Here is a 72,089-nt window from a genome sequence, read left to right as displayed (position 1 = left end):
ATACACATACCCTAAACCCACTAATTCTCCCTCTCAGGAGATATCTTAAAGAAAAGTTTTGCATATATACACAAGAATACATGGAAAAAAAACTCCTTGCTGTATTGTTGATAGTAGGTAATATTGGAAATTTTAATGCAAGAATAAAGTATGGTTTCTTTTATTGCTTTTTGTACATTTTAGGGTTTGCCTAGTTTTTCTTATTTGATTATTTTTCAAATTATCTTTACATTCAATGTGTCTATCTCCAGGGGAAAATCCATTGGTATTTTTATTGGACTTGCCTTAAATTTATGTTAACTTGAGAGAATTGACATATCTATGAGGTCAAGTCCCTCTACCCAAGAACAAAGAATGTCTTTCCACTTGTTTAAGTTTTCTGGTTGTTTTTCTTTCATATAATTCACAGAGCCATCCCTTTCTCAGATCATTGGTGTGGGTGGGGTGGAGCCTAATCTGACTGAGGAGGAAAAGTGGGCACATGAGCCAGGTTCTGTCCATCACAGTAAATGTGATCTATGGATATATGACCGGATCTGAACCAATGAAACAGATGAGAACTATTTCTGATTTTATTAGGAAAGAGAGGCACTCTGCTGGGGTTGCTAATGTGGTAGGTAGAATGTAAGCCCTTGGTTGCTTGGGAAGAGCCTAAGAACAAAGCAACACCAAGGACAAGACAAGTCAAAGTGGAGTGACGGAGTGAGTCAGGTGCCTGACAACAAGCCTTGCGTACCAGGACACCATCTTCCCTGATCACGTACCCCAGAGTCAATACATTTATGTTCTAAGCCAGTTCGAATTGAAATGTTATTACCTGCAACTGAAAGAGACAACATAACTAATACAATATTTTTAAAACTATTTTTGAATTCCGTGTAGAGCATGACTCCATTTTTATCAAATCATTTCTACCTTATCCGTAGCTCACTCTTATCTCACTTCATCTAGATCAAAGTCCTGAGAAAGGGGAAGGACAGAGTGGGAGATGTCCAAGCCCCTTTCTCCCTGTAAAAAGCTCAAATGAGCAATCACACTCATCACTTCCTCTGTGAGCTCTTTTGTCTCTAGAGCTGGACAAGAGGGTCTTGGCTTGGGGGCATGTAATCAAACTTACAGTAAAGAAAAGATGTCAGCTCAGAAAGAAATAGCCTTTCAGGACCTAGTCCTTCCTAGCCACTAGACTCTGTTTTATATGCAGAAGACTCCTGATAATAGTGAGTCTGATATATCCCTTTTTTTTTCTGAACATAAAGATCAACTTCTTAGTTCTTGCTTTACAAAGCGGAGATAGGCTATGTAACTGACTAAACACACATAAAGGACAGAAGCTATGAAGCTGGAGCTACTGTTTCTAAGCTGTTTAAATACATGCAACCGAAGCTACAAGATATCTTTAATATACCTGTCCTCATTTCACATAGGCTGCTGCTTATGCCTTGCACCACGAAACACAAAGAGCCCAGCAATACAAGAAACCCAGCAAATGTGCAGACAGCATTTCCCAGCAGGGATCTCAGCCTCTCACAGCATGGGGCTCTGCCTCTCAATGATGTGAAAAGCCTGTCACAGGCTCACTTTCCAGCTGATGCTGCAGCCTTCTTACATTCGGAATAAGCAATTTCTATACTGTTATTTTCTCACATGAATTTCACAAATGGTTCATATGAATTTGGCACGACTTAGTCTTCTGAAATTTCTGAAGACATGGTATTTCTATCCCTGGTAATATAAATTTATAAATGTATTTGAGGATTCTGCTTTAAGTGTTATGTAACAGTTCTAGTTACATTATATCTATTGGCAATCATGACCTTGTTTCTCTTTAGCCATTCTAGATTATATGACATAAACTCTAAAAACAATGTATCAGAATCTCTAGAAAACTAAATCATTACTTACTTCCATTCATTCCTCCTATCTTAAATTATTAAGGATTTACTATGTGCTCAATTTCTTGAATTCTTGAATTTATTCCTTTCCTCTTCCATCATTTTCCTCCCGTTTTTTCATTCCCTCTCTCTTGTTCTTCCTTCTTACTGTGCAAGGTCCTTTGTTAGGCCCTGGATTAATGTTCTATACATATGTATATATGTATTTTGATGATAGACTTAAATTTAATCTGTTACAGGTTCATCGACTTGACTAAAAGTTTTACTTCCTGAGGGATGTCGGATGTTTTCAGATATCTGGAGGAATGCTAGAGCAGGCAAGCCAGGAGTCTATTTGTAGCAGGGGATGGAGGGTGGTATTTCTCGAGAAAGAAGTCATTTGAAGGGAAGAGAGAGTCAAAAGGCACATTTCAGTTGTTGGGATGAGGGTGCTGAGTCCTAGACAAGAGCTACAATAAAAGAGTGAGAAAGCCAGGTGATGTCACCGTCATGGCTGAGCAGAAGACCCCAGTTTCCATCCCTTCACAAAGATCAACAACTAGACAGCTATCCACAAACAAAAATAGCTCTGAGAGAGCTTAGAGTCCACTTAAGAAACTTCACAGCAACACAGTAGAACAAAAAATATCTTCTGAGAATAACCAGACAAAAAAGGGAAAAAAACAGGTTCGTTTTCCCTGTATCATCCCCTCCTCCAGGCTGACACTGCACAGCACCAAGAGGTACCCCTTGACTCCAAAGAGTTCCCCTCACTAGGAAGAGGAAAATGGGGTGAGTGACCAGCTTTGTTGGCCTTTCATGGTACTTCATGAAGGACCCTCTTTGGTCTCCCCCATTCAGAGACCAACAAAGCCGAGACATCTAGAGGCAGCTAAGAACAAGTTGAGAAGGGCAGGAGCTACCAGTGTTGGCTACTTTGAAAAAGGTACAGCTGTTCCCAGTGTACTCTGCAGAGGACCCCAGCAGTTTTCACTGCTGACGAAACCAAGGGCCAGGACAGCTGCCACAGGCCCCCTTGAGATATCACCACTGAGGTTTTCCTCCCACAGGTTTTCTCATTTGCAGACACCAGCTTTCTCCCTGCTCCCTTTCCAAACTTGCTCTTTCCCCACGCCTGCCAGATCTAGGATTCATACTGGCAGCCAGCCCCAGCCTCTGCTGCTCCCATCACCAGCCTTAACTGCCACACATATATGCCCATGGGGAGACCCTGAAGTCACAAGAGTGTGTGCTGACAGTCAGAGACCCCAAAGCTAGTTGTGGGTCCAGACCTAGCCTGGTCTCCTGTCACTGGCTTGCATAGCTGGCTCACCTACAGCTAGCCCCTCCAGCTGAGTACCTGCATGACCCTGTCCCACTCCCATCACTGACCTTCACTACCCAGTGCACACCCATGGAGAGACCCTGCAGCCATAGAAGTGCACGCCAGCAGCCAGGCCCCCCACAGTTGGCTCCTACACTTGCTACCAGCCCTGGCCCCCACCACTACACATGTGTCCGTGACAATCTTACATTTAATTATAACTCAATAATTCTGGGGTGGGAGAAAGAGTGAGAAATCTGAAAACAAATGGAAGATCAGGAGAGCAGAGTGGTTGGCACTGAAGCCAGCAGCCTCTACCATGTCAGAAGCTCGCACCCTCCATATATAGTATGCACCTTCTCACAGCCCTGGCTGTCCTGAGCCCAGACTTAGGGACACACCCAGCTACCTCACTGCTATCTCTAGCAGTCTCTATTACTAGGCAGTAGAAGGTACTAAGACAATGGAGCCATCAACAAGGAAACCTGATGGCCATTGAGATGGCACCAGTGGACACTCCCAGGGGAACAGACACTTTGGGCTCCAGCAGCAATAGGAACTATCACCACACCCCATATCTAGAAGGAACTTTCTGCCAGTGGTCAGCATCAGGAACTGCAAAGGACCGAACTGTCCTGTATCACCAATCAGTATTTTCCCAGCTGCTAACATAATGCCTGACACATAGTAGGCATACGTTGAATATTTATGGAATTAATGAGTAAATAAATGGATGAATAAATGACTGAAAACACTAGAAAATACCCACATCACTGGATACATATTTTCAACTATGGAAATAAATTCCAAAGATTGTCTTCAAAAATGTATGAAGGGAATGTTTGTGAACACAAAACTCCCATCAAGGTGACAGGGAGCAGTCTCAAGGACACACAACTGGCATTTGATTGTAAGTAGAATCCTAATCAAGTATATCAGACTTATGCTGGGTAGAAAAATCACATGAATAGAAGATGATCAGCCACATAAGCAGGGGGAAAAATAGGATCCTGGAAGAAGAAAATGTTTACAAATAACTGCAACGGTTACCTAGGGGAAAAGGAATTCTGACTGAATGCTAACATATTTTAACTTCTTGGCAACATCATCCCTAGAGTATTTCTGTCCCTGCAGGGGGACACTTCTTGAATCAAATCACTCCTAATGTTTGGATTCCTTAATCACCAATCTTCTTCCAATCCTGGCATTCTCATCTTTTGATGGTTAAATTGCTCTCTAAAATTTGACAAATTCATCTCTAGGAGACAAGCCTTTCAGAGCCCGGTTAATGCCAGGCCAACGAAAGGGTTGGCACTGTCTCAGACTGCTGGCAAAATGAGATCTCTGAGCCTCAGAGGTCTTGCGGCTAAGCTATGGACTGATGGTGGTGGAACCCCCAGGGCGAATGCCAAAAGCTGTGGAAAGTGGTTGGTGGATGGCTAGTCTTCTAGAAGTGACTTCTCTGCTTTGCCTGTGCCTTCGCAAACATCATCTGTCTCCCCAGAGAGCCAGAGGAGGAGAGGAGGAAAAGAAAGTTGGCCAGGAATGTGTAAAGGATGTTAAAATCTGGATATTTCTGCAGAGAAAAGTAGAAGCAGAATCAAAGAAAATCCATTTCGTGTCTGTCACTATGACTCTATACCTTGCTGGGCCAGTGTCTCTGGGAAACTTTGTTTACACCATTTGTATACCAAATATAATAAAATTCAAAGTCACTTACTATTTGTTTCTGTGTCATTCACCAAGTTACCAATTACCTCCCAATTATAAAGTTCATCTTGTTCATTGATTATCTTGCTGTCTCTAAAACATTTGAAATTGTAGATCACCAGCTCTTCACGGAAATTTTTTTGTCATTAGGCACAATGGTGTGACAACATGACGCCTCTCTCCCTACCTCTCCAGTGGCTCCTTCACCAATTCCACCTCCACATACTAAATGGAGTTATAGTTTTCAGACCTCTACCCTCTGTCTTTTCTACTAGCAAGTCCTACCCATTCTGACGACTCCAACTACCCTCAACCAACCTTTATTTATTAAGCAGCCCCTGTGTGGCATGCTATATCTCCATACTTGTGATTCACGTCCAGCCATGCATGGTGTCCTGGACTTTATATCCATGCCCAAACAGAACCTGTGGACATCTATGTGTGGATGGCTTACCTTTGTGCCAACAAAGCACAATAAAATGTTTGTACTTCCTGTTGCAAGTAACAGATACACAAATCAAAAAAGCTTAAACATGTATGAAAATTACTGATTCAAGCCCATCTACAGAGTGAATGTCAGGATTTTGGCTTCTTTCCTCTGGCTCTCAGCTCTGCCTTCTTCCATGGGTTGTGTTAATACTCAGGTGGGCTCTGGGCCTTAATACCATCTTCTCAGCAGCCTCCACACTGTAAGAGCCAAGTGGAGGAAGAAGCAAATGTGGAGACTGAAGTGCAAAAGAAGAAAAATGAGGCAGCGGCCCCACTAGACCACTAGTTTGTGCACCCACAGAGGCCACAGGAGCAGAAGCATGGAAGGCTAGAAACTGGAGACATGGGTACAAGTGGTTGGATGGCATGCTACAGTCTAGAACTTGTTTCAGTGGTCTAGAATTTCCATTCCCATTGGAGCACCACAACCATCTCTTAGAGACCTACCTTGCTCATAATACAATCCCTTTCATTCCTTTGCCCTGGGCCTGTGACATTCTGGACTAGCTGTTTCTCAGTGGCTGAGTGTGATACGGGTACAATAAATCACCTTTTCTACTGCCTAAAAAAAAAGAAAACCCTCAGATGGGCTTTCTCATGGTAACAAAGGGGTTGCAGAAGTTTCAGTATTCAAATGCACATCTCAGATTACAGAGGAGAGCCTCCCTCCTACAACCATCAAACACAATTTAAGAACTTTAATCTGACTGATGAACTGGGCTCAGCACCCATCTCTGTATGGTCACTGTAGCCAGAGAAATACTCTGAGCTGTCAGTTTAGACCACAGCTCATCAGTCCTGGAGCAAGGAGGTGTGTTTATCATAATTAGCCTGGGCCAAAAAGAGCCTTTCTGTGGGGAAAGAACCTTTCTGTGGTCAGTTCCACCAAGAGTATGACTGCTACATAATGGGAGAAGGGTGGAATGGATGCCAGAAAAACAACAAAAGTTTTAGCTACATCTTGTCTATTTGGGACTTGGACAAAAGGAAGAAATCTGTATAGTCAAGTTTCCAGACAGCTAAGGGTTCACTTCACTCTTTATGTATATTAACCCATTTGAATGATACAGTTCAAAAGTGTATTCTCTATGTCTCTGACTTTTAACAGAAGTATACTGAATGTAATTTAACCATTTAATGATGATTTGAGGTCATCATGAAGTAAATGTATTATTGTACCAATTACAGTACAGTGACCGACCCCAAGAGTCATTGAGCTGTGCATGGTTTTGGCCTGTTAAATGACTCCAGAGTGCTATGCACTTTAACAAATTGTATCTACTTTTTATGACTTCTTTCTCTTCCCTTTCTCTAAATTGCTACTTCTAATCTACAGTGGAATTGAGAACCATGTAATGAAGCTTTTTAAATTGTGTATAAATTAAAAGTTAAACTGAAATTGCTTAGGAGGAAATCTGTCCAAATGCAAACTGTGGTTGCCTCTGAGTAGGGACATTAACTTGGTTTTATTTATTTTTGTTTCCTCATTGTTTTGTCTCTATAATAATATTTAAGAGTAACTTTTATGATCTCACACACACACACCTACATACTACATACACACACAAAATTAAACCAAGTAAATAGGATTAGGGTGGTGCCTTTGAGTTCCCCAAGTGAAAACACATCCCAGCTCTTAATTCTTACAGCCCTTGACAGTTCTTCTAGCAGATGGGAGGCCTTGTTGATTTCTTGTTGCCTAGTGTGCTCTGAGTCAGGGAGTGTACACACCTGAGAAGAGATCATGGGAAAGTCAGAATGTACCAGGGGGAGGTTAGCTGCCTACCTTCTATGAGACCTTGACCTGGTAGGTTACCACCAAGGTGAGACTGGCCCTCAGCCTTACAGATGGGGAAGCCCAATTTTGCCTATGCGCTAGGGTTGCATAGATCATAAGGATGATGAATAAACACCATGAAAACTCATAAGTGACGTGTGCTTTTTACCCAGAATACCAATTTAACAACAGACAATGAAAAGGGACCTGACACTCACAAGGAGTTTTTCTTCCAGTATAGAGACCATATGGAGAGCCAAATTATAATTAGAAGGTTGATTTTATCAGCATAAAATTAGAACTATAATGTGACATAAGGTTAAAATAGCCTGGTACACCCAACTATTAACACAGAAGGTCATATCTGCTGAAAGCCTCAGGCCACTCCAAACACTGTTGTTGGGTGCCCCAAACTTTGTTCTATGACCCACCATTTTGTATACTTCATTACCAAACAACCCCCTTTCTAACAAATCATTCTTTCTTTAGGTAAGTTAATATCATCACTGGCTAGTGGATAAAGATTATTGCTCTTAAAGTTACTTTTCATACTTCTCTGTATAAGTATAGCTTTGGGAGAGCAGTTTTCAAGTTCCAGGGCCACCTCGTGGTTCCCTCCCACTCTACATACTACATTCAACTTCTAAGGGAGTTAAAATTCAAACAGAAAAAAGTCCAAATAGTAAATATAAAAACAAACTCATTATCTTCTCCTCAGCTCCTCTATGAAGCCAAACAAGTTCCCCAAACTAACTTTATAACAAATTAACAATATGATCATCTTTGACTCTTCTCTCTCTGTTGCCCCTTATTTTTCGGGTGGCCAAGTCTTGTTTACTCCTCCTTTTCAATGTCTGTCACCCATCATTTTCTTTCCACTCCCATTGCCCCACTTTTTTTAAAAAAAATCTCAACTTGAATTACTATAGTAATCCAGTAATTCCTTCCCTTCCCTCCTGTCTCTTCTCTTTTACTCTTATCTAAATATTACTGCCTTATTACTCTTCTAGAAATTTTCTCATTCAAAATATTTAAGCCCTCCTCCTTACACAAACAATGATGTGCAAATGCCTTGGACTTTCGAGTGCTCAAAGCCCTCCCAAATTTCGCCTTTATGTTCTGTTTTGTCTTCACTTTCTGTGACCCCCTCAACATGGACCTCTATTTCAACATTTAGATCGTTACTGTGGACAAATGAGTGTCAAATACAAGCAACTGTTATGCTTTGTAATGCACACCTATAAGAAAGAAGACTTAGAAATTAACTCCAATAGATACAGTTTGTAGATTTTCATTTTAACAGCGCATTCAGCTTTTCTTTTTTAATTCTCTGTATTTACTTTCACAAACACATACATACATTCATACAACAATAGCTAATTACCAGGTAATCAACAGGTTTCCATGGTCTCAGTCATGCTTTCGAAGGAACCATAAACCTGTCCAGCATCAGTCTTAATCCAATGATAACATCAGACAGGCATCACATAACTCTTATTGACTTGTGACCTAACATCATTTAGGATATCCTAGAACATAAGTGTCTCTGACATTTAATGTGATAGAAACTCTGCTTATTTCCCATGCAGGATGTGACCTTAAGGAATATATGATTTATCAGGTTTGGTCACCTTTCAATAAGAACCCAACACAAAGTGATTTGAGCAAAAAAGAGAATGTATTGACTCATAAAACTCAAAAGTCCAGACATGGCTACATCTAAGTGTTCAAACATGGCCATCAGGACACATTTCCATATCCCAATTCTGCATTTCTCTATACTTTATTCCAGTAGATTCTTTCCACATGGTATCAAGGACAGACACCAGCAGTTCCAGGCTTAGCAACCCCAGCAGAAGGATAGTGACCCTTTCCCAATAATATCAATAAACATCCTAGGGTGAGTTCTTATTGGCCCAGCACAAGTCAGATGCCCATTACTGAACCAATCACTGTGGCAGAGAAATATGTTGTCTTGATTATCCAGGACTGTCTCACCTACTCCCGCCCCCTGATGAGGTCAGAGGATGGGGTCAGCCCCATTGAACTGCATGGTTTGATAATGGAGGAAATGTCGTTCTCCCAAGGAAAATCAAGGTGCTGTTATCAGAAGAAGGGAGAAAACATGAAACAAAAGGTGAACACCAGGGGCATGGACATGCCTATTACCTCTTACTATAATAAGTTCATTAATGAGTCTCACAACTTTATAATCAAAATTTAAGATGAACTTTGGTAATTTGTATTAACAGTTATAATATACATACTCTTAACCCTGCGATTTTATTTCTATGAATAATAGCTATTCTAGTAAGTGGCTTTCCTACGTGCCCAACACTAAGCACATTACAGATGTTATTTCATTTAATACAGAACGCTAGGATGAAGCTCCATTTTACAGCTCAAGAAACTGAGCTTAAAGAGGTTAAATCACTTAAACAAGGTTGCACAGCCAGTAAGAGGCAAAGCCCAATTCAGTCTTCAAAGTCTTTACTATTAGTTACTTCCCTCAGAAGTCTCTGTGACATGCAGACTCAGGAATTTATTCTCTCTCTGTATATGACTGGTGAGAAAAGATGTGCATCCCAGAATATTATTTATAAGTATTTGTCTACAGGACTCAAGTATGAAACAAAGTATCAATAAATTGTGTCAACCTACATATGTCCTCTCATTATCAGTAAATATATACTAAGTTCCTACTTTATAAAATGATAAAAGATTAATGACTTTTTTGATAAGGCTGTGAAATTACGTGTTTGTTCAAACCAGCTGCCTAAGCTACAAAAGCGTTCACAGTCAAGGTTAATCAAACACAATAAGGCCTTGTGCATTGTTTCATATCTATCACCATGCCAGTTTATCACTTAGGAAAAAATTGAATACTTAATCTATACGACCATTCAAAATATATCTTTATATGTCGCAGCTGTCTCCTATCAGGCCAAAGGGAGCTTTAGGTTAAATTACTTAAACCTGATGACACTCAACACTGGAATATTCCATCAAATGGGAAAGTGAGTGTTCTGGGAGCCCACATAGCTGCTGCTTTTAACCACTGCACCCAAGACTGAGAAGCTTCCTTTAGCAGTCAGACAGAAATCTTCCCTCTGCCCTAGTCCTCAAATCAGGGCAGAAGAGGACGCAGAACAGCTGCAGCCCTGAAGCTAATAATGAGCTTAGACAATTTGTAAGGACAGCTGGAAAAGTAGCCATACTGGTTGAGCTTTCTGATTTGCTGTCTGGATTGGCTAGAGGAGGGGAAAACAAACTATATATGTCATTAATTCATTATTGCTATTCTTTTAAAGATGAGTATTAATGTAAACAATGTTACTGAACCTCAGATTTTGGTATTTTTTTCTCTTTTTTTTTAACTTCTTGTAACATGTAAAAAGATTGGTTTGTTTACAATCAGTCTCTTTTTTTTATCATGCTTCCATTTCTCATTATACTCAGGAATGTATCTTCAGCAAATATGCCCTAAAACACTCCTGAAAAGACCATGAAGTAGAAGCTCATTTGCACAAGAGTGATGATTTAGTCCTGTGAATTTTTAATTTGCATAATCCTCCTTCCATTTCCCCCTTGTAAAGGTTTTTGATTTTTTTTTCTGCAAATGACGTGGGTTGGGAGAAAGAATTAAGCAAGCATCAAAGTTCTAGCTCCTGTGTTCTCAGCTATTACATTAATCTTTAAGATTTTTCTCTCCCATTTATTAAAAATCAGTGACTCATCCAACTTTACACATAAATCCACATCAAAGTTAATTAGAATCTTGGTAGTCTAATGTTTGCTTCTTCCTTTATTAAATCCTAGAAGCTTAAAGCAAGGTTGTGTGTGATTGTGGAACAAAGAAAAAGAGAAGCCAGGAGACATGACCTGCTCGAGATTAACAGGCAGTGTTTGCATGATAGGATTCAGAGTTGGGCCCCAGCCTGGTGGGTGCAGAGAATAGGCAGCACTCAAAGCAGCAGAACTGATGGTCAGGTCTACCTCGTCTACCTCCTCGGGATGTGAGGTGAGCCTTGATCTCAATCTGAAAGAGGAAGTGTGGAGGTAAGAACTAAACAATTGAGAAGAGAGCCCCATGTGCTGACTTCTTTTTCTCTTTCTGCTCTATAATCAGGAAATGCAGCCAATTATTCTTGTAAATTGACATTCTCGCTTTCCTTTCTGAAAAGCTTTAAAAAAAAAAAAAAGAAAGAAAGAAAAAAAGAAAGAAAAACCATGCCGCTTTGCAAAATTTCTACTGGAAGCAGGGAAAACATGTGCAGGAGGTAAGATGGGTACAAGATGGAAATTATCGTGCAGCAAGACATTTTACATTTGGTTTTTTCAAAGTGTACCTGGACACAAAATGAAGGGAAAGGACATGAGGAGGAGAGGGAATTCTATCTAATGTACTTATTCATGAGAAACTGACAGCAACAGCTCCAGGATTTTATTGCATATTGATTTTGCTTTAGGAGGTTTGTGGGGAAACCACATAAAATAAACTGAGAAAACTAATTTTCTCCCCAAACTGTTCTTGAAAAGTGTTGGGGAATCTTCCAATGTATTTCTTATTTAAAAAAAAAAAAAAAAAAGATGCATTATTAGTATTCTAAAGTCTAAAGAAAATATGACAGGAAAGCCAAGAAACTCATGTTTATAGCTCACAACAAGAGGCTTGAATCACTCACCCACAGATAAGACAAGTTAGTTTCAGAACATAATAAATTTATGTCACATTAATACATTTGAAACTACTTTTCACAAGGTTTCATAATTCCATGCTATATGGAAGGAGGTAATTTAAAGTCCTAGATAAACTTAAAACCAAAAAAAAATAATAATAATATTAAGTTTAACCCACACTGGAGGGTGGATGAAGCATTCCAACTCCCTGAGAGGCGTTCCCCCAACTGGAGAGTTCTAGGAGCCTCCCACAACTTGGGGGCCACTGCTTCTCTGCGCGTGCTCTTGCTCCCCCACTAACGCCTGAGCCCAGCAGTGACCACTCCACCAGTTGGCAACCCCCTAAATTCTCAGGTGAGTCCTGAGGTGCAGGTAAGACTCCCTGTCCTTTGACACTAGTGTATGATCCTACACTAGAGAAATCTCAGATCAACATGCCGGTGCTCTGATGTGGTCCGCAGTTTCATGCAGCAGCATTTTACCCTTATCTCCACAGCTCTCTCCCTCCCCAGGACCCAGTCGGCATTGCAGGATCAAGGATTCATCCTGAGAACAGTTGCTGCATTGTACTCAGAGCTTCCTCCTACCCTGATGACTAAGGCTTTTTTCTGGGTCAGATTCCACATGCTCTGATCCTTCCCTCCCAGGACATTTCTCACTCTTTCCCAATACCTTCCTCACCCCCTCAAAACGCAAATATCAGACAATCTCATGAGCTCCAGAGCCCCAGCAATGGGCTAGCTCGAGTTCACTTCCCAGGAGGCTCGTCTGCCTCCAATCCATAAAAATTCCAGGGAAGCTGAAACCCCAGGAGTACTGATAATTCCAAGAAAGAGTCCGGAAAGACAAGAGGGAAGGTAACAAGCAGAATCAAGAGCTTTCAGTCCTACTGAGCAGTGTCCACAAGCTTGCTTTGGATCAATGGGTGCTTCACACCATTACATAGCATGGCAAAAATATAGGGGTGGGGGTAGGCTCGGATGCCTCAAAGGTGATAAGCAATTTATAATATTCATATTGTAAAGTAAGACCAAGTAAGAACAGACTTATGCTTTGTAATTTGTAAAGCTAAGTTCAGGTCCTTGTGGCAGCTTTGTCACATTTCTATCCATTACTATCTGGTCCCCTTAAGATATGAAAAGAGGAAACAATCCAAGATGGTGAAGTAGCCATAAACACTGTGCTTGCCTCATCTCATACATCAAAATTACAACTAAATTATTTTAAAAATCAATCTGGAGAACCATCTGAAGTCTAGCTGAACAGAAGTTTTGTAAGTAAGGATATAAAGAAGCCACATTAGGACTGGTAGGAGGTGTAGAGACGCACAATAGGCTGGTCCCAAACCTCTATGTGGTGGATGAAAAGTGGGAAGAATATCTCGGCTGTAGAGGTCCCCCACGGAGAAGCAAGGGACACCAGCCCCACACCAGGCTCCGCAGCCCAGAGTACTGGTGCCGGGAAGAGGAGCCCTCACAACACCTGGCTGTGAAAAATAGTGGGGATTCTGACCATCCATGTGGGACAGAAGGCTGCAGGAAACCCAGGCCTCCTCTTAAATGGCCCAAACAGACTCGTTCACAGGATTTAGTAGAGGGACAGTGACTCAGGGGGCTTCGGAGACTTACAGGGAGTGGCTTCAAGCGAGGGCTAGAAGATCATTTTCCCTGTGTGGGGTCATCCTCTTGTGCAGCCAGCAGGCAGCCACCATCTTTCCTGTGTTGAGCCCACCCCCACAGGCCAAATCTGAATCTGATTGGCTTGGTGAGCTTTGAGGCTCCACCCTGCTGCCTCCCCCAACTTTCATACCACAGGAGGTTTTATCAGCAGCTGAACCTTATAGGAGCCAGCAGCTGAGAGCAGACCTCAGAGTTACTCCAGACCCAGTACTGGTGGCAGCCTTTCTTGGTTCATAGCATGGCTTCTCCCACATGCCTCCAGGTCTAGCATAGGCAGCAACCAACTGTGGATCTCTTTGTAGCCTCTACCAGATAGTCCTTGGCTGATCACAGGCAGTGGCTATCCTGGACCTGCACCAAAGCCCCTCCCAAGAGTCCCTGGAACCAACGTACTTGGAGTTTTGCTTTAGACAACAGTAGAGCACTGCCCAATTAGCCCCACAAGTGGCACACACAAAGGGTAGTCTCAACAGGTACCAGAGCCCACTGGGGCAAATCCTGTGCCATGTCGTAAGCTCCGCCTGCCCCAGACAGCAGCCCTGTGGATGTAGCCAAACCCCATAGCCAGTAAGCCTGAGGGTCAATCCCACCCACTAATGTACCAATAGCAATCAAAGCTCAACTATAACAGGAAGGCACAAACAGCCCATACAAGGGACACTCCTGGAGCACCCACCACAGGTGACCAGAGAGACTGCGCCACTGGACCCCACAGGGGACCTACAACATAAGACCACCCAGCAAGACTGGCAGACATAGCAGATCTACCTAATACATAGAAACAAAACCGAGAGGCAGCCCAAATGAGGAAACAAAAAAATATGTCCCAAATGAAAGAACAAAACAAAACTCCAGAAAAAGGACTAAACCAAATGGAGGCAAGCAACCTACCAGATACAGAGTTCAAAACAATGGTTATAAGGAGTCTCAAGAATCTTAGTGAGAACTTCAACAAAGAGATAGCAAGCATAAAAAAAGACATAGAAACCATAAAAAAGAACCAGTCAGAAGTGAAAAACAAAATAACGGAAATGAAGAATGCACTAGAAGGGCTCACCAACAGACTAGATGAAGCAGAGGATTGAATCAATGAATTGAAAGCCAAGGTAGCAGAAAACCCAATCAGACCAGCAAAAGAAAAAAAAAAAAAAGAATTAAAAAAATGAGAATAGTTTAAGGAACCTCTGAGACAACATCAGGCATAAAAACATTTGCATCATAGGGGTACCAAAAGGAGAAGAGAGAGAGCAAGGGATTGAGAACATAGATAAAAAAATAATGACTGAATACCTTCTCAACCTGGTGAAGGAAATAGACATACAAGTCCTGGAAGTGCAGAGTCCCAAACAAGATGAACCCAAAGAGGCCCACACTAAGGCACATTATAATTAAAATGGCAAAGGTTAAAGACAAAGAATGAATCCTAAAAGCAGCAAGAGAAAGACAACTAGTAACTTATAAGGGAGCTCCCTTAAGACTGTCAGCTGATTTCTCAACAGAAACTGTATAGGCCAGAAGGGATTGGCAGGAAATATTGAAAGTGATAACAAGCAAGAATCTACAACCAAAACTACTCTACCTACCAAAGCTATCATTTAGATAAAGAGCTTCCCATATAGGAAAAAGCTAAAGGAGTTCATCACTACCAAATCAGTATTACAAGGAATGTTAGAAGGGACTTTTTTAATACAAAAAAAAAAAAGATAAGAAATATAAAGAGTAAAATGGCAATAGCTACTACATACCTGTCAACAATTACTTTCTATGTAAATAGATTAAACGCTCCAATCAAAAACATAAGGTGCCTGAATGGATAAGAAAACAAAACACATATGTTGCCTACAAGAGACTCACTTCAGATTGAAAGATATACACACACTGAAATTAAATGGAGAAAAAAGATAGTTCATGAAAATGGAAACAAACAAACAAAAAATCTGAGGTGGCAATACTTATACCAGACAAATAAACTTTAAAACAAAGACTATAACAAGAGACAAAGAAGGACCCAGTAATGCCACTTCCTGGTATTTATGTAAACAAACCCAAAATGCTACTTGGAGGGAATGTGTGCATCCAAATGTTCATTGCAGCATTGTTTACAATGGCCAAGATGTGGAGGCAGCCTGGGTGTCCATCAGTAAAGAGGAGGTGGTACATATATACAATGGAATGTTGCTCGGTCATGGAAGGGAATGGGTTCCTGCCATCTGCAACAACATGGATGAACCTGGAGGGCATTATGCTGAGCAGAGTATGTCAGACACTGAAAGACAGATGCAATGTGATTTCACTTATATGTGAAACCTAAAGAACAAAATGAATGAAAAAACAAAGCAGAAACAGATTCAGATACAGAGAATGTTTTGATGGTTGCCAGATGGGAGGAGGTTGGGGGTGTGGGTGTAAAAAAATGGGAAGGGATTAAGAAGTACAAATGTGTTGTTACAAAGTAGTTATAGGGATGTAGGGTATAGTATAAGGAATATAGTCATTAATATTGTAATAACTATGTGTGATGTCAGAATGGTATTAGACGTATCGGGGTTAGATGGATGAGGGTTGGGAGGCAGGGTGAAAAAGGTGAAGAGACTAATAAGTACAAATTGGTAGTTACAAAATAGTCACAGGGATGTAAAGTAAAACGTAGACAATATAGTCAATAATATGGTAATAACTATGTATAATGACAGGTGAGTACTAGCCTAGTTAGGGGGATCATGTCTTAAATTATACAAATATCTAACCACTATGCTGTACACCTGAAATTAATACAAAATAATATTGAATATGAACTGTAATTCAAATTTAAAAACAGGGAAAAATGTGAAGTGGAATAGGAGGGATAAGAGGTTCAAATTTCCAAGTATAAAACAAATAAGTCATGGGGATGTAATGTACAGCATGGGGAATATAGTCAAAACTATTGTGATAGCATTGTACAGTGTCAGATGGTTGCTGGACTTATGGTGATCACTTCAAGTCTATAAATGTTGAACAACTATGGTGTACACCTGAAACTGATATAATATTGTATGTTAGCTATATTTTTAAATAAAAATCTTTAAGATAAAGATATGAAAAGGGTTGTTTTCTAGTAATCTTTGACCCTTTCTTCTTTCCCTAGATGCTACATTTAAGCTTCAACTTCACTTTTCAAAGCTCAAACCATCCTGTTCTTAAGGAGCTGTTGTTTTGTATGAAACAAAACAATAAATATTGAATTTTGACACACCCTCTGTGCAACACTGATTCAACATATTCAAATGAGGCTTTGGTTTTGATTCAGTATGTGTAATAGAAACCATACAGAGAAGTCATGTCTTATGTAGCAATGAGGGTCTAAAGTCAGCATATGTAACACCTAAATTTATTGAAAATTCCTTAATTTGGAATGCATAATTTTGTGTATGCAGCCCTACACAGTAACATATATCACTTTCAAATGATTCCACTTGATATAACAGACATGAAAGATATAATTTACAAAGTGTTTTAATTTCATAAGAGAGTGAGAAGTTGGTATTCTTCATTGAGTGCTGGATGAGGTAGCTGGTTTGCATTTAGAGTGCATGTTCTATTTAAATAAAAATAAAAAATAAAAAAAAGCATGTCTTTAAGGGCTAAGCTCCCAGTGCAGGAAGATACTTGTGTGATTCTGTGAATCACACAAGAATCACACAAGAACTGAAACTGCCCAGAGGAGCCCCAGTTGTTGTTAGATGCACTACGAAAATAATATTTTTGTCTTTCTCTCACTTCTATCTTATTTTTATTGTTTTACAGGCTGTTTGTTTACTAAGCCAAGCACTTTTAGTTGAATTCCCATAAATTAAATGTGTATGAAATACAACTACACTGTACAGGGAAAAATATATATCAAGTTGATTACCTAGCAATGTTCACTTGTTCATCCACTTAATCTAAATATGAAGTTTGACTCTTTTTTTTTTTACCAGGGGATTGAATCTGAATCTTTCTGTTGCCACTGCTGTACGCAAACAGAGGTCCATATACACATGCATATAGGCGTGCTCATGTCGCACAAACACATACACACACACACACACACACACACGCACACACACCGCCACCCCCAAGGGGGCAGTAGATGAAAGACCTCCCTCCAACATCTCCAGCCAAACTTCAAACAACTTCCTCCCACTAGCTGTTAAACTTTTTCGCATCTACAACACCTACCTCACCCTCATCACGTGGCAAGATGTGTCACCCACTTTCCTGCGCCCTTGTAGGTACCTACACGATGACCACACTGTCCTTGCTGGTTCTGAGCTCCTCCAAGCTCCCATCAGCACCTGCCCCCATTCAGGGCCCTGCTGTGCCCTGAGACTCTGGTGCCCACACTGCGACCTGCACTTTTGCAGTCCCCGCCTTCCTGCGCTTGGCACTGCTGGCAGGCCCTCTATTATTTCTGCATTTGCTGAGGCAGGCAATGCCCCTGCTTCCGCTTCCCCAGTAAGACAAACAGAGGGAAAAGGGATACTCTTAGGTACTAGTCAGTTCCTTCAAGAGTCCAAGGTCTGAATTCCTGGTTTATATGGAGTCTTGATAATACCTACTAACTCAGGACAGGAGAGACCTCACCAGCGGTAGGGCATATTTCAGGCTGGCTGATGGTGGGGAAATCATTAACGTGAAATAATAACAACAAACCACTTAACATAACAATTACAATATTCTAGGCACTCTTTAAGTCTTTAATATACAGGAACTCATTCAGGGCAAATTTCGGCCCCTTTCAATGTTAAGAATATGTATATACCTATATCGGTATATACCAATAGGAGCCCCAACTTACCAACAGGAGGGAAATCTCTTTCTCACTCATAATCAGGCAGTCTGCGTATACTCAGGTTGCATAAGGTTGACTGACCAGTCCTTGATTGGTAGATTATAATAGAAAGCTTAAGCTTCCTAGAGACAGATAATATGTCAATTCACATTTTTTAAATGTTTTTTATAATGAAAATGAGTAGGGAATATTTATATATACATGCATACAAATGCATTTATATGTTTATCTCATATGTATGTGACAAACATATAAATCTCTATTATATACAGCTCTCATACACATAAACATATGTATACCTCATCTATATGAGATAAACATATATAAAAAGTACAGAGAAGAGTATAAAAACCCTTATATGCCAGTCCTCAACAATAATCAACATGTAAATAATCTTCTTTCATCTATATGCCCAAACACAGGATTATTTTGAAGCAAATTAGAGACATCCTCTCATTTTATCTATAAATAAGTCAGTATTTGTGCCACTTATCAATTTAACCCTCCTTAGCTCTAAATCCACCCTTCTTTGTTCCTTGTGTGATGCAGAGCTGGACCCTATAAACATTTCTCTTTTGCCTGCTGGCAAGATGTTAAGCTTTGTCAGTAGAGGACACTGGAGGGGCAATAGAAGAGGAAGGGGCATCTCTTCCCGGTCCCGCTGTGCACTCCCTTGCTTGTTCTTGAAAGCAGCTCCAGCTCTTGAGACACACGGTGGCACTCACCTCCCAGAGAGTTTCAGCAGCACCCAATGGGTGGCTTTCCGGGGAGTTCTGCTGGCATTTCAGCCAGCTTCCCAGTGGGCCTCACAGGTGTCTTCCCATGGAGTTGGGTGGCCACCCCTAGGCGGTACCGGCCCAGTGAACTTCTCTGCCATCCAGGAGGCCCAAGAACTCAACGTCTCCGAAGAGATCTGGATCTCATCACTGCGGTGGGGAGGGTTGGGGGGGGGGTTGTTCTTTACCTGGGTGTTCTCTCTCAGCCCTGGAAATTTTGGCTATTCCTTGTATCTCCTCTTCTCTATTCTCTAATGTTTGCTGTATTCCTTCATAGTGCATTTCCTGATACTAATAATTATTTATATTAAACTTTCTCTGTTCATAGGACTGTGTGGTTTCTTTCCTGACTACATCAACTGATACAGAACCTACCTAACGCCAAAACATAAGGACTCTTTGAACATAGCCACAAAACTGCATTAAGAAAGGACTAATTTCTTAATACCAACATCTGATCTGATCCCTGTTCAAATTTCCCCAAATGTCTAATAAATGCTTTTATCCAGTGGATTCTCTTCTAGTCAAAATTCAAAGAGTCCACATATTACATTTGATTGACGTCTCTCTTAAGTGTTTTTACAATCACCCACCTTCTTCCTTTGTTTTTCTAACAATTGATTTGTTGAAATCGGGAATGTTGGGCTTGTAATTTCCCATGATATTGTTCAACTTGCTCCTCTGTACCCTGTGCCTCCTGTAACTAGTAGTTAGATCTAGAGACTTAAATAGATTCAGGTTCAATTTGTTTTCAGGTTCAATTTTTTTTGAAAGAATACGGGTGTTAGTACTTCTTATTGCTTCATATCAGAAGGTGCATAATGTGTGGTTGTCTATTTTTTTGTTATTAATCAAGGGAATCCTGAACTGTCAACTAGATCTCTCAAAAAGTTTCTCACCAATTCTTCCAAAATTATTTTGGAAAATGTCACTTTTCTTAAGGAAACACGATATACTTCATAGTGACATTTCCAATTCAAATTTGTAATTATATTTAGAATTTTACTCAGCGTCTTTGATTTTATATTTGTGTTTTCTTGATTCCTAACACCATTAACAAACTGTGCATTTTATTTATTGTGAAAAATATACATAATCGATTTAGAATAACATTACCATTAATAATATTAATATTTCTTCCTAATTCATTTTTACTTTAGGATATATCCAACAAGAATGTATAGACAAATGACCATGTTTTTAAAATACTTGAAATAATTCTTCTCTGTGAGTTTAAGCCATCAACAGAATGTTCATTTTGCTTTTGCTTTATATATGAATTTTTATCTTGGTTTTATATATGTGTGTGTATATACATCTATATGTAAAACATTTCCATGATTCTAAAATTATATCTACAAAACAAGGAATATTAAGTGAATTCTAGCTTCCATCTGTGTCCCCTTCTTTTTTCTTTAAGAAATAATTTGTCAATTCCTCCATTTTAAAAAACAAAAGCAAATAATTTACATTCCTCTTCTCGAATAAAAGGAAGTACATGATATGTATTATTCTATACCTTGTTCTTTTCACTTAACGTATCCTAAACATCACTTCAAAAAGTATGGAGAGAATTTCTACTGCAGCTGCTTAATATTCCACTGAGTGAATGCACTGTAGTGTATTCAACCATTCCTGAATTGGTAGATATTCGAGTTGTTTCCAGTCTTTTGCTATTATAGTCAATGCTTCAGTGAACATGTCCTTTCATATTTTTGCCCGTGTATCTTTAGTATTGTATCTGTTAGCTTTTGCTACATATAGCACACTACCTCAAAATTTGGTGGCATAAAGCAACATCATTTAGCTCAAGATCCAGTAGGTCAGCAGTTTGGGCAGGGCTCAGCCCTGTCCTTCCTTCTGCTGCTCATGTTCCTATTACTGAAGTCACCTGGCAACTCACTTGGAGCTGGATAATCTAAGATAGACTCATTCACCTGTCCAGAGGTTGGCAGGCTGTCGGCCAAGTTGCCTCAAGTGGCCTCTCATCCTCCAGCAGGCTAGCTAGCACTCATTTATATGTTCCACTGGCACTCTCAGGGTTCCAAGGACATCAAGAAAAAGCAAGTCCCAATGCACAGTACCTTTCAATTGTCTGCTTGCGTTAAGTTCGCTACAGTCCTGGGAACAGGGTCAAGACCAGGGTCATGGAGGATGTGCATGCAGGCAGGGGATTCTAACAGCACTGGCAATCTGCACAGAGATAGGTCCCCAGGGGCAGGATCCTGGGGTCAAACTCAAATGTAAAACTTCCAAACCCTCCCCCTCCACCAACCCTAGGGATTAGACAGTTTGCATTCCCTCCACTATGAATGAAAGTGCCTGGTTCTCATCATGTCACCAATAAAGTATGTTTTCAAACTTTTATATATTTTGCCAATCTAAAAATGAGTAATGGCATTTTAATTTGCATCTCTCATTGAGCATTCTTTTCATAAGTTGGGAGCCATTTTAATTTTTTTCTATAAATTGCCTGTATTTCTTGTCTATTTTCCATGTGATTGGTCTGTACTTTTACAAGCTTTTACTGTCTTAGAAATAATAGCCCTTTGTCAATGGTATAAATTACAAATGTTTTTATCACTTGTCTTTGTATTTTATTTTTTTAATCATGCAAACATACCGTGTTTCCCCAAAAATAGACCCAGCTGGACAATCAGCTGTAATGCATCTTTTGGAGCAAACATTAATGTAAGACCGGGTCGTATTTTACCACAATGTAAGACCCGGTCTTGTACAATATAAGACCAGGTTAGAGCTGATGGATCGGCTAGGTCTTATTTTCACAGAAATATGGTAGTATGTCCCAGGCAGCCAACTCATTCCAGCACAGTCCTAGGACTGCAAGTCCTCCTGCTCAGCAGTTTCTGCGCCAGTCGAGGGTGCCAGGTATAAATCTTGAGGGGAAAAATAGATATTAAGGGCAGAGCTGGTGCTAACTGAAACAAGGGAAAAATGAAAAATAGCAAGGTCTTTGGGATCCCATTTCTGATGTGTGTGAGGTGGCTGGTTTGAGCTTACTATGGCATGGTTGGAGTTATGCAACTCAATGAGCTCACGTTGGCACATATGAAACATCTCCCTTTAGTTAAGAATTATTATTATTATTTTTTTTTGAATATCAGAAGAGTGGCCACCAATGGGGCTGTGGGGAAGGGTTTGACTTGGGAAGGCACAGGAGGGAAGTTTCCGGATGGCAATGTTTTGTATCTTGATAGGGGTTTGAGTTACACAGGTGTAGACATTTGTTAACTCACAAATGTCCACCTGATTGGTGCATTTCTTTGTATGTAAATTTTACACTAAAAACTGAAAAATATTGAACTCTAGTGAACAGGCATACTGAAATATTTTGTGTACTGATGTGTGCAGTTTACTTGAAATGGATTAAAAATAGATGAATGGGATGGATGGATGAATGTGATAAAACAAGTCTAGTCAGCTGTTAATGGTAAAATCTAGGCGGTGAGCACACAGGTGCTTCCACTAAAATTCTGTCAACCTTCCTATATGTTTGAAATATTTTTCAGAATAAAATGTTAGCAGTTACCCAATGCTTTATCAGAAGTGAATTAGTCTGCACTCGGGGTGTGCAGCAACCCTGAGAGCTGACACTGGGAATACAGCTTCTTTCCACTGTACCCCGTGCCTTCTCCTTGACCATCGACCACCTCTCTGGCACAAAACCTGTCCTACACGTCCTCCCTCTTCCTCTGTACTTTCATAATCATGCCCTTACCCTTTGGGCAAAGATGAATGGAAAAATAGCACATGGTACTCAGCTACTGAGCAGATCTTTGTAAAGACTCAACTCTGCATGCGGTCATGCTCAGTCATCAGCATACCTGCCTGTGGCCAGAGAAGACTAAGAAACTGACGTGGTTTTTTTCATCCTAATTTGTCATTTATTAAGCAATTTATATAAATTGCTTAAATTTTCAAATTATAGAAGAGATCGTCTTCTAATAATGGTATAATGACCAGTATTTGCCTTATTTCCATTGCTACTGGGAAAAAGCTTAACATTTATTTAGCCCTAGCAATGGAGACTTTTTGTATATTGCCTGACGGAGGTCTCATAGCTGTGGGAGTATGTAGCCCCATTATCCTCATTTTATAACGAGGCTCACGGTCATGGAGCCAGATCTAGGATTCAAACCTAGATCTCATTGGCTCAAAACCATGTTCTTTTCACCAAGCACTGTCTCTAACATTTAAAATAGGTTATGGTCTGAAAAGCTAATACAACAATAAGACCAACAGTCATTTGGCCAGGATTTGACAAAATACTACTAGTAGAGAAAAAACCTATTCCACTTCGTTTTTACCAAAACATCACCCAGTGAAAGGTATTTTTAAGTTTATACTTCCACAAGTATTGACAAATGTTAATGAAAATACATTTCACCTTTTCCATTTCCTGTAGCTTTAGGGGCAGTTCAGGGTTTAAGGAATCTGCTGAACTGAGGGGAGTTTTCTTTTGACGTCAGTGTTGCTTGTTCATAACTTAGAATTAAACAGATGGTCCAACTATCTTGTAATGACCTTTTGTAGCATGCTTAAAACCATCAGACAAAAACTCTTATCTAATGGGACAATGGAACCTTTTGCCATTAACCCAGATTCCTGAACTACGGAAACTATATAGTAATCACCCAGTAGATGGCACTAGTTGTGCTGACTACCGTTTTTATTCGTTTTCCACCTTTAGTCCGGGGACTTAGGTCAGAGATCTACTAGGTTTATATTTGAAACAAAACCAGCACCACACGGCAGTCAAATGCCTTGCATATTGTTGGTGGAAAACACTTATTGCAGCTGCCCATCTATACAGAACAGGATGAGGATCTCTTAAGTGATGTTCTCTGGAATGTTTATCATATCTCCTACCCAACTACTTTCCAATTTGACCAGCCTCTCTCCACATAATAAAGCAGGGAATAGAGGAAAGCTCTGAGGGAGAGGAAGGTAGATGATGATGCAAATATATTTGCTGAGATAAGCAACAATAAAACCTATTTAATACAATTTTAAATAGAAACCGAGGGGGAAGTTTTTTACTTTGATCTATATAGTCCTAGATAGAAACAGCTTGACTCTACTATAACAATTTTAACGTTGATATAATTCTATTTTAACCCAATTCAAAACTCACAGTACTCACATCCAGAGGCTATCCATCCTCAAACTTGATTGTTTGGGACTACCTAGCTTTACCAAATTCTGCCCTTTGGAGGCGTATGCTTTTAAGTTTTCCATGTTTTACAATCCAGAATTTGGGTATATTCTAGCCTCACAAAGGTGACAGCTCAGGAGCTATATACATGCTTCAAAGTAAAGTTATTGCTGTGTTAAGGGGAGATGTCAAGGGCAGGAGACAAAAATTCTCCAATCTTTGTTTCAAGTGCAGCTCATAAAATTCTTTCTGGTACAGCAGAGAAGCAAGTCACACTTCTACATTTCTAAGTTCCTGGGGAGCATCTCATATAGGTGGTTTATAAACCATTCTTTGAGGATTTTATTTCACACATACTCGATGTATGGACCAAGAACTGGACCATCTCTTTTATGTCCAGAATAAATTTTGAGGGAGTAAAATACACAAAATGTACTGCATTTCTGATTGGAAATGGTTAAAGAACTGGTTTTTAAAGACATATCAATAGCCCTTCAGTTGAAGTTAAGCAGTAAGTACAGCATGAAGGTGAGGACTGCTGTGCCAAGTATCTATTGTTACAGTTCAATAGCAAGTCACCAAGCCATGGGTTGGCAGACTCTTAAAACCTGGGGAGCCACAATAACATTGTGGGTTACCTATCAAGGCCTTCCAGAGGGCTTAAATGTCTATTGGTCAAACTTGTTAAAATGTTCCTTTTCTTTACATCGCAACAGTTATCTCCTAGTGGTACACAGCTCTTATGTCCTTGATGAGAAAAAAAATGTAAAATAAATGGCTTGTCAGATATTCTGGACTGGATTTTCTCTGGTCTGCTCCTTAACTTGTGCTTTGAGAAACCATCATTAGATCCTTTTAGCTCAGAAACCTGAAGTACTTTGGTTACAGTATTTGAATACAAACTCTGGTGTATCCCTAATAAAGCAAACTTCAAGGAATTTGGAGAAAAGTTGAATATGCCTGGAAAGTACAATGTTTTCCTAGCTTCTCCCTCAGGGACTAACAACAGTGCTGTATTTCAAAGGTCACAACCTGACTTTCTCAGAAGCATACCTTTAACTGTTAATCACTGTAACTACTTTGTGAAATGTGGACTGTTTAATTACCCCAAATTTAATCACTGGCTGGAACCTCAGTACACAGATGTAGCATGAACAAATATATCTGCATTTTCCTATCATAGAACCCACACTAGGGAATAACTGGGAACCTCTTTCTACTAGAAATGTTCAGACTCTCATCAGATAGCAGATAAAATTAAGATCAGGAAAAATAGATTTAAAAAAAAAAAAAGCCATCAAAGGGCAAGTAATCCCAAGAATAAGCCTAGAGGAAAGAACAGACTTAAGTTTGGAAATGGGTTCCATGTCGATGCTGTTTTCAGGTTTGCTGTCTTGTAGACTCTTTCCAGACACATTGAAGGATCTTTAGATTAGTAAGAGTCACAGCAGCCTAAAATTGCTTGGAGCAGTCATTACCTTAATGACACTAGAAAAGGGAAGTCATTTCTCTAACTAAAGTAGAATGTCAGATCTATATAAACTTCAACTAACAACTGCCACTGTTGTCTTCAGACTGATATGATATACAATCTGTACCTTCTGAGGACTCTTTATAGGGCCAATTAATTACCTCACTATAAACATTTTCGTATCATAAACTGTAAATTTACTAACTTCACATCGATGTGTTCAGCATCATTCCCTTGGCATTATTACTCAACCAATAAAATCAAACATTATTTTAAAATATTAAATGCTAAAATACAAGTGACAACTACTCAGCACTGCAAATATTCCAGGTATCCTCAAGTTAATCTGTCCTCCCATTTAAAACAGAATCCCTAAACCTACAGGAACAAAGCAAGAGTTGGTATACTATAGGAAAACCTAACTGTTTAAATGCTAATGGGAAAGCACACTGCAGCCTTCACTATTACCCATCATCATCATCTGGACTTAGGGTTTCATGTTTCCATTTCTGTACTATAGCAATTCCCTAAAGAACGTGACCCAACAGGAGGAGCCAGCTGGTCAATGAGACTTCCAGGCACTTCAGAACTGTTTTGTAGAAATGAAATGGGACTCAATCCTAGGAGTGTGTATTTCTAAACTAAATGGTTTTTGATTCCAGTAGGTGTTTAAACTTATTTAAAAATAAGTTGAAAGCTGAAAGCATCAGGAAAGAGGAAGGCAGAGAATTTGCTTCCTCTTAACTTCTTGTTGAAAACTGTCCAAGCAGGCTGGTAAGGCAAATATTCATTATGGATTGTAACTCACTTTGCTTTGCTTTTGGAGGCTTCCCTTAAGAAAACAAAAATTTGTTAATAAAAAACACAGAACAACAAGGTTAGATTATTGAAGCAAGTGTCAATTACAAACGTAAAAGCTTAGGTTTTTCTCTATTTAATCTCAACATGTTAAAGAGTAGCAACACTTCTACACCTAACCCTGCATTTTTTTCTCTTCTTGAGGTATGACTAGACAACAAACATTCAACTGCTTATTGTGTGCCAGAAATCATTCTATTCACTTACATGGAAAATCTTAAGTAACTCTATAAGATTGTGATATTACTTACTTGCTTTTATAGTTGTAGAACCTAAGGCTTACAGAGATTTCAAAAACAATAATTTGCCCAACATCACACAATGAAGAGATAATGAGGCCAGAATTGGCAGCTCAGCAATCCACTTATATTTTAATTTTCCAAAACTCCAAAATTCTTTTAAAATCACCTTTAACACTCTCTTCTCCCATGAATAACTTAGTGTTATTGTTCCTCCCACTACTTAGATTTAAAAGAGAACTTACATACTAATTCGATTTTTCTTTACTCCAAATTCTGTAATTTTGTAAACATCTTAAGAAAATATTAGTCAGGAAGCCAAATTAACTATAATCATCAGTATATAAACAAAGTAAAACTTCTTTCTATAATATGTAAAGCCATTACTGAAGTGCTATAAACCATAAATGAGCTCCTTGAGATCATTCATTATTTCCTCTAACCCTAACTCTCTTCATAGTGCCTGATACATAGCATGGACTCAAGTATTTGTTAGATGCTCTGAATTAGAGCAAACAAATTTTATCTGGCACAAATTTTATATTCAAACACTATGGAATCTTCAGGAAACAAAGTCTACTTAAATTATTTGGGGATTTGAGGTGGGGGAAAAGGACAGAGCAACAAATGCAGAGCTAAGTCATCGCCAGGCTGAAGTCCTCATTACTACAGTAAAATGTACTGGCTCTCCATTGTAAATCACTGAAAGAGCAAAAATAAGGTAGGTCTGCTAACATCAACGCAAGTTTTTATTCAAGAGATAATATTGAAAAAGAGTTGAATTCTAACAAAGGAAAATTTTACCAGTTATCCACCCTACAATAAAAAGTGGAACTGGGGACCATTTACAACACATAAATAAACTCTACCTTTACATTTCTGAATAAAGCTATATTTGCTTCTTTGAGAGAGCCATGTCTTAACTTTTGCTGATAAGGCTTTGTGAATTGTGTTCAGAAACTGTGAACACACACACACACACACATAGACGCACACACACACAAAACGTTCAAATAAAGTAAGTATCCATGATTTTTACTCCAGGCTGAGTTTTTCCAAGTACCTATGACCCTATAATTTAAGGCTGCATATTTCTCCATGAATTCAATTTGAATTGCCTTCACTATGTTTATCTCCCATAATTTTTATAAATAATTAATGTTTATTATAACTTTATAACTTCCTCAAATTATACTTTAATATTTGACATGGTGGCTTCAAAAAATAAATATTCAAGGCCTCAGTTTTAAATTTCCCCTCACTGTAATGCACAAAGTTGATAACAAATAGACGACCCTAAAATAAAGTAATTGTAGCTTTCTTCTAAAAAAATCACTTGTTATACTACAGATCACATTCTACTCCATCATTCTGGTAAAGAATATGTGTTTTGGTACTAAAACAAGAGTTTAGGATGATTCTGTCCTTGAAAACCTTAATGGCAGTCATTCAATGAAAACGTCAATCATTCCTGGGGTCATAAACACTCGTAAATCACTGTTAGCACTGGTTTTTTGTTTTTTGTTTTTGTTTTTGGTGGCTATTGTTTTAGTTGGCAACATCTGAATTTAAGACAGAGAACATCTCCCACTAAGCCTTATTTTATGTTACAAAATGTATGCAGAAGATAGACTCATAGAGGCTATAATGCTGATGTCTTGAGTAACTCACCCATGAAATGGGTGCAGGTGTTTTAGAGAATATCCAAAGACTTATTTGCTCTAAAATTAAATGCCCCTACTTTTCAATGTGTTCCCATTCTTCAATAGGAGACTTGAGTAGCTTAACAGTGTTGCTATAAAAACAAACCACCCTTGTTAACAAACCAAAAACATAAAAGGAAACCGATAAAGAACATAGTTTTCACAGTTAACAATAAATAAAAGTGCAGTAAGTATTCAAGTAGGGCATATAGTTCAAAAACCACATGTGAGCACTTGGCATAGGTCATCTTTTCAAGGCTCTCCTAGGGTCCCTGCCATTACTTAGTGTGCTCATGACCGTTTGATTAGCAGCTGTTCCTGGTAGCTGTGGGTTTATTGGTCCCCGGCCATTGCTTCTACCAGCATATGAAAATTGGCATCCCCTTGATTCTGGGCCAGTTTGAACCCCGTTTCCTAAAAAAAAAAAAAAATACAAAACTTCATCACCATTTTCAGATACTGATCTATAGAGTTCCACCTATTTGAAGTTCTAACACATGCTAGTAATGCTTACAAATAATAGGGGGGGATAATACTTTTATTTTTAAACTACTAGAAAAAACTCAATGTGGGTTCTAGGTTTTTTCAAGCATATGATGACTGTAAATATATTAAGTTGATGCTGTATTAATAGGGAAAAGTAAAAAAAGAGCAACTTGGGCAAGAGAATGAGAAATTGTTGCGCTAGAAAAAAGGCACAGGTAATGAATGCACTGCCTACGTTATAGGAGAAAAACAAAGGGCAAATGGTGTATAATTACTGGCATTTGGTTCAAATATGGTTAATGACGTTTCAAAGGAGACAATATAATTCTAACTTTTTAAAGGAAAAGACAGCAAAGTATTTCCCCACAATGTGATTCCCATAATATAATGATCATCAGCTGTACCAAAACATGTAGCTATCAATTCAAATAAAACTTCACCCACCCTAATGAACTGCAATCACAAAATATTTTTCCTCGGTTATTTAAGACTTCAAAAAACCTTTAACATGGCTACAAGAAGCATTAAAATGACATCTGAAGATCTTTGAGGGGTAAAGGCTACTCTTTTAAAGAGGCAGTTATCAGCATGTGAAAAATTAAGCTGAGCTTTAGTCTGAAGACAAAAGGCTTTTTCAGTGTACAAAAATAACCAGTAATTCTGCATCTATTATAAATAAACACTAGATTACAGAAATTTTATGGAAGTCAATGGAAAAGTAACATGACACATCACCAAAACTTAGATTTAGCTAGTGTTCACCACTGTATTCCCAGTAACTGGCCCAAATGTTTAAATATATAATGTGCTCACTAAATTAATAGGATATCTGTTTTCTAGAAAATCGGCAATTTGGAAATTCCCTGTTTACCAATGGGTCCCTTTTAGTTCTAATTTATGCCTAATGACAATTTTTTCCTCTAAATTTTTCGTAAGAGATATTCCCTTAATTCTTATAACTGATCACAATTATGAAAGAAAAAAATCTTACCCACTGGTCCAAATGTACCTGTACTCATATTACTATTCATGGAATTATTCTTCTGTTCACTATGTGCCTAAAAAAAAATTTTTTTTTCATTTAACCAAATGCAGGTTTAAAAAAAAATTTAAAGAAGAAAACATGTTCACTTTATTATAACAATATTGTATCCTTTTTAAACTTTTTTAAGGTTTTCTTAAGCAAATTTTTAAAAGATTTATCCAAATCTATGCAATGTTAAAATATTCAGGAATGTTTCCCAAACCTTTCATCTTATTGTATTTCTTAATATTACTCCTCACTCCTCAAAGTGCTAAATGGCACATATTTAATGTATGACACTACAGATATATATTCAGACTCACAAAATGTACAAAATGAAAATGACTTTTAAAAGTTTCCTTTTTAAATTGTCTTCATTATGCTCTGGGTATGACAAGGCTGGCAACCTCGCTATAGAATTATAGTACATGGTCAAACATTAGCCTAATCCTAAAAATACACTATGCATTTGGATTAATTACCCCTTTGTTTTGTTGTCCTCGATAATCTGGATTGGGCTCACTGAAATTTGGCACTTCTGAATAAACCATACAAAATCTGAAAGAAAAAGGACAAGTTAAATGACTTCTAAAATCTGCTAATCAACCCTTCTTGCATAACTTACAGGAAAATGAAGAATTTAGGTGTCAAATGGATTAACTAAAAAGCAGCATGTTAACTAACTCTATTCATTTGTAACAGAAACTTCCTAAATGCTTATGTTCCATAAAAACACCAAATATTTGATTGCCTACAATGTACGAAACGTCCTATTTTGTATTTTAATTCTTCTATATTGCAAAAATAAATTGTGTCAAAGATCAAGGACACAGAAACACATATTTGTCCTGTTTTTCCACATAGGCTGATGCCACTGAACCATGTTTAGGGTTCCAGAGTGGTTTTTCCAGCAGTGGTGATGGATTTGCACTGATCCATTCACACACTCTCATCCAGTCCCTCTTTTGACCAATCACTGTGAATCTGCAAAGATAATCAATCATTCAAGGTTAAGAGTGAATTCTCCAGGCATGAATAAAGACAACTGGCTATCAAGACAACAGTGTATTCCTTATTAGTTGACTATGGTATATATTAACATTACACACAAGCATTTTTTTTAGCTCCTCACCCCATAAATAGGAAATCAGAAATAGTTTTGATAAATGATAGACTGATCCTGACAAAGTCACTAAGAACTCAGTGACCCCCCAGTGGTTCTTTACATAACTGACCTCCATTATAAACATTTCTCTATCATAAAAGTCAGGACAGGATACTGAATCTTTCAGTAATACTGATGCTAAGACCTTTCATTACACATTGCTCTATAACCACTCTAAATACAAACATTAAGTGAATCCTAATTTTCCTCCTAGCAAACAAAGACAAAGTGTTACCAGTTTCTGATCTTGAACAGCTAGCAAGATTGCTTATTTTTCCACACAAAGTACCTTATCCCTGCAGTGTGGAAGAGAATATGTTATGTATTTATTTATTTATTGGTGCCACTTGTGACTTTTCTCTTTAAGTATCCTCCAATTTAATGGGAATTAAGTAGATGTTTAAGCATTAGCCAAATAGAATGGACTAATAATTTGACTTATTGCCTACACCATACTTTATGAGTACATCCCAAATATTTAGGCTAGCACAGAGGCTGAATTACCTTTACACCCCTAGAGAGGATGGTTCCTCCAAGTCAGGGTGGAGATTACCAAGGTAGTAGTGTATGGAAGCTCGCAATGCGGCTGCCTGTACGGTACCTAGACTGTGGATAAATACAGGACTTCAATTGTCATTGCTGCAAGTCCTTTTACCATGAGTACACATTCACCCATCAACAGAGTAAAAGAAAATTTAAACATATGGTCAAAACCCATACCTAACTTCTTATGTGGCAATTTACTAGAAGACAGAACCTATTTCAAATGGCACTTGTGACACCTGAAAAATGCACATTCCCAAAGCCTGCAGAAATGGCCTCCCTGGGGCTTGTCTCAAGTGCAGCTTCTTAATGCTCTTTGCCAGAAATAACTGACATTCTCAACCACAGAAAACAGTACTGATAGCTGTTCAATTCATACAAACATGGAAAGTTATTTTTATACAGCGTTGCCCTGAAAATAAGACCTAATCGGACCATCAGCTCTAATGCATCTTTTGGAGCAAAAATTAATATAAGACCCGGTCTTATATTACATAAGACCGGGTATTATACTATATCATATATATATATAAATAAATTATATCACATATTATGTTATATTATACCCAGTCTTACATTATATTAAAATAAGACTGGGTCTTATATTAATTTTTGCTCCAAAAGATGTATTAGAGCTGATGGTCCGGTTAGGTTTTATTTTCGGGGAAACACAGTAGTGACTTTGCTGAAGGCATTCAGTTTACCAGTTAAACACAAGCCAAGGAAAAGGTTTACAGTTTACACCTACCCATTATTTTGGTAGGTACTTGTAATTTATTCCATTACATTAAATGCACTTTAATACTTACTCCCCAATTTTTTGAAGTTCTCCACCCCTTCCAGTATAAAGTGTCAGACATCCTTTCCACATGGAAGCATACCTACAAAGAAAAGAAATATCAGTTCTGTAAAAATGTCTATTCTCTTCTATTTCAATCAAGTAAATTTTTATACTATATTTTTTATATTAGGTGTGGGTGGGGATCAAACCCTCTGTCTACCATACCAAATCAAAACAATTACTTTGATTAACTTGTTATTTATTAAGAAATAATACAAAGAAAATTCCACTGCCAAATTTTGACACAGTCATCTAAACTATAACTAACCTTAGAAAACAAAGTCTTTCTGCAAAGCAAGCATTATTATACTCCAAAGGTCACATCTTCAGTCAGTTAACAAAGGGAGAACTTACAATTGCAGACATTCAAGCAGAAATTATTTTTCCATCACAGGATATATAAAATCAACACCCTAGTGTTGTTTTACACTTATTTACTTGGTCTAATCAGATATTTATATAATTTTTCCTTTGCCTCCATAAAACACATAGGGTTCTCAAGCTACCAAAAATTTGGCAAAATTTAATCAAGGAGCTAAAAAAACAAAGATCATAAATCTTTCACCTATTGCCTTTCCAAACCTGTAATTTTTAGCACCAACTTGGCTGAGCAATTATTTGCTCTGAACAATTTTGAATGCAGACAGCATCATTAGATAAAATAACATACACAAATCTAAGAAAAATGTAAATTTACATTATAAAATCAGTTCAAGGTTTGGTTTTCAGTGGTTCTTTGTACAACTACTGTGGTTAACTTCATGACTTAGAATGATAAATTTTAACTAAGTATAATGGTAATTCATCTTTTAATATAAGTAATAAAAATTTATTATACTAATTCCACATTATATATTTATTTTTCTTCATTTAGTAAGGGTTATTCATTAAAGACTCCATTCACCAACTTTAGAGTAGATAAAAAAGTAACTTAGGAGAAAGTGCACTAATATTTCACCTTACTAAAGTAAAACTTAATGCCTATTTTGAGAAAAAAACTTCAGTTACTACAATTAAAACACTTTCACTTGTTTCAATAATGAGATCAACATTTGCACGGTATTCTTACAAACATATCAATATTTAAATTACCATTATTTAGATTTATACCTGTCTTCAAAAGCCACCTTTCTTAGATTCAACCAGAATTTAAGGGCCTTACAATGGGCCACTCTGCTGAATGCATTATTTTAGTATGATATAATTATTCCCATTTTACAGAAGAGGAAGTTGATGAAGTATAATAACGTCAAAGTCATACTGAAGTTAGGAAATAAAAGTTTTTTTTAGTTTTGAATTTTCCTTTAAATTGTATTCCTTGGTAACCATATTCTCCCTTAAAATCTATAGATACTATGTCTACTAAATTTAGTCTTTGCACAATTTTTTGGACAGACACATCTATGTACTTTCTGTGACTACAAAATATGAAATATTTGAATTGCTGTTTACAGTGTATAAAATACTTTCAAGCACTAGATACTCTGGCAGCCAAAAAAAACTTTAATTATGCTTATCCTTACCACACCCTTCCAAGTAGGAATTCTCTTTTGTGTAAGTGAAAGATGTGGAAGTTTAAAAGGCACAATCAGTGTCATAATGAGTCAGTATATGAGAATAAAATGTCTCACTTCCTTATTTGATGATATTACTCAACCTCACTTCCTGAAAACGTCAGGCTTGTAAGATACTACCAAAAGGCTCTCAGCTTCTACATTCAGAGTGATCCAACACTTCTGAGATCCTATTTACTTATGCCAACATCAATTTCCATCCACTTTTCCTATAGCTATGACCAATAAATTATTATAATTTTATTGACCACAAAGCTTCCAAAATCTGTTTTTTAAGACCCTTTTTTTGCCTTTTATCTTCCTAAGAAGGAGTTGGTCAATTTTAAAAGGCAGTCCAATTGCCAAACAAACAAAAAAAAGGTGGTGCTACGTTATTTTTAAAAGCCAATTTCCAACTGACTCTTTTGGATGTAAGTATAGATACATGTCTTTCTGCCAAACATATTCTGCACATCATTCTGGTTTTTGTACCTCTGACCTTACAGCAATAGGCACAAGAATCATTTTCGAGAATGTGCCTTCCAGATATTGTAAACTTCCCTTCTAAAATAAGTACAAGTAAAATATTGGCAGGGTTTCAAGTCATTAAAAGGGAGAAAAGGTTGGAAAATAACTGACAACTATATTAAATTATTTCTAAAAAAGATAAAGTATTGACTACAGTAATCTTTTCAACCTACTAAAGACTCAACAATCCCAGAACAGTATTTAAAAATCTATTTAACCTGCGAACTGAGGGGCAGGGACTGGGGAGGCGGGGGTGTTAAGATTCCTGGCTGAAACTGGTGCTTTTAAATGCAAGGTTGTTACATCCCAACTCTGTCCACCATCCAAAGTTACCATCATAGGGGCTCAAAACTCCCTGGGAGTGGCCCACAGAAAAGACACGAAACTTCGGAACTTGCCAAGGTCCTGAGCGTCAGCCAATTCCGACTCCACAGACTGCTACTTAGTCACTCTCCCCCACATGCCCCTTTTTATGTACACCTACCCTCTGGTCAACCGTATAATATCCCCTGGCTGTATAAGACCTCCGATTTCATCCCACACGGAAATAGTGATGCTGCCCGTTTTATCTGCTACTTTGCATGATCTCACTTCATGGCCGTCTTTGGTTTTGGTCACGCGTCCTGTGAGGATTTAAAAATCAAAGGGGGGTGGGGGGAAGAGGTGTATTATTAGATAATGAGGACTTCCAGAAAGGCTAACTCCTCCTCCGGGATCTTAATGCACCTGAAAGGTGGGAAGTCGAGTCCCGGGTACTCGGCGCAAGTAGGATCTGAGCCCTGGCGGGGGCCAAGGGACCACGTGGATGGGGGAGGGGAAAGGGAAGGGAGGGGGAGGGAGTCCCCGGCTCGCGGCGGCGACGCACAGGGGCCTGCGGGGAGGGCTATGGACCCCACTTACCTATCTCCAGGACAATAAAGACGACATTTAAGTTTTTCAATCCGGGCTTAATATCTTTTATAAAAAAAGGTGGGTCGTTGACCCCATTCATATTGAGGCAGGTGCGGCTACGGCTGCGGAGACGCGGGTGGGAAGGGAGTGGGACAAAGCTTCCCACCCTCCTGGGCCAGGGGCGAGGGCGGAGGGGCGACCTTGGGCGGGGGTGGCGAGAGAAGGGGCAGAAAGCGGTTAGTCAGGGACCGAGGAAACCAGCCCAGACGACACTGAGCCTAAAAAAAAAAGGAAAAAAAAAAGGCTCACAAGTGTAAAAAAAAAAAAAAAAAAAAAAAAAAAAAAAAAAAAAACCACTCCGCACACCAACCCCGCTCCCAACCGGAGAACAGGAAGGCAAGCCTGCAGACTGCTCCCTTCTTTGGATAAAAGGCAGAAAAAAAAGCAGTGAGGGGACGCCTCTGCCCAGAGTCCCGCTCACATACACATGGGCGAGCGCCCAATCTGTCCCGGGCTCCGGGAAAGGACAGGCTGTCACAGCAACCAGAGAGCAGAGACTGGGCAACCACGCACCAAGCGTCCCAAACAGCGAATGCCGATCGCGCCCAGGCGCCCGCGGGACCCTCCGGACGCCCCTCCTCTTATGCCGTCACCAAGCGCCGGCACGCCCGCCGCCCCGCCCGCCAGGCACGGGGGAGGGGAGGGGCGGGGCGGGGCGGGGAGGGGAGGGGCGGGGGCGGGGCGGGGCCGGCTACTGCCGCACAGCCTCCCTCGCTCCTCCCCGGCTGTCACTGCGGGCCCCGCCCCCTCAGCCTTCCAATCCGCAGTGGGCGCCTCCCCGCCCGTCTCCCGCATCCGTCGTCGCGGCGCAGCGTCCTCATTGCCCTGCCCAGTTATCCTTCGGCAGATTTCTTCCGCTCGGTCAATCCTGTTTGCTTACATTTTTCCCCCCTTAAAGATCAGTCCTCCACCGCTGCCCTTTAGTCCCGCAGTCACGGGGAACGGTTGTTATGTTTAGAACCCAGTGCGTACGTCAAAAAGTATGTCCAGTAAGCTTCAAGCAAGGGTGGCTGGGGGGGGGTTGGAAGAAGAAACCAGAAAGGCATGAGTTCTTAGCTGCTTGTCTGGAATTTTAGGATCAGAAGAGAACGTGGAGACCAATTCAACCGTCTCAGTTTAACCATCTTTAAGTTGAGACTCGGAAAGGTGAGGTAGTTTGCTGAAGGTCACCCAGCAACTTGTGAGCAAACGGGACGTCAACACAAGTCTTCTGACCTGGTCTTGCACTTTTCACCCTACCATAATTAGGAAGATACACACGGAGTTAAGTTCCTTTTCAAACTTCTTAGTTTTCGTCATCCCTCCCCTGTCAGATTACACCCATTTGCTTTTCTTCTCTACACTTTCTTATTAATGGGCTATTTTTTAGAGCTGTTTTAGATTTACAGCACAATTTAAAGACAGGTACAGAGATTTTGCATACTCATATACTCCTTACCCCCACACATGCGTAGTCTCCCTTATTACCAATGTCCCCACCAGATTGAAATGTTTGTTACAGTTGATAAACCTACATTAACACATCATTATCACCCAAAGTGCATAATTTACCTTAGGGTTCACTCTTGGTGTTGTACATTTTATGGGTTTGGACAAATGTTTAATGATGGGTATCCACCATTATGGTGTCATACAGAGTAGTTCCACTGCCTTAAAAATCTGTGTGCCACCTATTCATCCTTCTCTCTCTCCTAACCCCTGGTAACCACTGATCTTTTCATTGTCTTCATAGTTTTGACTTTTCCAGAATGTCATATAGTATGAATCATACAGTATGTAGATTGGCTTCTTTCCCTTAGTAATATGCATTCAAGTTTTCTTCATGAGCTATCAAGTCATGAACTTGTTTTTACATATCAAAACAAAAAACCATATAGCAGTAGGAAACCCTGAAACATTATAACCATGGGGTGAAGGTAGGGCATGAATAAAGTTTTCTTTTTGTCATGTAATGAAAAGGTCATGTGCTTCAGAAACATCCCGGGCTCAAACTATTTACTAGCTGTGTGACCTTTAGGACATTTGATTAAGATTTCTAGTTTAATATGATCACCTGAAAAATGGAAAGATGTCAGGGCCAGCCGGTGGCTCAGGAGGTTGGAGCTCCGTGCTTCCAACTCCAAAGGCTGCCGGTTCGATTCCCACATGGGCCAGTGGGCTCTCAACCACAAGGTTGTCAGTTCAACTCCCACAAGGTATGGTGAGCTGTGCCCCCTGCAACTAGAAATGGCAACTGGACCTGGAATAGAGCTGCGCCCTCCACAACGAAGATTGAAAGGACAACAACTTGACTTGGAAAAAAGTCCTGGAAGTACACACTGTTCCCCAATGAAGTCCTGTTCCTCTTCCCCAATAAAATCTTTAAAAAATGTTAACAGTAGACAGAAAACAGAATGTTGAGCAGAGTTGGGGCCAAAAGTTTGGACAAAGAAATTTAGCCACTCCCTGCACCCTCAGTCATTTGTTCCCAGAAATGGGATTAGCACTCAGAAATTTCATTGACATTTATAAAGAAGAACCAGACACTCAGGAAACCAAGCCCCACAAAAGGCTGGTGCTCAGAGGCACAGCCCAGCCCTACCCTTCCCCCACAGGACAGAACTTTGGAACATCTACTTCCTTCCCTACCAGCTCAGCAGTTCTCAGAAAGGAAATGGCAACCAAGTGCTTTCTCCTTTACCAAAAGTAAAGACAGCCTTGAGAAACAAGGTGATGTAGGCAGTGCAGGAACTCTTCCACCCAGGCCAGTGGGTTTCAAGTACCGCTAAACCCCTCTACAGGAGTGGTGGTTAATAAAAAGAGAAGGGGATGTCCAGAAGAACAACTAGACAATCTTTCCTAATGTTACCATTAAGAGAGATCTATCACTCGGCCCAGCCAGTTAGATCATAATAATTATATTGCCAATTCTTTACTACAATCAAAAGATCACGTCCTGGTCTTCTGCTAGGATTGCTGTTCCTCATTTTCATAGCCCAAACATAAATTTATTCTGAGATGAGGAGAGGTTTGTGATTAGAATCTCAACACCACTACTCCATGTAAAGAAGATATTGCTTAGTGAGACAGGACAATACAGAAGGGCATCCATTAAAATCCTGTACATAAAATCCCAGTTATCTGTGTCCTCACCGATAAAGGTTTTCCTGTAAATTTTGCCTATCACCTAGTACCTATGCTCATTCACAGGTTCTGGTTTCTGGGATCACAAAGTTCATTTTCACTTTTTTTGCACTACCCACCAATTTAAAACTATTACAACATCAATAAAACAGCTGGCCAAGTACTGTTTGATACCAGACATCTTGTGTGGTGAAACTAACAATAAAAAAAATTAACAAGAACTACAGCGTTCCCACGTTATAGAGATAGTCCACTTTATAATACAACTGGCATGGTAAAAAAAAAAAAAAGTCTTATACTAATCTTCTTAAAAAGATTTAACCAAAAGACTCAGACCGATGTTTAGTAATATTAATATTTACAATAATAGCCACACAAACCAGCCCTATAATGATAAATGCTAAAACACATTGAACATTTGCTATGTGCCAGGTATTTCACACTTATAAACTTGATATATTTATTAATATATTAATATATGTGAAATGATTTTTTTTCATTTTCATTTTTCATTTTCATTTTCATTTTATGAAAATGATTTCATTTTCATTTTTTTCATTAATCTGGGATTTAAAACCAACTCTGTTACGTACAAAAAGTTTTCTACAAAACAGGTTATTTGCCCTAAAAAGTCATTTTTTTAGATTTTTTTGAAGACTTTGTAGTTCCCAGTGATAAGTGCAAAAACGTTTTATCTGATCTCCAATGTCTAATTATGTGATGGCAGTGAAGTCGAATAACTTATACTTTCCCTTTGGAAGAAATGCATCCCCAAATGCATTAGTTCAGCTTAGCTATATTATCTTTTAAATGATAGAGTGAAGAACTTTTGCTTCTGTGTTCTAAAAAGTATTTTTCAAGTACATAATACATGTAGTAGCTTCCTGAATTTATTGTTTAGCCAGCTGAAAAAACAAAATGTATTGGCAACTGAACCAACTCAAAACTAATAAAACAAAATTATCTCTTTATTGGTGGAACAGTTATCTAATTGGACTATATATCACAGTCCTCATACATAAAGGGATATTGTAGAGAATGCTATAAGTCATATGCATGTCATATGCATAGAGCATGAGAAAGCTTCTGTGGGATCAAAAGTTCTTGTCATATTTTATGCCTAGATGCTTCAAAAAGAGTTCTCGCTACTGTTTACTATGTTTTCCAGTGTACTATGCTGCTATAGATTAAATGTTTGTGCCCCCCCAAATTCATATGTTAAAATCTAATTCCCAATATGATGATATTGGAGGTGGAGCCTTTGAGAGGTGCTTACCCTGTTTCCCCGAAAATAAGACCTAGCTGGACAATCAGCTCTAATATGTCTTTTGGAGCCAAAATTAATAGAAGACCCAGTATTATATTATATTATATTATATTATATTATATTATATTATATTATATTATATTATGTTATATTATATACCTGGTCTTAGTAAAATAAGACCAGATCTTATATTAATTTTTGCTCCAAAAGGTGCATTAGAACTGATTGTCAGGCTAGGTCTTATTTTCGGGGAAACACGGTAGGTATCACACACATGCACGCATACACATATACCAGTAAATCACCAGGAAGAAACAGCAAATACTTTCTACAAACCCCTAAATAAGAGAATTTCCCACATGAACATAGAATGTCCCAGTTGGAAGGATGCTTACAGATAATGTACTCAAACCCCTTCATTTTGTACAAGAAAAAATACAGGCCCAGAGATGTGAACAAGATTACCACCTACAGCCCCAGATGAATTAGTGGATCTCAGTAATAATAATCATAGGCTACTAATATGACAAGAGGGATAAGCAGTCCAAATCAATTAAATCAGAATCTCTGAAGGTGGGACTTCGGCATCAATATATTTTAAAACCCCTCAGGGAATTGCAATGTGCAACCTAGTCTGAAAAGCACAGCAGGTTAGGAGATTTTTTTTTTCCATAATATTTTCTTCATTTTCCACATATCTATTAATACTCTGGAACAGTATTTCCCTTATACTAGCTAGCTTGGGAAATTCTGCATTGAGATAAATTTCTGGAAGTGAAATTACTGAATATGTAGTTAAGACTTCTGGTATGTATTATAAAATAAAGTTTTAGGAATTTTGAAGAGATTTACACTTGCATTTGTCCTTTGTATATTTATTGAACATAATCACTAATTTATTCAACAAACTTTTATTGAACCTCTACAATGTGCCAGCACTGGGACTGCATCAGTAAAAAAAAATACAAATAAAAATTCCTGACTTCATAGAGCTTACATTCTAATGTAAGTAGACAGATAATAGACAAAATAAATAAGTAAACATATAGAGTGTATTAAAAGATGATGAATACTAAGGTGAAATGAAGAAAGGGAGGGGTTAGGGATTTAGTAGGAGTGGCAACAAAGAGTGGGCGAGGAAGGTGATATTTGAGTAAAGATATAAAGGAGGGCAGGGAGCCACTGAAAAGGCCCAAGCTACCTGGCTTTTTCCAGGAAGTGAAAAAGTGAGCAAGGAGAGAGTGTAGAAAATGAGGATGAAGAGAGAAGCACATAATATATGAGGACTTTGGCTTTGATTCTGAGACAGGAATCTCTTGGAATGTTTTCAGCAAAGACCGACATGCTAATCTGATTTATCAGGATCACTCTGACTGCTGGGTGGAGAACAAAAGGATCAAGGGTGGAAGCAGGAAAATCAGTTAGGTGGTTGTCTTATTAATTCACTTGAGGTGAGTGGTGGCTTACACTTAAGGTGGTAGCAACAATGATGGTAAATGTGACCAGCATCTGGATTGATTTTGAAAATAGAGCCAACAGGTTCTCTGGTTGGAAGTGGAGTATGAGAAAATGAGATGAGTCAAGTATGGCTTCTAGATTTTTGGTCTGAGCAACTGGAAAGATGGAATTATTCACTGAAACGGGGGAAGACTAGAAGTGAACATTTTGGAGGGATGTAGAAAGACCTTTGAGAGGTGATTTTAAGAGGGCTATTTTAGACATTGCAAAGGAAGGCAGTAAGGAGAGTGGTGTGCTGGATGTGCCAGGTGAATTGAATGTTTCTGAGAAGAGGGGATGATTGTTGTGTGAAATGCTTCTGATCAGGTGAGGAAAAGCTGAGGGTTGATATTGGATATACCAAACATGAAGGTCATTGAGGACCTTGACAAGAGCAGTTGCAGTGGAGTTGGTGGGGATGAAAGCCTGAATGGATTGAGTTAAAGGAAGAACTGATGTCAAGGACTTGGAAATGGGAAAGCAAGTACGTACAGCTCTTTCTAAAGGAATTGCTGCAAAGGAGAGCAGAAAAATGGGGGGCAATAAATTGAGGGGGAAAAGAGATTTTCTTAAGATGTGAAAAATAAAATAATATCATGACTAAAGGCTGAAGGGAATGGTTCAGAAAAGAGAGGGAGGAATGAGACTTTCTGCAGACACGTTCTTGTCCTTGAATAGGTGAGAAGGGGTGGGAGCCAGTGCCCTGGTGAAGGGGTTGATGGGAGCATACCAGTTTCTTCTGTAACAGGAGGGTAGTTTCTAACTTGAGTGGGATGATACGGTGGTGTGAGCTTGTGAAAATTCTCTTCTGATTGCTACTATTTCTGAGTGAAATAAGCAAGATCATCAGTTTAGAGTGAGGAAGGGGAGGAGATACTGGAGGTTTGAAGTGTGAGAAGAGGGTATGAAATAGTTGGCAGGGAACATGGGAGAGTGAGTGAACTAGGCAAATGAATTACAATTTTAGAACAAGACTAACGTCTCACTTGAAGGCAATTAACAGTAAATTTAAAGTTAGAGCAGCGCACATGGTTTTGTATTTTTTTTTCAGACACATTCATCTGTGAACATTTAGGCACAAACTAGGCTGAGAAATGGATTTAACCAGTACTGGAGTTTTGACAAGTGACAGCAGTAATCCTGTTTTTGGCAACATAGGTTGTACAAATCTTCCCCAGTTTGTAATTTGCCTTTTCTTTTTTATCTGTGTTTTTTTTTAAAACTACAGAAACTTTGTATTTTTTTGGTCAAATCTATTATATTTTCCTATGGTTTCTTCTATTGCTTTTTTTGCTGAAGGAATCCTCCCTCGTAAAGCAATGATATAAACTTGCTTCTATACCTTCTCCAATTTTTTTTTATGATTGAACTTTAACACTTTAATCTATCTGTACGTTTTCTATGATGCAAAGCTCTAATTAAATATTCATCCAAAAGTCCCTTTTCCCCCACATTCATTTTTAAAGAAACAATTCCTGACCCTTAGAGTTGTAATTTCTTTAAAATACCTTATTATCTTGTTATAATTTGTAAGCTCTAGTCACAGGTTATCACGTCCAGATCACTGATTTATCTGTCTGTCCTCAGGATCTAACATGCGTTAGCTATTGGATAATTCTTCAGCAGCCAGCAACGTCACAAACAACTTTCAGCCCCATTTTTTATGAACATTCTCTAACCATTCTCATTTACTTATTTTTCTAGAAAAGTTTGTCATGATTCAAAGACAAAGCCCTCTCAGTTTGGAATTGAAAGAAGCCTAAACATTAAATTTGGAAAATATCAATTTCCTTATGATACTCAAGTTCTCCATTCACGAACCATGCTATGATCCTCTATTCTTTTAAATCTTACTGAATTACTCACTCATGGTTTTATACACTTTGAATTCCCCTGAGATACAGATTTGCTTTCATTTTGATTTTGCTAGAATGATTCCTCAAGTAAATTTCCCACAAAGAAAAGCAGAAGGTAACTTTCTGATACTTTACATATCCCGATTGGTCTAAGTTTTTTCTCACATACATATGATATTTTGGGCAGGTATAGGATCCTTAGACTGTAATCTTTTTCTCTTATTATTTATCACTAAGTCCAGTGGATAGAATGGTCCTTGAAACACTACTATTAGAAGAAAAAAAAATGGAAAACAACTTAAATGTCAAAAAAGAAGAGATTTATTAAATAAGTTAGTATATCATTAGTAGAGAAGTTTCTAATTTTTTTTTAAATAAGGAAAATAAACATCCATTGATAAGGCAGCAAATCCATGTGGAAAAAGGAGTCTGCATAGTACTATGCATACTGTGAGTAGATGTTTGAAAAATAAAACCCTACATGGATATATATTGGTATATCTACAAAGGGTGCCAAAAAATATATGTACACATTTTAAGAAAGGAAAAAAACTGTGTTAAAATTATGCTGATGGTAACGACTTTGAGCTCCTCATGTAATTGCAGAAGTCAAATGTGACTTGTATTCATCTTTTGTTATCGGTATATATTGAGTATTACAATTTTAATACAGTTTTTTCCTTTCTTAAAATGTGTGTATATTTTTTGTCACCCTCTGTATTTTCATATCTATATATTTGGAAGAATACGTACCAAATATTAACAAATCATAATGGAGATTAAGACTAAAGTGGGGGGAAGGAAGAATTTTCACTTTTTGTTTCACATACTCCAAATTATTTCAAGTTTTAAAATGATGTCTTATTACTAATTAGCAGGCATATAATTTTGCACAGCCAGTGTACACATTTATGTCACCATTTTTCATGCCTTTATTGACACTGTTCACCACATTCCCTCCTGTACTAATACTGAGTTAGATGCCTCTTCTAAGTATTCCCATGACACACTATACTTATTCCAATTATAGAACTTTTCACTTTAATTTATAATTGCCTATTTTTTTGTCTATTTTTCTAAGTAGAATGAAAAGTGAGGTACTCATCATGTTATGTTATACCTTACAAAGTACCAGTTCAGTAACTAGTAGTTGAAAATGTCTGTATGATTTGAAAGAGAATGTGTATCATCTAGTTCTCTGGAACGTAAAAGAGGCAGTGTTCAGAAGGTAGAAAAGGGAAGTGTTACAGGCAGGGTGGGAAGTCCTGAGGGTGAGCCGTGTCCATTTGTTGATAGCCAAACCACCATGGGAATGGTTCCCTTAACAGCAATCTAAGTAGGTCAAAGGAAATAAGGTGGAGACTTGTGGGAGAACTTATGCAAGTGCATTAAAAAGATAACCGGCCTTCTCCATTGGGGGAATTTCCACACTTAGGTAAGAGAATATTATGTAAATGCCTTTTTCTGGTGACCTAGTAGTTCACATATCCCACATGGGTGGTATACATAAAAGTAGCATGGAACTTCTGAAGGGTAAATTGGAAGGCAAATATCACTGTAAAAGCAAGAGAAAACAGGACTTGCTTATTAGGTTAAAGATTACGTTGTCCCGCAAAAGAGAAATACTGAAAAGTACACACCTATATGCAGAGGCTTAAATAACATGCAAGTTCATTTCTTTCTCATGTTACAGTCACAAGGTAAGTGGTCAAGCTTGGCAGTCTCTACCCCACAAAGTCACTCAGGGACCCAGATTCCTCGCATTTATTGCCTTACTGTTCCCTAAGGTGATAATTTTATCCTCATGATCAAAGTTAGGTTGTGGGCACATTCAGTGTTCCAACCTGTGAAAAGGGGAAAGAGAGGAACTCCAAGACAAATGGCTTATCTTTTAAGGTAGAGATGACCTTACAATTTACATATAATCATCTCTAGTTGTAAAAAGAGGTTTAAGATGTATTCTCTAGCTGAGTATCCACATACCTAGTGTAATCTCTTATTTCTATAGAAGAAGGAAGTGTGGATTTTGGTGAAAAACTAGAAGCTTTGCCATATAAAGAAATCAACATTGTGCTCATAACCTAAAACTTTAGTGGTCATCAAATGCTGATGTAAGACTAACTAATGCATGTGCAAAAATCAAAGACAATGGAGGGAAATGAAAGCTAACTGTATTCAGTTTAAGCAGTTGTCCTTTATTGTGAGATAACATCCTTCCTATTTTTTTTGTTAAAATATATTTAAAGTATGGTGATGATTACAGATAGCATTTTAAATATCCTTTAAAAAAAGGAAAATAAAGTATTGGCAACATTCCCCAATTTATATATGTGTGTTTGTTGAGATTTTACATATTCTTGAAATCCTTATCTGGGACCAATGCTCCATATGACAACCAAGAATAGAGGGTCAGCAGAGAGGCCAGTAGTTAGGACAATTATTACCCTACTCCTTTTTCAACACTGAAGATGGCATCTCACCTCCAGGATAGGTTTCCTAAATTCTGACCTCTGAACCCACCATCATCTGTCTCCCTTTCCATAGCCAGTTAGTTCACCTCCTCTAGGCTTCTATAGTAGTTAAATGGTTCCACCATAGCATGTATCGTATTCCATTGTATTCAAAGTCAATGTCTCTCTGCTACTTGAATATGAGTACCTCAAAAATGAGGAACGTGTACTCATTGAAAGTGCTAGTTCTTTTTCAATATAAAAACATCGATATTAGTTCACTAGGACTGCCACAACAAAATACTGTAGACTGGGTATTTTAAGCAACAGATGTTTGTTTTCCCACAGTTATAAAATCTAGAAATCCAAGATCAAGGTGTCGGCAGCATTGGTTTCTTCTGCGGCCCAGCTCTCCTTAGCACGCAGATGATGACCTTCTCAACATGGTCTTTACTCTGCGTACACAGATCCCTGGTGTCTCTTGATTCATCCAAATTTCCTCTTATAAGGACATCAGTCAGATTGGATTAGGACCCACCACAATAGCCTCATTTTTGCTTAATCACCTCTTTAAAGACCCTATCTTCAAAAGCAGTCATATTATGTGGTCCTGGGGGTTAGGGCCTCAACATAGCAATTCGGTTGGTGTGGGGCACAATTCAGTCTATAATAATATCTTTATAATCTTTGTTGACTTAAAAAAATAATCTATATTTTTTAAAAGAAAATTATACAGAAATATGTAAGTAGAAAGTTAAATTCTCCTATCATCTCATGAGCATAGCTCCCAACAGTTAGGGGTAATGAATGTTTCTTGAATGAATGAGTCAGTGAGCAATGGTGTGGTCCCCATATTGTACCTGAAGAGAATGAGGCACCAAGAGGGTAAGCAACTTTTTCAAGTTTATAAGATTGAGGAGGACCATAACCCAGCTCTACCAATTTCTCACTCAGTGTTCCTTCTACTATCCTATTCAACTACTTTTTAATATTTATTATAATTATTGAATACTTGTGTTCCTCATTTTTAATGTTAAAGTGGATAAGCTGAAGATTTTATGTTTTCTTTAAAAGTTACCCAACTTAATAAATTTAGGTGTTCTTCACTTTCATTTGCACTTGTCTTGGAATCTTTCTGCAGTAAGAAAAAGATACTTGCTCAGATTCGTTTTCAAGCATCTATTCTGCATAATCAACCTTGTCAAAACTTAGGGGCTTAAAACAGCAACTATTTTATTTTAATGATTCTGTAGGTTGACCATCTGCAAGTGATTTCTGATGGCCTTGCCTGCAAGCACGCATGTGCCTAATTCATGTGTCTAGCAGTTGGCGCTGGCCCTGTACTGGGGTGCTCCTGTTGTCCTCCACATGGTTTCACTTCCTCTGGCAAGTTACGCCAGGCTTCAGAGCTTGGTGATTTCACGGTTACAAGAGAGTAACAGAGGAAGCTGCAAGGTCTCTATGGCTTAGACTCTAGAACTAGCACAGTGTTACTTTTGTCACATTCTGTTAGTCAAAGCCAGTCACAAGGTCAACCCAGATTCAAGGGGTTGAGAGATAGCTTCTGCTTCTTGGTGAGAGGAGTGCCAATTCCACATTGCAAAGAAGTATGTGGACACAGAAAGGTATGATTCATTGGGAAGCATCACTATAATGCTTTTCCACAGCTGACATTTCCCACAGGATAACATTCTGCTTACAGGCCTTCCTACCATGCCCACAGCTTCCTTTAAACAACATGAATAGTTCATATGGTATCATTGTTTATACTCTGTAACTGCCACCTGGCTTCAAGAAGTCGGACTGGAGATTAGTACTTGTATTAGTAAGGAGTGAGGTGAACTTCGAGTGGGAGAACAACCCTACATGGCTGTGCTTAAACAAGATAGAAGTTTATTTCTGGCTCTTGTCGAAATTCGAAGGTAGGTTCTTCAGAATTGGTATTAGCCTCCAATTAACTGGTTTCTTCTATCTTCTTGTTTCATTGACTATACCTGCCATTCCCAACGTTGCCTCATGTTTGAAGATGGCTGCCAAAATTCCAAGTATTACAGCCAATTTCACCCAGCAAAAAGGAAAAAATGGAGGGAAGATTGAACCCTCTCTAATTAAGGATACTTCCTGGAGGTTGCACACCCAAGTTCTATTTATATCTCATTGGCCTGAACTTAAGTCACATAGCCACACCTATCAGCATGGGGGAATTTTATTTCTGGTGGCCATTTGCCCAGCCAAAAAATCAGGGATCGTATTACTATAGAACAATGAAAGAGTAAATCCTGATGGATAATCAGCAGACTTTGCCACAGTGCTTCATTTAAAGGCAGACTTCTGTATGCTGTTTATGGAATAGAATGTGGTCTGGTATGACAAATATGCTCAGTAGAGTTGTGTCATTTATTAATTCATTCCTTTTGCAAACATAGTATTTATTGAGTGTTTTCTATGTGCTAAGCACTGTTTTAGCTACTAAAAAGAGAGCAGTGAACAAAACAGATTCCCTGCCTTTATTTCGTTATACTCTAATTGGTAAAGATAGTCAATAAAGAAACAAACAAAAACAATATAATGTAAAATATTGAGAAGTGCTATGAATAATTCATCTGGTTAAAAGGATAAACAGTATAGCATGTGGGTTGGAAGGGATAGTTATTTTAGATAGGTGATATATGAGGAGGGATATGAATGAGGTGAGGGACAGTCACATTGTCCTGGGAGAGAAGGGACAGGCAGAGGGAATTGTAGGTACAGAGGCCTTGAAGCAGGAAACTGTTGGAATGTTTGAGGAAGGAATCTGGCATAACTAGAACAAGGGGATGGGGGAGTGACAGGAGATTAAGATAAAGAGATAGCCAGAGGTCACATCATAACAGGGACCAAGTAGTGGACTGTGAATAAGATTTTTTTTTCCCAAAGTCCAAAAGCAAAGTTGTGTTGGAGATACTCATAGTCATCCTTAGGTTCAAAGATTTACTGTAAGGACTCACAGGATTCAGCATATGGCTATACTCAGTTTAGGGCTATGACAGTGACAGGATACAGAGCAAAAGCAGCGAAGGGAAAGGTGTAAGGTAAAGTCTGGAGGAAACAAGCTCCAAGCTCTAAGAGTCTTCTCCCGGTAGAGTCACACAGGAGACACTTAATTCTTCCAGCAACAAGTTGTTACAACAGGTATAAAATGCTGTCTACCAGGAAAGCTCATTATAGACAAAAATCAGTGCCCAAGATTTTCATTAAGGACAAGTCATATAGGTGCCCTCTTCCTGGCACATACCAAATTCTCGAATACCAGAAAGGAAGCAGGTTTTTAGCCTAAACTGTATTGTTTGTACAAATAGTTTCGGCATAATGAGCCACGCTTATTTAGCAAATGGTCAGAACCCTCCTGAAATCTAAGTTCTCAGATGCCAGTCAAGGGCCAACCTTGCAAGCAGGTCTTTCTAAGAATAGTCGTCTTGGGCCTATTGTTAACTTTTTTCTGCACAAAAGCACACAGAGAACGAATCGCAAAACACAGTGGAATAGGAGCCAGGGAACTAAGCAGAGACTAAGCAGACTCCATGAGCTATTAGAAGCAATGAGTAAATAAAATCCACAAGACAAATAAACTGAGTAGTCAAAGGGCAGTAATAAAAGCAGGAAGGAGGAAAAAGCAGGAAAAACTTAATAAAGTGAATGGAAGGGTGTCTTTTACTGGAAGAACTAATGCCCTTCTATTTGAAGACAACCCCAGTATTGCTTTTGGAACATTAGAATTGCTATCTGATCCTGGAAACGAATAAACAATGCTCTGTTTCTTTATAAGGATGGGTGTTTCATTAAAATGTTTTGGCATACTTGCCTCCTAATTTCTTCTTTTATTCTTATAATAAATTTCAGTCACCCAAGATCAAAGGCATATCTCTGCTCTTTGAAACCTGAAAGCACCTCAGTAATATACCTGGGTTGTCAGTCATTCAAAGCATAGACTTTATAGAGAAAAACTAGTGTGATGGCCAAGAAATCACTGGCCAACTGGATCAAAGACCAAGAGTTGTAATATGGCATGAAACCTTCCCCCAAAATGCAAAGTGCCCTTTTATGCTTTTTTTTTCTTTTCTTTTCTTTTTTATTTTTTTTTCGATCATGCAGTTCATCTCCGTCAAGAATTCCTGGTCTTTTCATCCTCAAAAAAAAACAAAAAACGAAAAATGAGCTCAAATGCTATGAAGCATCTCTGACTACTTCTCTCCCCACATTCTCCTATGCACCCTGTGGAATGAATCTTTCCCTCTGCACTGCTTTCTTAGCTCTTGATACATAGTTCTGTAGTAGCACATATAAAACATATTGTAATCACTATTTATATATCTGTCTCTGAAATAAATTTTGCTCATTATACTTAGCACAGTGCTTCACCAATGGCAATTCTTTAATAGATGTGTATTTGGTAAATGAGTGAGTGAATAAACCAAGAAACAACAAATGTAGTGAGTCACATATTGAAGGGTTCTGATCTCTGGAGTTAAGGACGAAGCTCCTTGACCAATTCTTAATTCTCATACTTGAAAAAATAAATTAATATCTTTTATTTATTGGGGTACTTATTAATTTACAAAATTGTATTGCTTTTGCACTACATTATTTCTTTGAAGGTACTATTGCTTTACACATATTAAATAGCCATGTTTGCATTGATTATAATAATTTCTCTAGTGAGGAAGCAAATTCATTTTTATTTTTTAATTATGGGAAGACATAAATATTCCACAACAACAACAACAAAAAATGTGCTAAATATACTTAATTTTGTGGTATATGAGCATCTTTATACAAATAAACACACAGAATCACTCTCCCACTATGAAAGCACTTCCTATCACTGGTGCTCATATATGTGTGCATATTTTTTAATTAAATTTTTCAAAAGGGAATATAATTTTAAGTAGTATAGTTTTTATGATCCACTACTTACGGCACTGAAAGTGAATTCTCTAAGAAATTTTACAATAAAACCAATTCTAAATCATGGTCATAGCAAACATCAAATAGAATCTAAATTTGTTATTCTTTTTACAGATCTCTTTTGAGTAGTGGCCTTTTAAAATCTGATAGTACATTTTTATAGCTTTCCTTTTCCTATAGTTCCCAGAGAAATATTAGAATCAAGGCCTTTGTTAAATGCTATGATGATGTGCTGTTAACATGCAAGAGATTGTAAGAACTAAACAAAATGGATTCCCAGGAACTGAGTACAGATTTTAAAAATAGCATCATGTGAAACTAAAGCTAATTAGAATTAATTTTGAAATCCTAAGATAAGCCATCTAAGAGAGGGTTTGCAAATATGTATGGATGTGATTGGGATGTTGCACAAATCTCATGTGTATAGCGAGGAGGATATTTTTGCGGAATTAGAGAAGAAAACTAACATTCTTTGAGCATTTTCTTTGTGTCAGGCACTTAATATACACTTTCATTTAATCATTACAGCACCCATATAAAGTAGGAGTCTTATCCACGCAGCTACTGCAGAACAGAACTGGAACCAAGTTTCCCTAACTCCAAAGTTTGTTTCTCTACCACCCAATAGAGGAGACCAGGTTATCTCATCACAACTACAAAGAGCTCTAATTAAATGTGACCTATTCTGGATATCATCCCCAAAATGGAGTAATCTTCTTGGAGTGTGAATTAAAAAAAAAAAAAAATTGAACAGGGGTCAGCAAACGACCCAAACCTGTTTCCGTAAATAAAAATTTATCTGAACGGTGTTACCCCTATGTGTTTGCTATGTTGTCAGGTGACTGCTTCCAAGCTGCATGGACAGAGTTGAGTAGTTGTGACATAGACTACATGGTCCACAGAGCACAAAATATTTATTATCTGATCCTCTCCAGAAAAATTGTGCTGACCTCTGGAATAGAACCTTTGTCAATCAATACCCAGTATGGTCCCAGGGAGAGAGGTTCAATGTCAGGCAGATACTGGAGAGCTGTTCTGCTACAAAAGTGCGGGGGTATCTGCAGACTCATTATAAAATGAATCAATTTCCCTTGTCTTGACCTATTGTCCATCAAGAAATCTCATTACAAATAAAGTTCTGTAAGAAAACATACGAGAAAAACATAAATAATAGTTGCTATGAAGACATAACCTGACTATAAATTAGTAGAACAGAAATAGAAAACTAATACATACAGCAAAACTTTTCAAGGTTGATTTAGGCTGCCCATCTGTGAACCGATTAAATATTGGCAAGGGAGGTGAAATTACAGTGATTGGCTTAAACTAATTTAAGCTAACCACTGGCAACCCAAACAATATGACAGCTAATCTTAAAGGTGGAGTTAAATACATATTGAAAGGCCAATCACCATATTCCCTACAACGAACATTATTTTCTGATAAAGGAAGGGTCTACTAATACATAGTGTGAAAAAATACAATCCTTACTAAACAATACAGCTTGTCCTCGTTAATCTCCCATTTGACACTCACAGGTTCAACTGATCATAAATAGCCAAAAACGTTCATCACACAATAATTGCTTGACATTTCTAAAGAGTATTTCTAGAAATTTTGAAATTTCCGAAACTGAGAAAAACAGAAAAAGTTTATAATTTCCTAGCTTCCTTCCTATTCCATTGATAGATATGTCATTTCCTATGCACAAACTCACACTCTACAAAACACTGCCTTTTCTGTAAAAAAAAAAAAATAATTTATTTTTTGAGACAATGACACATTCACATGATTAAAAATTCAGAGTTCCAAAGTGTTCCTAGTGAGACATCTGTTTCCTATCTCTGGTCCCCAGCCACCCACTTTCCCATTCATCCTCTACCACCAAAGTTATTATTTTCTTGTGCATCATCCCAGAGATAATCTGTCTTTAAAGGTAAATATATATATATATATATATATATATATATATATATATATATATATTCATTCCCTCCATCTCTTTTTTACAATATTCTGCACCTTGCTTTTTTTCCTTTATAATAAATATTCTAGTGATTTTTTTCAAAGTGATACATAACTTGCTCATTCTTTTATAGGTCTTCATAATATCCATTGATGGATATACTGTAATTTATTTGATTAATCCCCTGTTGATAGACATTTGAGTTATTTTCAGTCTTTTGATATTACAAAGAATGCTGTGATATATAAGCCAAGATGTGTCCTTTCACACATGTAGGAAGATATCTGTAGAATAAATTACTGCCTTTTCATCTTTCACCAAAATTTCATTTTCACTTGATGAACAATTTTTTCAGTGGGTTAGAATACTCACTAAAACACTTTCATCTTTTGTTTGTTTGATATAAAAGATTCATCCATGTCATAGACTAAAAATACCTCCAAATTGTATATTCCACAAGCTAATTTATACCAAAACTCTGCAGTTTGGTTAAGAAGAATCACTTTCTTAGAGTTTTGCTTGTATTGCCAGAACCAGCAATGGGAGACACACACACACAAAACAACAATACCATTGACTGCCTATGAAAAAAACAGAGCAATACAAGGAAGATGAGCCATACATGCCAGGCATTTTTTTTTTTTTTTTTTTTTTTTGCCTTGCTTATTACCATATAGCAATTGACTTACTGGCCTCAGAGCTTTCCAATTCAAGTTGACATCTCAGCAAAGTCTCTTCGTTTGTGGACCTTCTGGGAAAGCTAATATACATCCAAAACTTTGTAAACATTTCCTGTTAGGGTTCTTAAAATTGTAATCCCTAGGATATTTTATAGGCTTCCTTTAGCAAGGATCAGGAAAGCTAAATCAAGTTTTCTAGTTACCAGTCCAGAGCAGAAGCCAAGAGGCTCCAAGCAAGTTCCAAACAGAGAATTTTATGTGGCTTATGCCACCCTTTGGTCCTTGTCAATGTATGTTCCATCAATGCCCTCAAGAGCTATGTGATGGAATTCATAATAATACAATTATAATAAAAATACTAGCTCATATTTTTTGAGCATTCACCATGTGCCAACCACTATGCTAAAAGCTTTACATTCATTCTTGTTTTAGATTTTATTACATTGCTGATTTAAGGGATCATTCCTCCCTTTTCCTCTCCCCAGCAAAGTAAACCCTAATCCCAGACTCTCATTTGTCCCAAGAGCTAATAAAATGAAAATATCCCTGCAAGAGGAAACAATGTAAACTGAACCAGTCTTTGCACATCATTTTGACTGATTTTATCACATTCTTTACAGGATAACGTTTTAATGGGAGAAGGAGAAATTGCTCAGTGGATGTATTGTAGGGACAGAGTGCGTCTGAGAAGGGGTGCTAAAAGCACCCCAAAAGATTGATACATAGTAAAAGCTAAATTTACCTCAGAGTAGTCCCTGGAATATAATCACTGTCATCGCCCCTCTCCCAACTTTAAATCCCCCTTATACATGAGTTGGAAAGCAAAGGCCAGGATGGATGTGTTTTGACTCTGCAGTGTTATAATAATTAACTTTATTTAATGGCTTATTAAGTATCAGCATGCTCAAGGATCAGTAACTTCTAATCAATGTATTAGACAGTCTTCAGAAGTTGCTTATAGATACTTTATAAGGGTATTTGAGATTATGCTTTTTTTTTTTTAATACCATCAGCTCCAAGAAGTTTCAAGGTGGTCTGTTTTTCAAAAGAATTTTCTCAGAAGCTGATCCTGGGTCTTCAAGGATAGACTAAACGTTATCTTGTACAGAGGTATAATTTATCAAGGCCTAAAACCACTCAGACTGAACAAGACCTCTAACTAATTGCTGTGAGGGGTCTGCAAGTGGAGTGGAATGCCTGAAAAAGTGGGTCATTCAGTTAATTAGACACAGGTTAGCCAAGAATTAAGCAAAAGGCAATCTCACTCTATCTCTTTGATCTGTATCCAGTGTGAAACTATCACTGGCAATAACTTGGTGGTTGTATCTTCTGAGCTTTGGCAGGGGCCTGGGTTGGGCTATATCCTTGATGACCTCTCCTGGCTGGCTAAGCGCAGCTTGCTGAGTGATGCCTTAAAGAGAAGAAGAAGAAAATTCTGTGGGTGCACCACTGCATATAAACCCTAACTAGAAGCATACAACTTGGCTGTAATTACCATGCCCTCTCCATTATTTCCAGAGAATTACCCGGGAACATTACTGAAAATGAGCTGTCTTGTCCAGTCAGCTCCCATTCTTTCAGGAAGGTTAGAGCCCTGTGAATTTCACAACCTTTGCAGCTTCTTGGGAAATGCATTATGAGTTTCCAAATCTCTTGCTCAGCCTTGATAAGATTCCCAAGTGATTGCAAAAGGGAAAATAAAAGCCAAAGCAATTTTGTGCCTCGGTATTTATGAATAAGACAGGGAATTAAAATTGCATGCAAGTAACCTGGAGTTTATAATCCTATGGACTTTGGGGCACTTAGTGGAATCCAAGGTCCCTATGTGGAAGAAACAAATATTATTAATGACACAGGCTTACTTCTGTCATATACCTCAGCAATTCATGCAATGTTAAGGATGGTAGAAATTCAAAGATCATCTACTCCACGTCATCACAAATTTGAGGCCCGGCAGATTAAGTCACTTATTGCCGGGCACTCTGCATATTGTAGAAAGAACACTAAAGTTAGAATGAAAAACTTGAACTTGAGTCTTAACTCTAACCCTTTCTGGTGGTAGCTTTCAGACAAGCCAGTGCCTCAGTTTCTATATTGGCAAATTGGAGTAATTTATGCCCCAAAGAAGCTGGGAATGTTACTTTGTTCGGTAGGAAAAGTAAAATGCCACTAGGAACTTGGAAACACACTGGCTCTTACCGAGCCAAATTAATAAAATTTATACATAATAGATGAGAAAGCTACCTTTAGAAATGAATCATGAAATTGTAAATTTATGACTAAAGAGTTTTTTATGTGTATTTTTCTAATTTTATAGAATACTGTATGTCTAGTGTGTTAAAAAAAAAAAAAAAAAAACTCCAGACAATAAAGTAGAAGGTGAGGATCACTCATAATTCACTCCTCAATTTACAGTGGGGTGACATCCCTAATAAACCCATTGTAAGATGAAAATATCCTAGGTCGAAAATGCATTTAATGTACCTAACCTACCAAACATCATAACTTAGCTTAGCCTACCTTAAATGTGCTTAGAACACTTACATTACACTACAGTTGGACAAAAGTATCTAACACCAAACCTATTTTATAAAAAAAAAAAAAAGTGTTGAAGAGCTCATGCAATTTATTATGGGTATCCCTTTTGCACCATTGTAAAGTCAAAAAATTATAAGTCAAACCATGGTAAGTTGGGGACCATTTAGATTTCTAAATACATTCTTGGAGAATTCTTCATTACATATGTGGGAGGGATCATGCCAGGTCTGCTTTTGACACTTAAGATTTTATTGGTATCATCTTTCAATGTATTTGAGAGCCCTCAGATTTCTAAGCAAAATGAATTGGGCATAATATCTGGGAAGCTGATATGATCTGAAATGTGATGGTAATTTGATAATCCTGGAAAAGACTGAGTGAATAAGAATGATTGGCAAGAGCACAGAAAAAGGAACATCTAGTGTAGACCACGGATAGTGCTAAGACTTTATAGGCTCTGCTTAATTTACTCCTCTCATCTACCCTACAGAATATGTACCATTACTATTCACATTTTTCTGATGAAGAAACTGATGCTCAAAGAAATTAAATAATTTGCCCAACATCACACAATTAGTAAATGTTAGAAACTGGATCTGTACCCAAGCAATACACTTCCAGAGCCTAATTTTTATTTAAATTTATGTTTCAATTTTACTGAAGTGACACACATACACACACACATCATTTAAAGAATCAAATAGTTTTTCAAGGTTTGTTTTGAAAACTATAGTCCCTAGTCCCTACCTTCCTACTCCATTTCTCACAACTTAGAGGCAACTATTTTCATTCCTCCCTTCCCTCCAATAGCTGATTCTTAAGGTATTTATCTCCATATTGATAAATAATATGCTTGAATTGTTACTTTATGAGGTTTCCATTTTAGGCATTTTCTATTGTCATCTCACTAGAAAGTGAGGATTTAGGCCTGTGTCTCCCTCATTCTCCACTCCCACCTTGAATTCTCATCCCCTCTGCCCATTTTCTCATTTCTGCTGTGGTATGAATGATTGTGTCACTGCAAAATTCATATGGTAAAACCTCATCCCCAATGTGATCATCTTTGATGGTGGGGACTTTAGAAGGTGATTAGGTCATGAAGATGGAGCCCTCATGAATAGTGCCCTTATACAGAGATCCCAGAGAGCTCCCTCACCCCTTCTGCCATATGAGATTACTTTGAGAAGCACCTTCCATGAATCAGAAAGTGGGGTGTCACTGGACATTGAATCTGCCAATGCCTTGTTCTTGGACTTCCCAGCTTCCAGAACTGTGAGAAATAAATTTCTGTTGTTTACAAGCCACCTAATCTATGGTAGTTTGTTATAGCATTCCTAACAGACTAAGACAATTATACTATAATTTTCATTATATCTAATATTTAGTGTTCACATTATTATTATTAGGTTGATGCAAAAGTAATTATGGTTTAAAAGTTTAAAAAAAAAATTGCAAAAACTGCAATTACTTTTGCACCAACCTAATATAAACAGGCAAATGCTATTCACAGCTAATACCTACAGACCACCAGGACTACTTTTCCTTTACTACCCAACTTTTTATTTTCTCTGGAATTATTGTCATGATTATCTTATTTTTGTTTACTTAGTTTTCTTTGTGCTTACTACAAATTCAAACTATCCTTCAACTGTGTTCATCTCCTTTCAATATACAAGCATTCAAACGTACTGAAGACTCTAACCATTTCATCTTCTGGAGGAAAGCTGACTTGCTCCAGTCTGGGTCAGATGGTTTCTAGAATTAGTTCCTGTTAAAAAACTGGTGTCCCTTCATCCTCATTCTGGGGATACTCTTCACCTCTCTTTAGTCTTAGATCCTATTTCCTGAGTCCTCTGTCTTCCTCCTTCTTGGTTTGTTCCCTTGTTTCAGTGAAGGACACAACTCAGGAACTTCCTGAGGAAGAATGCAAAGGCAGTAAAATTTTTGAGACCTTGCATATCTGAAGACATCTTCATTCTACACTTAATACTTCTGTGAAGTATAGAAATCTATTTTTCCTCTGAATTGAGAAAGCATTTTGTCCATTGTCTTCTAGATTCCAATGGTGCTATTGAGAAAAGAGATGATGTTCTAATGCTTGATTAGTTATATTAAACCTGATTTTTTAATGGAAATTGGTACTCTAATCTCTTTATCCTTTTTGTTCTGTATGTTTTGCTTATTCTTGAGTACAAATTTATTGATTTCCTACTATGTTCCAGGCATTATTTTAGGTTCTGATAACATGTCAATATAAGTTTTATTATGATAGTCTCAGGAGGGCATCTATTTTTACCCCTTATTCTGGGCAATTGGTGGTCCCTTCAACCTGAAAACTGAGATTGTAGGATATTTTCATTAATTTTTTTCTTTGATGTGGGCCTCCTGAACTGGTCCTCTAATTTTCATGTTTTCTCTCCTATATCTGTATGCTAGTCTTTTTACTCTACTTCCTGGGAGAGTGCCTTAACTTTATCTTTTAGCCTTTATGTTGCATTTCTCATTTCTAATGTTATATTTTTAATATCTATGTTTCTTTTGAGCTTGCTGAATATTTCTTTTATATATAACCCTGTTATCATTTCATATTTTATCTCTCTGAGGACAAGATAGTTTGTTTTCCCAGTTTTCTATTGGCAGAGTTTGTTTCCTTGAAGTTGCTTTCTTCTATTTGTTTTGTTCTCTTTTATTAATAAACATTCCTCAAATATCTGGTGATCACTGGCTGTCTAGTTTTATTTTAAGAATGGGACATCGAAGAGAGGATGCTCTGTCTGTACATGGGGATTCTTCCCTGAGTGTGTTACAGAGGATGCAGCGTAGGCCAACACACAGGGCTCCTATAAGTATTTTTTCTTAAATTAATTGGATTACCCACAGAACTCTTCCAACCTTCTGCCAAGAAAACATAAGCCTGGCTAACAGAATTCTGGGAGCCAAATGGAGGAAGTTTCAACACACAATTTATAAACTTACACTTAAGCCCCAGTCTTCAATACTGTAGCCCTCATCCTTTCCCCATCACCCCAAACCAGAATCCCTCTGTTCTTGTCACAAGAATGAGCCTTCAGTTTCATTCTGAATGAGGGAGAGGTAAGAACAGGGGTGGGAAATCAGGGATCAACCAGCTTCTAATAACGACTTTCCACCAAATCCCCTGTGTAATGCGTACTCTCATCCCCACTTTCTAAGGTACCTGTTGCTCCAGTTTTTTAGGGATCTAAATTGTAAGTTGGGTTGGTTATCATGAAGTTTAAGATTTAGCTTCTTGAGTGTCCTAATTCAGTTATTATTGTCCCTCTGCTTCCTAGTTTCTAAAATGTTATTGCTATTGTCTCCTTTCTCATTCCCTTTGTTCCTTTGCATTTATGTTTTGTTAAAAATCATTTTATTTTTCTCTTAGTTGGGTGGAGGGAAATGATTTGAATGCTTATATTCAATCTGGCATCTTTAACTGGACAGCCCCAGATCCTAAGTTATTATCAATGTTATAGGGAAGTTCACAAGATTTGTTTTAACTGTTATCAAATGATAGATACTAAATCTAGCAAACACAAACACATTCACTAAAGAAACAATATAACCATAGTTGGATGAAATGTCCATCAGGACTCGCCATCTTTTCTTTTTTTTAATTTTGATTCTATGCTCACTAGAAATCATCTAGTTATATGGAACGCAACGTCCAAGGTAAAATTCATAAACTAACACCCAAATAAGATTATCTTACAATGTTTATCATTTTTGTAAGTGGCACCTCCTTTTTTCATTTAGTCACATCAGAAACTTAAGAGTCATCCTAACACCTTCTCTTTCCTCAGCACCCACATCTACCCATCACCATATCCTGCCTATAAGTATTTATGACATGAGTCCATTCCTTTTCATCTCTACTGTGAAGACCCCATTCATGTTACCAACACATTTCACTTACATAGTTGTCTCCTAACTGATCTCCCTGCAACCATTCTGGCCCCTTACCTATCCATTTCCTACACTGCAGTCACAGTCACCTTTGCAAAATGCAAGTCAGATCCTGTTCTACACAATCTGCTTAAAATCTTCAATGATTTCCCACTACTCTTGAGATAAGGACGACAGTCCTTAACAAGGCCTGTAAGGGCCTGGCCTGCCTCCTTCCCTGGCCTTATCTCACAGTGCTCCTCCCCGTGCTTTCAGCTCACCAAGCTAACTTTCTTTCTGATCCTCTTTTTTCTGAAGTCCTTTCCCTCCAAAGGCCCCTTCAATCAGATTATCTCCCTCCTACATCTGATCCCAACAGTCTAACGTCCCCCTTCACTTGGCTCAGGTTATCATCACCTACTTATTCCTTAGGTTTTGGTGGCAGTGTCACTTCCTCAGGGAAACCTGATGAGGTCAAACTTTTTACAAATATACTCACACAGAAGCATGCGTCATTTCTTTATAGCACTTATCTCATTTACTTAAGCCCTTGTTTTTTTATGACTATTTTATTAATATCTGCCTTCCCTACATATTGTAAGCACTATGAGAGCAAAGATCATATCTATTACTTTTCACCACTATATTCTCAGGACCTGGCTAACTACTGATTGTCCCTTTAAGAATGGTTTAAAAAGAAAAAGTAATATATATCTTGGCTGACATCTTCCTCAAATTCAGAATTTTATTATAGTATATTGAATATCATGCAATCTTTCCTTTAAAGATTTAAGGTCATTGTTGTAAAAAAAAAATGGTGTAATATAAATTTCTAGTCTTTTGAGTGTTTTAAGGATACCTTGTTTCCCCAAAAAATAAGAGGTAGCCAGACAATCAGCTCTAATGTGTCTTATGGAGCAAAAATTAATATGACTCGGTATATATTATATTATATTATATTATATTATATTATATTATATTATATTGTATTATTATATCATATCATATCATATCATATCATATTATGTTATGTTAAAGACCCAGTCTGATATTATAGTAAAATAAGACCAGATCTAATATTAATTTTTGCTCCAAAAGACGCATTAGAGCTGATTGTCCAGATAGGTCTTATTTTCAGGGAAACACGGTATGAACCACTATGTTCAATAGCTTTAGACTGATTATTCAGAAAAAAAGTAAGACAGTTTTGAAGTTTTCAAAAGGGAATTTGAATTTTTTAATGCTTGGCAGAAGATTAAGTGATTGGTTCAATTACCAGCTTCAAATATAGGAAGCATTTAGCGACTATCATCGTCATCATCATCATTAAATACTTACCATGTGCCTGTAGTAAGCAAGAACTCCAAATACATTATCCATTTAATCCTCACAGCAACCCTCTGAAGTAGCTAAATGGTAGTATTTTCATTTACCGATGAGGAAACTCAGGCAGGTTAAGAAAGAGGTTAGGCAGCTGAGGGGCCAAGTGGTTGAGCTGGTGCTCACACCCCAGGAAATCTGGCTCTAGAGCCTGTGTGTTTAATCCTTTTAATGAGAAAGGTGATAAGCAATTCTTTCCAAGAAACCAGAAATTCAACCAAGAAAAAACCGATCTTAAATTTGGGAGGAACTTCATTTGGACACAAGGAAAAACCATTTAGAGGCACTAAACACCAAAATAAACTGCTTTTAAAAAACTAAGTTGCATGTCTATTCAGATTAACTTTGAAAACCAGAATGGACAGGATTATAGACCAGGAGAGTCAGTTAATCAGGTGTGTCAAAGCAGGGCTTGGACCCAGTGATCTATTGAGGTCCCTTCCAATTCTCCAACTCTGAAAGGTTGTTTAGTGCCAAGTTAATTTTTGTCTTCAGCCTTCCCTGGTTGAAAGTTTGCCTAATGTAGTCCACTTTGTATTATCCCAGGCTAGCTTATCCAGGGCAAATTTGCTTTTATTGAGTTTAGTAGTCACTTTGCTTAATGACTTGCTGTGTTAACAACTTGGCATACGCTTCATCCACAGTCAGCACCTACTCAGTTTAATTACTTGCTTTGTTGACATTACAGTCTTTATACAGGGGAACACTTTGAAATCCAAAATTTAACCAACTCCTGTAGTACCACTTCCCACATGCCCCCTCCCCAAATATGAGATCATAAATGCTACTAAATAGAAAAACAAAAAGAATTTAAAGAAATTGACGTGATTGTCATGAGGATTTTGATGAACTCAAAGAACATACAAAAATAATGAAAGAAGAAAGTGTGACTCAATAAATCAGAATGACAGAAGTCTGTAAGAACAGTGTTAGAAAGACTAAATCTTTCTTCAGAATATTGTGAGGCTAGCTAAAAACATGCTAAGAATACTTTTAAGAAACATTATATTTTTAAACACAAAGAGAGCCCAATTTTAAGGGGCAAACATTATGTGCGTTGGCAGCTATCATCTAAAAGGAAAGCATGCTGGAATTGGGGTCTTTTCACCTCTTTCCAGGACTCTCCATGGAACTGTCCTGTCCCAGGGAAGTCATTACTCTCCAACACCTTGTGAGGGTCGGTCCCATTGCCTTCACTGTTTGCTGGACTGCAGGACTCACACGAATGACTCATACTTGCTTTTGAGGAATACGTGTCTAAAGGCCTTAAACTCTATGTGCTCAACATCACCAAATGCCATTATGTCTTCCTGCTTTATCTAAAAACAAATAAACAAACCAAAAAACTTCCCCTAGTGCTCTACTCATTAGAAGAAGATGGGAAATGAAGGATAAATTTTATATCCGTTTGGACCCTAGGCAGATTCTCTGCAGGATTGTCTTCACAATATCAGGATTGCAGATTTTTCCAGGATATGAGATGAAACTCCCTCCTTTTTCCTTCCATTGTTTCTCAGACATCTGTTATTGTCCATTGCTTTGAATTATTTTTTTTATAAGACTGTCATTTCCCACTAAGTTGTCTGCATAAAGTTTATAAATGTCCTACTCATGGAACATGGCCAGCACTCAGTGGGTTTACTGAAAGCATTATGTCTAAACTTTTTAATGTTCACTCAAATTTTGAACAAGAATTAAAGAAATACCAGACTTATATGCAATAGGAAATACATCTTAAAAAAATGAAATTTTATGAAACAAAAGACAAGAACTTAATGTGTGTGTGTGTGTAACTAATGACTTTGAGCAGCTCCACACTTAGTGGAATCATATTTCCCATCACTTAGAATAGTTTTGGAATTCCTTTATTGCAGAGTCATAATCTTCATTCCATACAAGAAAGTCAGACATTAATTTTTATAAACTCACACACTTATTTTAATTTGTTTTTATTTTAAAATTAAAATTTGAAGAGAGAAAGAATAAAACACAAAAAAGATAGGTTTTTCATGGTTACCCTCTCTCATTTAGTCCACTATAGTATGTCAACTGTCAACCTTTTGTAAGTAGGTGAGAATGCATACCAAGACATAATAATAGCACCACTTTCTCTAAGTTAAAGGATGCTGGTTTCATGAATGTTCCCACTAGCTGCTTACCCTTTCCCAGGAATATTCTTCTTTCCTCACTATGTGCAAAAGGACATTTGCACTGCACAGATAGCTTAGATAACTATTTTTTTTTAAAAAGTCACACAGTAGGGAGTTTAGTCTGGTTTGTGGAATTTGAGATAAAGTCAGGGACACCTTTGTGCAACAACTTACCCATGGGCTTTAATGTTTTACTAAAAGAGAGCATTTGATATATATATAACAGTTTTGATTGTCTTCATGGGACAGTGCCAGTGGCCCCAAATGACTAGCAACTGTTCTCCGTATAAAGGCGATTGATATTGTCATTCTGCAAATACAGTAAAGCTCTAGTTTTCAAGGTTTATCACATTTGGAATTATTAGTTTAATGTCTGTGTCTCATCCCCAAGTTCACTGCAGTTTTTGTCTGCCCGAAGTTGAATGATGTCCTAGGAACTGCGTGATACAATAGGCTGCTCCTCCCATTTTATCCCCTAATCCCTTCCCCAGATTATAATCTTTTATGAAGCCAAAAGAAGACTATGACTGTCTTTTCTCTATTGCATTCCCAGTGGTATTTAGCAGAATTCTTGTTACAAAATAAATAATAAATAAGTGAGTGGATGAATGAAAAAAACAAATCAATGGTCTCAGTGTGTTTTCTTTCTTTCCTCAGGACCCTAAAACGGACACTTAATCCTTATGTTCCCAAATCTGGCTGTATTTCAGGCCATAACTTACGAATTCTTTAAAAAACAGGGATTGATCCCCTGGTACTCCAAATATAAGTTTACAAAGCTCCCATAAGTTGTCTTGATGAGCTGCTAGGTTTGAAAAACAAGGATTGAACCTATCTGGCCTCATTTTCCTCATCTGGAAAACAACTGGTTCTGCTAAAATAAAACATCTTAATCAGAGGATGTCATTAAGATCAAATGTGATAAACTGCAAAGTATTCTAAAAAAGAAGAGCCTTTATATGACTATGCAAGGTAGGACAAGAATTGAGGGGACCAAACAGTCCTGCAAGAAAGAACAAACACTCAATGTCACAACCCAAGTGCTTTTCTATGGTACATACATGACCCATCAAATTCTAAGATGTGAATAAATCTGAACGTTTTCTGAACAAATCAACTCACCTCTTTGCCTATAAATCTCCTACATCTCCCTTCTGATAAACTTGGCAACAAAGCACCTATTTTATATGAAAAGCCTGGGAAGGTTATTGGAAAGATAGAGTAGTTAGGGGAAAGACCATTCATTCATTCCTGGCTTTATTTCTCCATGTGCTCAACTCCACGAGGTCATAATTTGTCATTTCAATTTCATGCAAGCTGATGCCCCAGGCTAATAACCCCCAACATAGCATCAATACAATTGTTTCAGACACCATTAGTGCGCCACCTAATTTCCCTGGATCCCCTTTATTGTTACTGTGTGCCCATCCCTCAGCTCCTGCACACTTAGCTCTAACGTAAGCCACTGACCACTTCTTCAGAGTCCCATAGGCAGGATGCACTGGTAGCCAGATGTGGAGTGGGGGAATTGATGTCCACCGGGGCAGCAGGTAGCCAACTCCTGAGGATGAAAGACCAGACCACTTGCCTTGAAGAATAAACTATGTCGTATCATTTACACTTCAGAGCTCCCCATGGGATTAGGCTGAGAATGAAACCTCACCTGAAATTACACCTTTACTTGGTTTCTTCCTCTTCCCTATTTACTTCCCCCACTCCCTTACTGGTTTCTCATTTAAGGACTCCCTTGATAATCATTTGCCCACAAATCTTCATCTCAGCTCTTCCTTATAACATCCTCATCTTGCTCAGCTATAGGTATCATTTGAATTTGTCTAATTACTGAGATGGAGTGTGTTAAATCAGTTGATTTCTTCTTTTGTGATCTCAAGTCCTTTGCCCCCTCACTAATTCAGATTAGGTCGTTTTTTTCTTTCCTTTTTTGAGGTATAATGTACATACAGGAGAGTAAATAAATCTTAAGTGTACATCTCAGTGAAAATTTACGTTTGTACACACCCATGTAAACACCACCCGGATCAAAATATAGAATATTTCCAGCACACCCAGACTCTCCCCCATGTTGCCTGTCAGTCAGTAGCCACCACTCCCAAGTGGCCACTATTCTAATTTCTATTGTCATAGCTAAGCTTAACCTGTTTTGTACTTATAAATGGAAGTACCCTTTATGTATTCTTTCATGTAAAGCTTCTTTCATTCAACATTATGTTCGGGAGATTCATTCATGTTGCCCATATTATCCATTCTTTTCCATTGCTGTGTTGTTTTCCATTATATTGATATACCATAGTTTATTTACTGAGTCTGTCATTGATGGAAATTTGGGTTATTTGCAATTTGGAGCTATGATGAATAAGACTGCTTGCTACGAACATTTTTTCCATGTCTTTTGGCAGATATAAGCACTCATTTCTGGGTGTATGCCCAGGCATGGAATTGCTGGGTCATAGGTTATATGATTGGCTAGCTTTGGTTGGTGCTATAGCAAAGATATTAACTCTGTCATATTTGGGTAAATTTCCCCCTAGTTAATTGCTTGCTTTTTAAATTACACTTATCTCCCTCCACCCAAGTTTTATTGCAATGTAAGTTTCACACATAAAATTTATCCCTTTTAAGTGTAAAGTTTTAAGAATTTTGGTTAGGATTACAGACATGTAACCACCATCACAATCAAGGTAGAGAATATTTCCATCACCCTAATTATCTTCTATTTTAACATAGGAATGTTTACATTCTTAATGAACTCACATATGACTTATCTCCCATTATTTCTCTATTTTTAAAATATTTTACCTGTTAATTCTTCCAGATGAACTCTAGAATTACTCTACAAAGAGTCAGAACAAGTGCCTTTGCCTTCTTATTTAGAAACGCAAACATGTGGTAAATTTAGAATCTTAGCTCTTGAGTTGGACTTGGCAACATAAGAATCCCACTCACCTACTTGCTGGATAACATTAGGCAAGCCACTCGCCTCTCTGACATCAATGTCTTCTTCTGTAACGTGATTATAATAAGGACACCTGTGCCATAAGGTTGTTGTAAAAAGTGATGGAAATAATTAGTATATGGCAAGGGCTTACTGTTTGCCAGGCACTGTTCTCAGCATTTTATTTGTAGGGATTTATTTAAATCTTACAACAATCCTGTGAGGTACATATTGTCCTTCTCCCAGTTTTATAGATGGAGAAACTGAAGCACAGAGAATTCAAATAAAATGAGTCAGGCTCAAGGGCCAGGAACTGGCTACTTCAGTGCTTCTCTGCTTCCTAGATAAGAAGGAAACCCAGGGAAAGTTGAAGCACAGAGCCTAGCATGAAGCACACAGAAACACTAACTTTCATTATTACAGTTCATCTTTTTTACACACTCATAAAGTTATATAACTGTCTTCATATAGCTCATGTACATTTCTTGTTAAGGCGACTCACAAATATTTTATGCCCTTTCATGCTATCATGCATGGGATGTCTCTTTTTCCTATTATGTCTTCTCATAGGTTATTGGAATGTAGTGAAAACCGTAGGCTTATTTATACTGTGTAACTAAAAGAACCTCAGTAGCACATCAGAACCCTTTAAATTACCCCTCCCCAAAGCAATTTTAATTATGCGTAATGCTCTTTTCATATCAAATGAAGTTATTAAATAGGTAACAAGAAAAAAATGGAGATTAGAAATAACATTTTAGATTCTTTCTCCCTTGGTCAAAGAGAAACAGGAGGGAAAAAGTAGAAAGAAACAATACACCCATCTGAGAATAGTACTTAGAGAGCCATTGCAATTATCCTTCCCCTAAAAAAAAAAAAGACACACTTTATTCGCAAGTTCCTTTTTAATGTGATACTTTAAAAGAATATTTACAGTTTAAATTGACTAAATAAAATGTTTAATGTCTTTTTACCACTTGGGATATTCTGAGATGTGGCAAACACTTCTTCTTACCTAAATGTTGGTATGTTTTATCGTTCTTGTTAATCTGATGGGGGGGAATAAAAAAAAAGGAGGGAGGGTATTTCTTTTGAAAAAATTGACTTCTCTTAAACATATAACCAAACGTTGTACTTGTTGAGGAGATAAGTGAAAAGTTCCTCCTGGACAAACCATGCAAAGGATTTGATCTTTGTAAAGTGACTATGTCTGCCCTCTTGAGAACAATTTAGTGCACATGAAGTTATGCCTATGTTAATGTAACACCATGACCCATCTGTTATCAGTCAGGAAGCCAATGGGAAAAGATGCTACAGTGAAAGAACAAGTAGTGTAACTCAAGGAGGGTTAATCAAAGGACTGTTTACAAAAGGTGTAGACATGTAGAAGAACCACAAGGGATGGTGCAGTATGCTAGGGCCAGTAATAGTAAAACTGTTACCACCCCAGACCAGAAGGGAGAGGGTGAAGGAACAGTGACAGAACCTTGGAAAGCCTGTAGATAGAGTCACTTTATGAAGATTCCCAAATGGACAATTATATCCAAATCCAACAGTAAGCCTAATGTGCACTCAAAAGAAGCCCATTTATGGTACAAAAAACGATTTACCTATAGCCACTCAATACATGTTTCTTGACATTAACTTTACTAAATTTAAGAAAATTAGCTAACATATTAATCAAAACTTTGGGTTTGTAAATGACAAACGCTTAACCTGATTAAGAGTCACGTTAAGTGTTTGTCATTTAAGTCAAACTGACTTAAACAATGAAAGAGAATTTATTTGATCACAACTGAGAAATTTAGGAGCTCAAGTGGCTTCATATGTAGGTGGAGCCAGGAGCGCAAACAATTGTAAATCTCTCATGATGAGCAAGCATGAGACAAGCCCTATCACCCTTGGTCTCCTCATTCATTTCTCCCAGGGGAAAAGGAGTGATCTGGGTCTGTAGGTAAACTGGTGCAGAGTGAGTGAGTGGGACCTAGAATCTAGTAGCAATTCAAGTCACCATACCATGCGCCACGGCCTGGTACAGAGTTATCCATCTGGGGAATTGAGAAAAAGATATGGCATGTGGGCATGGTTCCACTCTTCCAGTGCCCCTCGTTTTTTTCTGACTTAGGTCATTCATCTTCCACTTTGCTCTCCTACCTTGTGCTAAGCAGTCTGCAATGGAGGGCAAAGTCTAAAGATTCCAGCCATGCTGGTGACTGGTTATAAATCAGATTAACTAAAGAGTACAGTGTTAGAAAGCTCTGTTGGGAAGCAATCCAAAGACCTGAGCTTAGTCAGCTTCTCAGTAATAAGATGATTTCATCTCCATTTACCTAACTTCTGTATCTATCTCTTAATTTAGGTAAAGAGGGGTATTATATTTTGGACCTCTAAAAACTCCATAAACACTGTTATCAGGATACTTTCTCTTTCCATCTCTCAACATTCTTTCCTGTATATTTCATTCTCAGGCAGATTTTCCTCATTTTAGAGTAAAGATGGCAAAACAAAGTTCAAGGTTTACATTGATCTTGCAGCTCACAATTTTTATGAAAAGAGAGCAACTCTTTCATGTAAGAAGTGGTAAATATCATGGAGAAATTTTTCATTGGTTCAGCTTGGGTCATGTGTCTATCCGGAATGAAGCACCCTGATTGGCCACACCTAGGTAACTCTAGTTGCTGGGGAATGGATCAGCCTCACCTAAACCATGTAGGGTAAAAATGTGGAAGAGACTATATGCACCTGCAGATTGAGCAGACAGATAGTAACTGCTTTAGTTTCAGCATATAGCTAAGACGTTGAAAAGCTTTAAAAAATGTTTTTCTTATTATTACTGGTTGTCAGCCTTGGCTATACATCGGAACAACTAGAGACCAATTAAACCAGAGTCTCTTGGGGATGGGACCCCAGCATCAGTATTTTTACAACTCCCAAGGTGCTGCTGATGTGCAGTCAGAGTTCACATATCACATATGTGTAAACATTATTTCTTAGTCTGAAGCTGATTAAGGATGACATGAATCTTGTTCCGTAGCTAGTATTAACTTGTGATTCAAAATAGGAAGCCTGAGTGTAGAGGGACATTCTAGGAAGATGGAAGTAACAGTGATGTAGCTTTTGCTTTTTTCTGTATTTCTACATAACACAGACAGAATAACTAAATAGAAAAACCAAAAGCCCATCACAACATATGCAACCAAACTTGGCACAAGATATGCCCACAGATCACGAAGTGAAAGCAAGTGGTGGCCATGTCTTTGTGGATGGATTCAGAGGATAAGCAACTTAGTGTCTAAAGGATGTGAGACAAGGAGATCCACAAAATAGTGAATTTGCGGATAGCAGTTCCCTTTCAGAACAGGGCCCCACCCAAAGGAGTAACTCCTAAAAGTGGAATCTAATTGAGCAAAACAGGGGCAATAATAAATGAAGGAAAGAGAAGGTCTTACCAAAGTGGAAGAGAAGGAGAGTCAGGAACTTTCACATAATAGTCAACTCCAAACTATGGAAGGTAAAACACCAAACTTTAAAAAATAATTATCTTTGACAGTAGAACTTCTGAAATTTTTTACTTTAACTTCATATGCTTGTTGCTATTTATTAACTTTTTTCCAGTGATCATGTATTGCTAGAATAGTGAACATGTATTTTGTAACAAAAGGCATATATGTATATATACTTAAATTATAATATATATTTAAATTCATATTGTAAAACAGTACTATAAATTATGAGTGCCTGAACTAGCTTGTCTATCCCCAAGGCAGTGCAGGTAGAACCCACTTGGAGATCACCAAAATGAAACCCTATTTACCTTGTGAGCACAAACCAGGTAGTCAAGAAGGAAAGTGGGACCTTTCAAGAAAGAATGTATGAAAACAAGCTGCCGGTACCATAATCTTCCACTGCAGACTTAGTATAGTTTAGACATTATGAAGGCAATAAATGGTAACTAGCTGAATGAATGAGTAAAATATGAGTGAATGTAGAGTGTAAAAAAATCTTTAAATCAGTTTTTTTAATGAACCTTGAAAATCAACTAAGTGTTTCAAGAAAATGAAAAAACTAGAACCTTGAATTGGAGAGCACTATAGTGTTGGACTACACTCAGTTTCAATAATTAGAGTTGCCTGAATAAGTAACTCTAAAATCAGCTCTTAGTTTTTTCTCTACTGTGACAAACATGAGACACTTTATGAGCATACATAATTTCTCATCATTTTCTGCATATTAGCTACGATTCCAGCCTCCTCTCTCCCTCAAAACAACATATTAGAATGCAAATGAAAGATTTTTAAGTTGCCTTTATTTAAAAAACTAGAGAAAATCTTGGAAAGCTTTAGTACAACTATTGTCAATAACTATGTAGTGGTTAATTAAGGTTTTGGCATTGGAATGGACCTCTGTTTGTTTAATGAGCCGATCTGTTCTTCAATTGATACCCCCAGGCAAATTACTTTGCATCTCTAAGCCTCATTTTATCCATTTAGAAAATGGGTTTATAATAATTCTACACATGCTCTTGTGATAATAAAATGAAATAATGAATGCGTAGCATTTAGCTCAATGCCAAATGTTGGCTATTGATAACAATAATAATAACTTACTAGTGACAATCTGTTATTGGATGGCAACACACTAGTGTGAAGGTCAAAAAGAAAATGCCATTGAAAACCACTAACGTAAATAGTCTAAGTTTCATTCTTAATAAAACTCTCTAATGTTTTATGTTTTCCTCATACAGTAGGAATGAGGAATCAGGTTAATAAATTATTTGTTTCTCATTGAAAAAAACTATAAATACCTACTATGTATAAGGCACATGCACATTTTATGGTAATTAAATAGAAATGGTATTAGCTTTTATTTGCATTATTATTTAAGTTTTAGGGTACTCCTCAAATGAAGGGTGATTTTAAAACCAAAGTAACACCCTGAATGGATGGAGACCTGTACAGACAACTTATCTTCTGTGTCTGAGCCTTGGCAGTACATGGGCGGGCTTCTGGGGGACTGGGCTGAGCCTGTAACTGTGCAGCCTGGAGCAGCAATCCAGTTCCAGGGATAGGAAGTGTGTAGAACCACAGATTCAGCAGCTGATTGTACAAAAGCCCTGAGTTCATCTTAACACTTGTGTTCTGAGTTGTCTATGCCCCGAGAACTTGGTAAACAAGCCACCCTCAATTTCAGTGCCTGGCGTCAGCAGAGTATAGCAACCAGTTGGTTTCCTGTACATGGTTGCAAATGGCTTGGTCTGAGTGATTTCTCACCCAGGTGACTAAATCTACTGGTGGGTTTAGGGTTTGTGTGGACAAAGACTTAGAACCTGTTTTGCATGGTGCAATTTTAGTGTCTGTGATCTTTCCAGTTATTTTTGTGTACAAGCCATTGGCCCTAGAATTATTTACATTTTAATTACAAGTACTCAGCCCCCTCTAGGAGGTGAGTCAAGCAGCTTATTTACTTCCTACTGGCAGGCTTCTGAGGAAACAGCTTAGCCAGGCTTGCTGAGCCATTGAACCAAAATAAAGTAACGCAGTAGAACAACACCACACATCCTTATCTGCTGGCTTCGCTTCTCCTCAGCTGGGGCTTCTCATGGGCACCAAAACTGAAATGAGCTGCTCTAGGTAGCAATCAAAATACTGCCAAGGTTTTTCCCCTGCCTTTTTTCTGGATGAAGCAAACTTCTAACAGATTCTTTTTGCATATATGTATTGCACTC

The 72,089-nt window shown here is 37.9% G+C and overlaps 1 protein-coding gene across 4 annotated transcripts; it reads right to left on the bottom strand.

Annotated features, from left to right (window-relative positions):
- Positions 1 to 26,646: 26,646 nt before the first annotated feature.
- NABP1 (nucleic acid binding protein 1) lies at positions 26,647 to 36,288 on the bottom strand. 4 transcript variants are annotated; one of them, XM_081052057.1, is made up of 7 exons: positions 36,171 to 36,212; positions 35,607 to 35,875; positions 35,191 to 35,329; positions 32,594 to 32,665; positions 30,559 to 30,634; positions 30,044 to 30,110; positions 26,681 to 28,980 (listed from the first exon to the last, which is right to left on the bottom strand). In XM_081052057.1, exons 2-7 carry the CDS (start codon positions 35,695 to 35,697, stop codon positions 28,811 to 28,813), a joined length of 615 nt encoding a protein of 204 aa, XP_080908183.1. In that variant the 5' UTR covers positions 35,698 to 35,875; positions 36,171 to 36,212; the 3' UTR covers positions 26,681 to 28,810. The 4 variants fall into 4 exon arrangements, with proteins under 4 accessions (XP_080908184.1, XP_080908183.1, XP_080908182.1 ...); XM_081052058.1 differs by lacking the exon at positions 35,607 to 35,875 and having other exon boundaries at positions 26,647 to 28,980; positions 36,171 to 36,288; XM_081052056.1 differs by having other exon boundaries at positions 35,607 to 36,212.
- Positions 36,289 to 72,089: the final 35,801 nt, after the last annotated feature.

Source organism: Rhinolophus hipposideros (assembly GCF_964194185.1).
Source record: "Rhinolophus hipposideros genome assembly, chromosome: 6".
Classification (NCBI taxonomy): domain Eukaryota; kingdom Metazoa; phylum Chordata; class Mammalia; order Chiroptera; family Rhinolophidae; genus Rhinolophus; species Rhinolophus hipposideros.
This window is presented reverse-complemented; position numbering and strand designations above follow the sequence as displayed.

Excerpts from the sequence above, each read along its gene's own strand:
- NABP1 (XM_081052056.1), bottom strand. The coding sequence starts at position 35,697 with ATGAATGGGGTCAACGACCCACCTTTTTTTATAAAAGATATTAAGCCC. Across the intron at positions 35,330-35,606 it reads CTTTATTGTCCTGGAGATAG|GACGCGTGACCAAAACCAAA; the intron begins GTAAGTGGGGTC and ends AAATCCTCACAG. Across the intron at positions 32,666-35,190 it reads ATTATACGGTTGACCAGAGG|GTATGCTTCCATGTGGAAAG; the intron begins GTAGGTGTACAT and ends TTTTCTTTGTAG.